Source organism: Helianthus annuus, chromosome 4 (genome assembly GCF_002127325.2).
Source record: "Helianthus annuus cultivar XRQ/B chromosome 4, HanXRQr2.0-SUNRISE, whole genome shotgun sequence".
NCBI lineage: Eukaryota > Viridiplantae > Streptophyta > Magnoliopsida > Asterales > Asteraceae > Helianthus > Helianthus annuus.
The window spans coordinates 151,908,843-151,979,656 of record NC_035436.2 but is presented as its reverse complement, the minus strand read 5'-3'; the positions used below and the strand labels follow the sequence as shown (position 1 = coordinate 151,979,656).

At 38.1% G+C, this 70,814-nt stretch overlaps 8 protein-coding genes, 1 long non-coding RNA gene and 2 other non-coding genes across 42 annotated transcripts in view; 5 read left to right on the top strand and 6 right to left on the bottom strand.

Annotated features, from left to right (window-relative positions):
• Positions 1–3,988: 3,988 nt before the first annotated feature.
• LOC110933717 (protein FAR1-RELATED SEQUENCE 6-like) lies at positions 3,989–4,636 on the bottom strand. The gene is made up of 2 exons (XM_022176925.1): positions 4,361–4,636; positions 3,989–4,264 (listed from the first exon to the last, which is right to left on the bottom strand). Exons 1-2 carry the CDS (start codon positions 4,634–4,636, stop codon positions 3,989–3,991), a joined length of 552 nt encoding a protein of 183 aa, XP_022032617.1.
• A 237-nt stretch (positions 4,637–4,873) lies between these two features.
• On the bottom strand, positions 4,874–6,737 carry LOC110933718 (protein FAR1-RELATED SEQUENCE 5-like). Its single transcript, XM_022176926.1, has 4 exons — positions 6,566–6,737; positions 5,469–6,261; positions 5,030–5,291; positions 4,874–4,933 (listed from the first exon to the last, which is right to left on the bottom strand). The coding sequence occupies exons 1-4, from the start codon at positions 6,735–6,737 to the stop codon at positions 4,874–4,876; spliced, it is 1,287 nt and encodes a 428-aa protein (XP_022032618.1).
• An 11,362-nt stretch (positions 6,738–18,099) lies between these two features.
• On the top strand, positions 18,100–20,150 carry LOC110936901 (11S globulin seed storage protein 2). Its single transcript, XM_022179309.2, has 4 exons — positions 18,100–18,429; positions 18,535–18,860; positions 19,017–19,553; positions 19,638–20,150. Exons 1-4 carry the CDS (start codon positions 18,132–18,134, stop codon positions 20,013–20,015), a joined length of 1,539 nt encoding a protein of 512 aa, XP_022035001.1. The 5' UTR covers positions 18,100–18,131; the 3' UTR covers positions 20,016–20,150.
• Positions 20,151–20,243: 93 nt separating this feature from the next.
• On the top strand, positions 20,244–20,317 carry TRNAN-GUU. Its single transcript has one exon. It is a non-coding gene; the product is annotated as a tRNA-Asn (tRNA).
• A 14,232-nt stretch (positions 20,318–34,549) lies between these two features.
• Positions 34,550–35,233, bottom strand: LOC118491343. Its single transcript, XM_035989010.1, has 2 exons — positions 35,050–35,233; positions 34,550–34,984 (listed from the first exon to the last, which is right to left on the bottom strand). The coding sequence occupies exons 1-2, from the start codon at positions 35,195–35,197 to the stop codon at positions 34,755–34,757; spliced, it is 378 nt and encodes a 125-aa protein (XP_035844903.1). The 5' UTR covers positions 35,198–35,233; the 3' UTR covers positions 34,550–34,754.
• A 21-nt stretch (positions 35,234–35,254) lies between these two features.
• LOC118491561 (protein FAR1-RELATED SEQUENCE 5-like) lies at positions 35,255–38,302 on the bottom strand. Its single transcript, XM_035989429.1, has 4 exons — positions 38,158–38,302; positions 36,210–36,505; positions 35,338–36,108; positions 35,255–35,284 (listed from the first exon to the last, which is right to left on the bottom strand). The coding sequence occupies exons 1-4, from the start codon at positions 38,300–38,302 to the stop codon at positions 35,255–35,257; spliced, it is 1,242 nt and encodes a 413-aa protein (XP_035845322.1).
• Positions 38,303–41,844: 3,542 nt separating this feature from the next.
• LOC110936902 (11S globulin seed storage protein 2-like) lies at positions 41,845–43,709 on the top strand. The gene is made up of 4 exons (XM_022179310.2): positions 41,845–42,191; positions 42,291–42,562; positions 42,642–43,118; positions 43,204–43,709. Exons 1-4 carry the CDS (start codon positions 41,891–41,893, stop codon positions 43,579–43,581), a joined length of 1,428 nt encoding a protein of 475 aa, XP_022035002.1. The 5' UTR covers positions 41,845–41,890; the 3' UTR covers positions 43,582–43,709.
• Positions 43,710–43,803: 94 nt separating this feature from the next.
• TRNAN-GUU lies at positions 43,804–43,877 on the top strand. Its single transcript has one exon. It is a non-coding gene; the product is annotated as a tRNA-Asn (tRNA).
• A 5,512-nt stretch (positions 43,878–49,389) lies between these two features.
• On the top strand, positions 49,390–50,128 carry LOC118491342. Its single transcript, XR_004891346.1, has 4 exons — positions 49,390–49,537; positions 49,618–49,703; positions 49,821–49,899; positions 49,988–50,128. It is a non-coding gene; the product is annotated as an uncharacterized LOC118491342 (long non-coding RNA).
• Positions 50,129–63,893: 13,765 nt separating this feature from the next.
• Positions 63,894–65,081, bottom strand: LOC110936903 (F-box/kelch-repeat protein SKIP25). Its single transcript, XM_022179311.2, has one exon. It carries the CDS (start codon positions 65,079–65,081, stop codon positions 63,894–63,896), a length of 1,188 nt encoding a protein of 395 aa, XP_022035003.1.
• A 4,075-nt stretch (positions 65,082–69,156) lies between these two features.
• Positions 69,157–70,814, bottom strand: part of LOC110936904 — a 3,802-nt gene continuing 2,144 nt past the window's right edge. For 4 of the 32 annotated variants that reach the window (XR_004891320.1, XR_004891318.1, XR_004891326.1 and 1 more), the window contains 3 exons: positions 70,810–70,814; positions 69,504–70,677; positions 69,157–69,424 (listed from right to left, as the gene is read on the bottom strand). The exon at positions 70,810–70,814 is cut by the window's right edge and continues 157 nt beyond it. The gene's annotated coding sequence lies outside the window, so the exon portion shown is untranslated. The remainder of the gene's footprint in view (positions 69,425–69,503; positions 70,678–70,809) is intronic. The other 28 variants (XR_002590387.2, XR_004891343.1, XR_004891328.1 and 25 more) reach the window with 26 other exon arrangements.

Genomic DNA, 70,814 nt, shown 5'->3' with positions numbered 1-70,814 from the left:
TGGGGATGCAATCCACAACCTTCTGGGGATAAGAAACCATGGTATATATCTGGAAACATTCGAATACAAGAAAAATTTTGTTGGGATTACAAAGGAATGGAGAAACATGTACAAGGGAAGTTACGTTACACCTTCAGCCATATCAAAAAACATAGAGGAGAACGGCGATGATGATGGAATAATGTTCAAACTGAATTTTTTGACATTATTCATGAGCACATTTGTTGAAAATCAAGACCAAGGAAAGTGTGATCTTAATTTCCTACACCATATGAGCGATGAAATAAACCCACAACATGTTGATTGGGTGCGCGTACATCGTCAATTCGATCAAGAAATGCAAACAAACATGGAGAAGGTGTGACAAAAATTGTTTCTTCACAGGCGCGTTAACAATCCTAACGGTATGTATTACATGTTTTATATACGCACACGTGTGTGTATGTGTGTAATTGTAATTCACAAATTGCGTTTGTTATCACTATAATGATCACATGTGCATGTTGATCAGATTTCACGTGTAATATGACATTTATTACACATGTGATATGTATTGTGTTTATAGTTAACATGTAATATAAAAAAATGTGCTTGTAATTCACTTGTAATGTATGTGCATTTGTAATTCACAGGCGTAATTCACATATGTATCAACTGATAAATATGTTCTAACTGTTTTATGTCACACATGTGAACAGTTGTTGTACGTTGATCGAACAAATGTCCCTCCAATAAATGTTGATCGACATATGAGCCCGCTTGAATTCTGGACAATCGAAAAGTTGCGAAAGAGGGAGAGAATCGAACTGAAAAATGGAGGTTTTGGCATGGGCGAGTTAAGAGATCAATACGTTTATCCAAAAAACGACACATCTGAACATGTCACAGAACACAATTTGAATGAGATAATGCTTTACGATGATACGAGTAATCCATCTGATTTGACGGTACGTTATTGTATACATTTATCCAAACCTGTATTATATATATATATATGTATATATTCCACATGTGTGCTACATACTTATCATGTAATATCAACAGGGACATGTTATAAAACTGGACGCTCTGTTCGATCGCATCACGAGGGACAAAAAAATATTAGAAAAAGCGTTGTGTGATGCATGTTTGGCTTTCCCGGACGTACCTGAGATACAAAACTGCATACAAAAATACCAAACAAAATACAAAGAGGTGATTGATATCAATGAACATGTAACGCAAACTGGATGGACACAGTTTTTTGAGGAAAATATTGGGGAAATCATTGAAAAAATGAACAAAGTTGCACATGTGCAAAAGAAGAAAGAACGTGATACCTCAATGCCAAACTTTGATCTCGGCATTAGTTCACAAGAGTCTGGGAGCATATCGGGTGAAATAAACTTAAAAACTGCTGAGCATCAACAAAGCGCGTCTATTAATCAGCCGGTAGACATCAATGAAAAACTGAACGACGAGGAACAACTGATATGGTCGTATATGTTGGCAATCGCCAATGACAAAAATGATGGAGAAAAACGACAAACAACTCAAGAAAATAATGCAACGAAAAAGAAAACGAGAGCAATGTCAGAAGAAGATGCAAAAGCAGAACAAAAACAAATGGAAAAGGAACTGAAGGCAGCAAAAATAGAAGCAGAAAATAAAGAATTCGAAAGACTGTTCTTGTAAGTTTTATTACATTGATGCATTATGAAGTTTGCAAAATATTATTATGATTCACATGTGTAACTGATGTGAACATATATGTATACAGGAAAGATATTTTCGCAACTGCATACGGACTGGAAACAAGAGCGTTTCTGTTAGCACACCTTATTCCAGGCAAACAGCTGTACACATGTACTATAGATTGTTGGGCGGGTGTTTTGAATCATCAAGAAGGTTTGAAAAATAAGGATGAACCTAAACGTTTGTTTTGTTACACGTCGACAATTGTAAGTATTATATGATAAACAATTTTTTACCATTACTATTAAATATACTCAAACGTGTGTTTTTTTTAATAACAAAACAGAATGGATGGATGCTAAACAGAAAGCATACTGTGGAGGCAAGGACATCAACATTCAAAAAGAACCTGTTAATAGTGCTTGAACGTAACGCCGACAAACTTGATCTGAAATCATATGATTTAGTTGTGATTCCTGTACTGGAAAGTCACCACTATTACCTAGTATGCTTTGACTTGAGGGAGCCTTCAATTGAAGTGATAGATAACATGCATCCAAAATTTGCTTGGGTATCGATAAAAGACGGTAACAGCTTCGCGTCAAAAGGCACACCAAACAAGATTGTAAGTTATTAAAATATAATGACAATGACATTAAACAGTGATACACATATGCACCATTTCAATGTGGATGTTGATATCACCTAACATACACTTTATTATTGGCAGAAACATATCGTATGTGCTTACATGCGTAGTGTCCAACACCCGAGTGCACAAGCATTATCAAGCGTAACGCTATTAAAGAAAGAGATTGGCTGGGCAACAAGAGACAACTTCACTGACTGCGGGATTTTCGCCATGCGGCATATGGAGTTGTACTATGGAAAGAACAAACCGTTTGAATGCGGATTCAACAACAGGGAATCAATGCAACAAAGTCAGATAAACAACCTCAGGATGAAATATTGTGCAAGAATTCTGCTTTCTGATGCAAACGTGTTCAAAGAAAATGTTATAGCGGATGCAAAGAATGAAGCGAACACGGCCAAACAGAATGAACTGGAAGGTGCAACGTACAAAGGATAGATGGAAAACCGTATCATTTCGATATTGCTTTTGACTATTATCTCGTATTGATACAATCTTTAGATGTTATGATTGATACAATATTATTAGTATAACATGATTGTGTAAGACATATTATGCTTTATGAACGTTTAAATTCTAGCATCTATATTGGATACGAATGTTTATCGGTTTTGACAGTTGTATGCATTTCACGTGTGTAATGTTTTAGCAAACAGTATCATACAAAAAGAAAAAACGTATCACAACTTTATGATAACGTTATACAGCACACGTGAAATACAACTACATAACTAAAAAAAACGAACGTATCATGGCTTGGATTATTCTGAATGATTTTTATTTGTAATATAATAGCAATATCATATGAAATGTACATATAAAATGAATGTGAACAAATCCATCAGACGTGTAATATGATGTCAACATCGATGTTACCATAAAACAAAGTAATGCATACATGTAGTATAATATCACATTGAATATAACGTCAAAATATGTAACACCATGTATGCTTATGTAACATAAACTCAAGTTTAAACATGTGACAAAATCCATAAAAAAACATGTCATCACAAACATGATGCATGTGTAATAGAAAAAACAAATCCATAATCCCATGAAATTTATTCGAAGCACATGTGTAATGTAAGAGTCACATTGCTTATTATGTAAAACAAGTCTCGATATTGTATAAACCAAATCACTCTTCAAGCGGGTCGGACGAACATATGGTAGATCTTCTAGTGGATCTTCTAGTGGCCCGAGTACAAATGCGAGACGATGGTCCAACAGATGTATCACCGTTAGACAAATCAACAACACCAACGTGACATGAATCTTCTGGAACAGCAACATTACCAGCTTTAGCAGCTTTTGCAGCAGCAGCCGCGGCTTCTTTGGCAGCCCGAACTTTTTCACAATTATGTGAGTCATGATCATTAACGTATTTCTTGCATTTTCCACACAGCCTAGTAGTTTTAGCACTATTAACAACAACCTTTTCCCCGGGACCAATGAGTCGATGGTTGGTACCGCACCCTTTGTTCCGGATGCCTTGTGGTTGATTTATCGAGACTTCCATATCTTCAGGCTGTTTGAGAAGGTCACTGATCACAGCTGATGTCTAGTTACACGCCGGTTCGGTCGGGAATTCGCGAAACACACGGTTCCTAATTTCTTTAATTTCACCAGACAACTCAGAAAGTTTACCAATATTACACCTTAAACGATCAGTATACTCGTATACTCAATGACCAAATCAAAAATCTCATTCCGGAATACAGATTCTGCGTCTGTATCGGCAGAATACGTGTTCGACATGCTAAAAACCCTCCTTGGCAATATGTCTCGTTTCCATCTACCAGGTTGATACTGAACGGGAATTTCATCAACCTGATTGTATCTATACACGCAAAAGGCATGCCTACACAAATAGCCAAGGCGCGTATAACCCATACACGAAAATGAAACCGATCTATCACGTGTATCAAAACTGACCTGCATCACATGTGTATATGTTACAAATGTTAAAAAAACATAACGTTGATAATTATAATGTACATATGTAATACAACAATATAATAAGCCAATTACCTCAAATTCATTAATATCTTTGTACTGCCTGTTAGTATGAACAATGGTATAAATTTTTACCCCATCAAGTTCTGGGTTTTTTGAAGCAATATAGCAGAATGTCATGCCTCTGTATATCTCTTTTTGCACCTCCAAAAGTAGCGTATGTGTATATAACTTCGAGGCATGTCTTTCGATAGGCACGTTCTTCGGCATTGATGGTGCTATTGTGTTACTTTCAAACTCCAATCTGCGTTGAGTGTACCGTTGCCCATCAATTGCTGTGTCGAAACACATCAAGAATTGCACGAGCGTGTTTGTTCCACTAGAATTTGTTTTAAACAGGGAATTCGAACTCTCACACCTCGAGGTGGTTTTCATTATACAACACATGTGCACATCCCTAAAATAGCACGGAACCCATTGATCCCTAATCTTATACATCTCGTTCAGCCAATTATTTTCTTTCAAGTGTAACCCTTCCATAAGCAAATTCCATCTTTCTTCAAATTCTTCAGGTGTGATAAACAAATTTCAAACCAGCTTATGTATAGCAGCTCTCAAGTCTATATTTTCCAATACATCACCTGCAATCTGAATAAAAAAAAAATCACAAACATAAATGAATGACATTAAAGTATACAACTATTACACGTATGTAAATGAATGTATGTAAAAATACTATCATACCTTTGCAGGAATTTTCCTTACAATATGCCACATACACAGCCGGTGAATAGATTTATTGAATACACCAGAAACTGCTTGTTTCATCGCAGCATCCTGATCGGTCAACACCAACGTTGGTTGCTTATTGTTATTAGGTTTAAGGAATGTGGTAAGCAACCACGTGTAAGAACCAATTGTTTCATCATATAATAGCCCAGCACCAAAGGTGACACACTTTTTATGGTGATCGACACCGGTAAATGGAACAAATATCATGTTATACCTTCAAAACAACATAAAACAATTAATTTAGTGTAATATGACAAACATAACATCAGTAATACATTCATTAATAAAATAAAATCGTTATTACATAGATGTAATACAACAAAACAGTGTAACTGATTGTAACCACAGTGTTCGTATCATTTATGCAACATAATAAAGATAAAAAACTTACTGATTCGTATGATATGTTGCATCAAAACCTAACACATCTCCGAAGGCTTCGTAATTGCATTTGGATACGTCATCAGCCCAGAACAATGATCTTAACTCACCGTCAACCACCACACATTCAAAAAAGAAATTTGGCAGGTTTATCATACGAGCTTTTAACGTATCAACAACCATTTGTGCATCCTTCTTGCCGATAAAAGACCGTAGATCTCTAGTGAAATTTTTGAATTCTACTACAGTTCCTTGTACATTATGGTGCCCACCCTTTAACGAAGCTCGAATCTTATGCACAACATTAGGGCCAATTTTGTTCAAGCTTAGTTTGTGAATGAACCTCTGGTCGTCATAACTAAGTTTCCTCCTTTTTCTGGTAAAGTCTAGATTGTCCTTGTCGACCAATCCATGATTATGAGCTTCAATAAAACCATAAATGAAAAATTTTGTAGTGCCTGAGATAGCTTTAAGCTTTAGCCGCGCCCTGCAGTTAGTAACTTTGTAGTTGCTACTTCGAGATACTTTAAAAGCACTAGGGTCCATTGATTCAAGTTGTGTTTGCTTAGGTTTACTGGATCTAGTACATTGCATATACCTATGTGTAACAACAGTTCCATTTTTCTTCATGGCACCCAAACGTACAGAAAACCCAGACCTCTCAGCATAAGACTTGTACATATTCTCAACGTCGCTCCATGTGTCAAAAACCATTCCGATAGTAGGTGTATATTCAAGAGACACCAAAGGTTTCCAGAACTTTGTTCCATCAGTTGTGTTGTATACATGGCTGGTTATATCTCCTTCAATATGAACACGAAAATTACAGCCAAATAAAGAAAAAACATTGCACATATGCATTATAGTAATATATTTAAAAGATGGACATATACGTACATACAACGCACACACACAACATGTAAAACATACATACATACATACATACATAGGGTCCCTACATCCATATACATACATACAATAAAAAAAGAACATATTATATTGAAAATACAAATATGTTAACAATTAATGATATATACAGTTCACATCGTAATATAAACACGTGTACACATGTGTAATACACATTTTTTTAATAAATAAATAAATTACCTAATTGATCAACGTCATACAGACGTAATGGACGGACATTATGACTGCCATAACTTGAATTGATAGCATCAGTTGACTCATCGATGCGTTCATGTCCGTCATCATCGTTAGAACCGATTAATGCGTCAACAATAATTGCACCATTGTTTGTAGAACTGCTGGATGAAGCCATAGCTGAACGATTTAACAACAATATCGATTAAACAACAATCAAACATCTCCGAATTCCGATTATGAACAATATGTGATAAAATAAACATGAAATCCGATTACCTACGATTGTTAAACACGAATTTGGATGCGAAACAGCTTTAATTCAGTATGAGATCCGTTATATGTATGATTAATTGATACAATTATGGAATTGATTGATGTAAGGTTCGATAATTGTTGAACACGAAACCTCCATAAAAGAAAATCGAGACTGTGTGTGTGGTTTATGAATTGGGCGAACAGAAAGCGTGTAAATATGTTTGTTGACAAAAATACCCCTATGTTTAATAGTTTTTTGGTTTTCTCATTTATATCTAGTTTTCTCATGATCATATCCCTATATATATATATAGGGGATGGTTCAAATAAAAACCACTTTTATTGTGAAAACTCGAAAACTAACTAAAAAAGCCTAAAAAACCTAAAAAACCTAAAAAACATACAAATTTTTTTTTTTTTTACAATTTTTTTTAGAAAAATCGCTACTTTTTATATATGGAAAAAAATTTCAAAAAAAAAAAATAAAAAAAAAATTCTTTGGTTGTACTGCACATGTGCACTAATACGGAAAGCCTAAACCACTTAACCCACCCCCCACCGACACCCCCCAAAAACCTAAACCCCCACCCCCCTCCCAAAAAAAAAACCTAAATTCACCCTCCCACCAAAAGCCTAACCACCCCCCCCCCCCCAAAAAAAAAAAAAAAAAAACCTAAACCCCCCCACCCCCACCCTCTCGAAAACCTAATCCTAATTCTAAACCTCCAAAAAAACTAACCCTAAAAGCTAAACTAGAATCAAAAAGCTAATTTTAAGCATGTAATGCACATTGTAGTACATGTTATATTGCACATGTGCACTACTATAATAATAGTATTGAAAACAAGACGACACCATAAATCTTTTTTTATGTCATAAAAAATATGCTCGAATATACTTGAATGAAAGATAAGAAAATTTGTGATCTTATGGTGCCATTTTTGTTTTAAAATGATAACGTATGGAGAAATGGGAAATGTTTGAAAAGTTATATATTTTTTGTTCCAATTTTACCCCTCCTTCATTAAAAGTCTTCCCCCCTCCTTTTTAGTGGGTTTTAGTTAGTTTTCTAGTTTTCACAATAACTAGTGGTTTTCATTTGAACATTCCCCTATATATATATATATATATATATATATATATATATATATATATATATATATATAAAGCCAATACATATGTAACCCCACTACACACTCAAGTTATATAAAGCACTTCTCTTACACAATCCGCCACTTGTCACATGACGCCCCACAAGGGGCTTTATTATAACAACCCTCGGTAAAACCGACACCCTCATAATAATTCTTATACCCTAATATATCTTTAAATATATCTATGTGTCTTTATATGTACCCCGTATGTGAAAACCGAGCCCTCAAACTAGATTATACTATATAAAATAAATAAAAACAATAAAAGTTAAGTTGAGGCGGGCCGCATGGACCTCACCTCAACCTAACGCGGGCCGCGCGAGTAGTAACCAGGATTTGCCAAAACCCTAAGCCCAAGCGGGCCGCGTACATGGTGGATTAAGTCCAAGCGGGCCGCGAGTGTCCGGAATTGTGGCGTGACCCGGAGCGGCCACGTGTCCAACTCGTGTCGAACCTATAAGATTGACCCGGATCAGCTAAGCCTAGGCCCTAGGCCATGCGGGCCGCGTAGAACCAGGCCCAAACTCCACGCGGGCCGCGTGGGAGTCCAATTACAGCCCTATATAAGAAGGCAACGGGCTTTCGGTTTTCGTCGCTCACTTTCTTTCGTTCTTTCTAAATTTCTGTAGTAGTGTTACTATAGCCGGGCATTATACCCCCTAAAATAGCGAGGTTCTGCTACGATGTAAGTATTATAACCCCTGGAGACGTATTAGATACGCTGCCCGATTGATCTAGGGTTCCGTAACGGCTGTCGTGGTTCTGCCCGACGTAGTCGTTGGAATGCCGTCTCGGGGAGGGTATTACTAATGTTAAAATGGGTTATTATACTAACACACGTGCATTTGTGTAATTTATAGATTATCTCCAGGAAACCCTTACGAAAAACCTAAAACAGCAATGTGAGTAATCTTCTTTTTGAAAACTGTTTTTACAAAACCTTAAATTTCCATGCGAATAACAGTTATTGAGTATTTGTAAGAATACAATTACAGTCGGTAAATTTGGGGTTTTGTATACAAAATTTGTTACCACCTGGTAAAGGAGTAACATGACCATAAGTCGGAACGACATTACCGTGTGGTGGTAATTGATATAACTTGGAAACAAATGTAATTGCGGATGCGCCCTCAATACTGTTCACTGTGAATTTTTATTTAAACTTGATTAAACTGGGATTCACTCACCAGTATTTCCCACTGACAAAATGTTTTTAAAAACGCGTTTCAGGTAACAATATGTGAAAGCCAAATAGAAGCCAGCTGGACAGCACTGAAGGCTTGGAAAAGTGGCAATAAAGTTACCTAAGAATAAAATGGATGTTTTTATTAAATAAATAGGATTTATTCCTATGAAACGTGTGTATTAAAAACTTGGGTTTATACCTATATGTTTAATGTTATAAAACATGGTGGTTTACTCTGATTAAAACATTTCCTAACTACGGTCCTGATGAAAATTTCCGCTGCCAAATTTGATAAATAAATGTGATACCACCGAAACTGGCTCACGGCCGCCCGTTCCCGGGAGATAGGGATCGGGGGCTGTGACAGAAGGTGGTATCAGAGCTATGCCACTGATTCAGCCACAGAAGTGTTCTGCTGATATCAAAATTCAAAGTGTTAGGAAATAAATTATGGAAATATGTGTATAATTGTATTTCTTGCTCTGTGTTATCTGACTATTTGTTAGTTTACAGTATGAGTGACCAAGGACCTTCTGACGCCTATCGTCAACTGTCTGGTTTACCTAGGAGCGAAGGCACCTCCTCTTCTCAGCCTGCCCTCTCAGGGTATTCTGCTGACACAGAAGAAGGAATCTTTGTGTTTAAGGCTCAGTCTGAAGAGCCATTTCCTCAGAAAAAGAGGGGATGGTTCAGTAGGGGAGCGCATGAACGTAGGAAAAGAATGAAAAAGTTGCAGGAACAGCGAGTGTTAGCCGCAGCAAAAAGAGAAACCGATGCTTATAATCAGGATATGCTCAATAGGGGTATCGCTAATATCCATATTTTAGCAACCACTGCTGCCGACCCAAACCTGGAACAAATGCTAGCACCCCAACCACAAAATCCTGATCAACCCATGGAAATAGAAAACCAGATAGAAATGCCTGATTTCAACCCGGAGGAAATACCTAGGGTACCTGCACCTGATCCTCTAGACCCAAATAACTACGACCCCTGGTGGGACGATGTTAGGGACTATGTGCAACAAAACCCAATACAGGAAAATGTGCCAGTGCCCAATTTAGGAGCTTACCCAGGGTTAGATCCTCAAGATCCCTACAACATTAGTGATGCATATGTTAGGGAAATTTTAGAGAATCCATACCCATACCAGGCCCCTATGCCTCCGTATCAGGAACCCATACCTCAGTTTCCAAACCCAATCCTAGAACCTGCACCCCCAATGAGTGCAGAAAATGTCCAGGAACTTAGGACTTTTGGGGAGGAAATTTTAGAAAGCAGTGATCGTATGCGACAGGTGGGAGAGCGCCTCGTATGGAAATACGATGAGCGTAATATGGATTTTTGGATGAATCCATATCAGTGAAAGTAATGGTAAAAATGGTAGTAGTAATAATAATAATAATATAATAATAATATATGTGTGTATGTGTTAGAAAAAAAAAAAAAAAAAAAAAAAAAAAAAAAACTACGGATGCATACTATTAGTATTGTAGCTTTACATTTCAGTCGGTACTGTAATTTTAATTTCTGTACTGGTGTGTATCGATGCATAGTATATATAAAAAGAGTAAAGTCGCAATGCTCGACGTTTTTGGGTAAACGTACGTGTTATGTGATTGGATATATTCAAATATTAATTGTGATATTAATATTTGGTAAGTGTTTAAAATTCAGATGGCCGACGCGGGAAATCAAGAAAATCTGAATAACGATAACCAGAGTAACATTAACGTGGTTAATGAGAATTCGGACAATAATAACAACGGAAACCAAATGGATAATAGTGCCGTTCAGCATATTGTGGCACAGGGAATTATAGATGCAATGCCATTTATTATTCAAACAGTTCAGGAAGCGAATAATAAAAGTAAGCATAGCAGTAAACGACCAACTGAACCAGAAAACAGCGTAAACAATGGACCCATACTTCAAGCGCCCATTCCCAAAAGAAGAAGAACCATGCCACATGGTTGTTCTTACAAAGAATTCTGGTCCTGCAAACCAATAGAATTCTCGGGCAATGAAGGACCCATTGCAGCTTTACGCTGGATAGAGAAAACTGAGGCAGTTCTGAAAATAAGCAAGTGTGCTGAAGAAGATAAAATAATGTTTGCTTCAAATCTGTTTAAAAATGCAGCCTTAGAATGGTGGAACACTATCCTCCAATCCAGAGGAAGTGATAGGATTTATAATATGGAATGGGAAGAATTCAAGAACATGGTAGAAAGGAAATTCTGCCCTCCCAATGAAAAAGAACAGATAGCAAATAAGTTTCTGAATCTAAGAATGACCGGGGTAGACAGTAAGGGTTACACTACCACATTCTTTGAATATGCTAGGATAGTACCTACCCTTGCATCACCTGAACCGGTATTAATCTCCCGTTACATCTGGGGATTAATTGGAGAAATTAGACATGTAGTCAAGGCCGCTAGACCCCAAACCATAGAGGAAGCTGTAGAACTAGCCAATACCTTGACAGATGAGTTAATCCGTACTAGAGAAGAAGACCAGAGGAGAAACCTAACCCAAAGGCTTACTCAAGAATTCCGTTCTGGGAATTCCAACCGTAGGAATGTAGGTTCTACCTCTGCACCATACTGCAAAGCCTGCAAAAAGAAGCATTCTGGAAGATGCTCTACTTACTGTAATTTCTGCAAAGCACCAGGACATAAAGAGGAGACATGCAGAAGAAAACCAACTAATGGGATGTGCTTCAATTGTGGAGAAAAAGGTCATATCAAGCCAAACTGCCCAAAAGTGACCCCAGCTGCAAATAACAAGAACCCTAGAAATGCTAGAGCATTTGTTTTGACTGCAGACGAAGCCAAGATGATCCCAGACGTCATTGCTGGTACGTTTTTAGTTAATGATATTTTTGCTAAAGTATTATTTGACTCTGGTGCCAACCAAAGTTTTATTAATACTTCATTTTGCAAACTCCTAAATCAATCATTAACTAAACTACCACAAGAATGTCTAGTGGAAACCGCAAATGGAGAAACTGTTAAGATTTCTGAATTCTTGCAGGGAGCAAATATAGAAATTTTTAATCAAAAATTTATGGCAAACCTTTACCCAATGAATCTGGTTGGATTTGATGTAGTATTAGGAATGGATTGGTTAATAGCCAATAAAGCCAGTATTTTATGTGATCAAAAGACAATTCAATTAAAATCACCAAGAGGTGAAAAGATCACAATTAAAGGAGATAAACCATTTAGATCCACTAAATTTATCTCTGTGATGAAAACTGCAAGTTGTATAAGGAAAGGATCTATAGTGTATTTGATTTCTATAATCACTAACACTAAAGGAAAAGAATTAAAAGATATTCCAGTAGTATCCCAATTTTCAGATATCTTTCCAGAAGAATTACCAGGACTACCGCCAGACAGGGAAGTTGAATTCAGAATTCATCTGTTACCAGGAACAGCACCGATTGCCAAAGCACCTTACCGTTTGGCACCCGCAGAAATGCAAGAACTGAAGAAACAATTAGACGAATTGTTAGAAAAAGGATTCATACAGCCAAGCTCATCGCCATGGGGAGCGCCGATTTTATTTGTTAAAAAGAAGGACGGATCAATGCGTATGTGCATTGACTACCGGGAATTGAACAAAGTCACGATTAAGAATCGGTACCCATTACCAAGGATCGATGATTTGTTTGATCAACTTCAAGGAGCTCGATTTTTCTCTAAAATCGATTTAAGATCAGGATATCATCAATTAAAGGTACAGGAAGAGGATATTCCTAAAACCGCATTTAGAACAAGGTATGGTCATTATGAATTTACTGTCATGCCATTTGGTTTAACCAATGCCCCAGCTGCATTTATGGACATGATGAACCGAATATGTAAGCCATATTTGGATAAATTCATAATTGTCTTCATAGATGATATTCTCATTTATTCTAAAAACAAAGAAGAGCATGCAAAGCACTTGCATTTACTTTTAAGTTTATTGAGAAAAGAGAAGCTTTATGCTAAGTTTTCAAAGTGTGAGTTTTGGTTAGAACAGGTACAATTTCTCGGACATTTAGTAAATCATGAAGGAATTCATGTAGACCCAGCAAAGATCGAAGCAATTACCAAATGGAAAACCCCAGAATCACCAACCGAGGTTAGAAGTTTCTTAGGATTGGCCGGTTATTATAGAAGATTTATTCGAGATTTTTCTAGAATAGCCATTCCTTTAACTAAGTTAACCTGTAAATCTGTTAGATTTAAATGGGGACCAAAACAAGAAGAAGCCTTTAGAATCCTTAAGCAAAGATTAACCCATACACCAATACTAGCATTACCAGAAGGAACTGAAGACTTTGTAGTCTTTTGTGATGCTTCAAAGTTAGGTTATGGATGCGTATTAATGCAACGTCAAAAGGTTATAGCCTATGCATCTAGACAGCTTAAGAGTCATGAAGGAAATTATTCAACCCATGATTTGGAATTAGGAGCTATAATTTTTGCCCTTAAGATATGGAGACATTATCTTTATGGTAGTAAGTTTACCATATTCACAGATCATAAGAGTTTAAGATATGTCTTCGGGCAAAAAGAATTGAATATGAGACAAAGACGCTGGATGGAATTGCTTAGTGATTATGATTGTGATATCCAGTATCATGCAGGAAAAGCAAATGTGGTGGCTGATGCTTTAAGTCGAAAATATCACGAAAAGCCAAAAAGGGTACGTTCTCTTAAATTAAATCTACAAGTAGATTTAAACAATCAAATTAGAAAAGCACAAGAAACAGTAATCAAGGAGGATACTGAAAAATTAAAAGGAATGATTAAGGAATTAGAAAAAGGAACAGATGGAATTTGGAGGTTCCATAAAAAGAGAATGTGGATACCTAAATTAGGAAATTTACGTCACCGTATATTAGAAGAAGCCCATAAATCTAAATATACGATGCATCCAGGAAATGATAAAATGTACCAGGATTTAAGGAAAAATTTCTGGTGGATAGGAATGAAAAAGGATGTAGCAGCTTATGTTTCTAAATGTTTAACTTGCTCACAAGTTAAAGCTGAACATCAGAAACCCTCAGGTTTGTTACAGCAATTAGAAATACCAGTTTGGAAATGGGAATTGATAACAATGGATTTTGTTACCAAATTGCCTAAAACAAGGAAAGGTAATGATACAATCTGGGTGATTGTAGATAGATTAACCAAATCAGCTCATTTCTTACCAATGAAGGAAACCTTTAGTATGGAACAATTAGCCAAATTATATGTAAATGAAATTGTTTCATTACATGGCATTCCTTTATCAATTGTTTCCGATAGAGATAGCCGTTTTACTTCTCATTTTTGGTCAAGTTTCCAAAGAGCAATGGGAACCAGGCTAAATCTAAGCACCGCGTATCATCCTCAAACAGACGGACAAAGTGAAAGGACAATTCAGACAATGGAAGACATGCTTAGAGCTTGTGTAATTGATTTTGGAGGTAATTGGGATGAACACTTACCTTTAATAGAATTTTCTTATAATAACAGCTATCACACAAGTATCAATGCTGCACCATTCGAAGCACTTTATGGACGAAAGTGCAGAACCCCAGTCTGTTGGGCGGAAATTGGAGAAAAACAACTATCTGGACCCGAGATAGTACAAGAAACAACCGACAAAATTATTCAAGTCAAGGAACGACTGAAAACCGCGCGTGATCGCCAGAAGAGCTATGCTGATAACAGACGCAAACCATTAGAATTCCAAGTGGGAGATAAAGTGTTATTAAAAGTCTCTCCCTGGAAAGGAGTGGTAAGATTCATCAAGAGAGGAAAGCTTAGTCCTAGGTATATTGGACCTTTCAAAATTCTTAAAAGAATAGGACCTGTAGCCTATCAGCTACAACTACCAGAAGAAATGGCAGGAATACATGATGTGTTTCATGTATCTAATCTCAAAAAAATGTTTAGCTGATAAATCACTCGTAGTACCTCTTAAGGATATAGAGGTTAATGAGCAACTCAAGTTTGTGGAGAAGCCTCTACAAATTGAAGATAGGAAAGTTAAAAATCTCAAGCATAAGAGATTGGTTCTGGTCAAAGTAAAGTGGGACTCTAAAAGAGGACCCGAGTACACATGGGAACTTGAATCAGAAATGAAAAAGAAATATCCACACTTGTTCCAGTAAATCTCGAGGACGAGCTCTAAAACAAGGTGGGGAGGATATAACAACCCTCGGTAAAACCGACACCCTCATAATAATTCTTATACCCTAATATATCTTTAAATATATCTATGTGTCTTTATATGTACCCCGTATGTGAAAACCGAGCCCTCAAACTAGATTATACTATATAAAATAAATAAAAACAATAAAAGTTAAGTTGAGGCGGGCCGCATGGACCTCACCTCAACCTAACGCGGGCCGCGCGAGTAGTAACCAGGATTTGCCAAAACCCTAAGCCCAAGCGGGCCGCGTACATGGTGGATTAAGTCCAAGCGGGCCGCGAGTGTCCGGAATTGTGGCGTGACCCGGAGCGGCCACGTGTCCAACTCGTGTCGAACCTATAAGATTGACCCGGATCAGCTAAGCCTAGGCCCTAGGCCATGCGGGCCGCGTAGAACCAGGCCCAAACTCCACGCGGGCCGCGTGGGAGTCCAATTACAGCCCTATATAAGAAGGCAACGGGCTTTCGGTTTTCGTCGCTCACTTTCTTTCGTTCTTTCTAAATTTCTGTAGTAGTGTTACTATAGCCGGGCATTATACCCCCTAAAATAGCGAGGTTCTGCTACGATGTAAGTATTATAACCCCTGGAGACGTATTAGATACGCTGCCCGATTGATCTAGGGTTCCGTAACGGCTGTCGTGGTTCTGCCCGACGTAGTCGTTGGAATGCCGTCTCGGGGAGGGTATTACTAATGTTAAAATGGGTTATTATACTAACACACGTGCATTTGTGTAATTTATAGATTATCTCCAGGAAACCCTTACGAAAAACCTAAAACAGCAATGTGAGTAATCTTCTTTTTGAAAACTGTTTTTACAAAACCTTAAATTTCCATGCGAATAACAGTTATTGAGTATTTGTAAGAATACAATTACAGTCGGTAAATTTGGGGTTTTGTATACAAAATTTGTTACCACCTGGTAAAGGAGTAACATGACCATAAGTCGGAACGACATTACCGTGTGGTGGTAATTGATATAACTTGGAAACAAATGTAATTGCGGATGCGCCCTCAATACTGTTCACTGTGAATTTTTATTTAAACTTGATTAAACTGGGATTCACTCACCAGTATTTCCCACTGACAAAATGTTTTTAAAAACGCGTTTCAGGTAACAATATGTGAAAGCCAAATAGAAGCCAGCTGGACAGCACTGAAGGCTTGGAAAAGTGGCAATAAAGTTACCTAAGAATAAAATGGATGTTTTTATTAAATAAATAGGATTTATTCCTATGAAACGTGTGTATTAAAAACTTGGGTTTATACCTATATGTTTAATGTTATAAAACATGGTGGTTTACTCTGATTAAAACATTTCCTAACTACGGTCCTGATGAAAATTTCCGCTGCCAAATTTGATAAATAAATGTGATACCACCGAAACTGGCTCACGGCCGCCCGTTCCCGGGAGATAGGGATCGGGGGCTGTGACATTTATGACTACACATGGCCTAAGGGTGTCCGGAGTGGGCGGCAAAGCGGTTTACCGCGCGGTAACACCGCCGGCGATGGGTTTTGCCGATCGGTAAAGATGGAGAATCGGTGAACCTTCACCGAAGCGGGGAGAGGGAGGGAAGGAGAGAGAGAGAGGGGGGTGTGTGGTGGGGTCTATGCCTTTTCAACAAATCACACATTTTTCCTTTTTTTTAAAATTTACCAATTCATGAGTGTCTAACTATTGCCAACACTTTTCACAATTGTTTAAACTCTTAAGGTTGAATGACATGGCACACTCTCATTGGTTGATTTTGAAATTTATCACCCTCAAGTGTTTAAAGACTCCTTATACCCTAAGTGATTTTTATTAAAGTTTTGTGTCAGCTTAAATGAATTTTTAGAGGGATTATACTTGATTTAAACGTGTAAATCTATTAAAATATTACTTATTACTAATAAATAATCATTATAAACTATTTACTTATTACTAATACTAATAATTAATCATTATAAACTATTTAATATTCTTATTTTTCTTTATCTATTTATGATACAATTTTTTTAAAAGTAATCAATTGTAGAAAGCTTGTTTTTTTAATATTAATCAAGATAACAACAAAATCTTGCTTTTTATCACTTTTGGTAATCATCCCTTTAAGTGTATTCTCAAGAATCAAGATTATGAGTTTTGCAAACTTCCATTTTAGTAATTAGAGTTATCTATGCTATTTGGTTATATATTTTAAGTTGTTTGTACAGTAAACAATTTTTTTAACGTAAGCTGTAGTGAGTGTTTTTATAGTATTGGTATGCGACATATCGAACTGATGTCTTTTCAACAATAGCTGTACCATGGTGATTACATTTGAATAACATCTGTATCGGTATCAATATTATCAGAACTGTTACTAAAATTTATTTTTATGATTTTCGGCGGATGTAAAAACATGTCCACATACTTATCGGCATGGCTTTATTTACGAGTCTTCTCTTTCGCTGGTTATACCATATGCCACTACCTAATCGCGGTGAACTAAAACAATACCGACCGAATTGTCTTCTCAACCTTAGAATAAATTCTATAACCTAAAATATGTAAAACCGGAATTTGAACACAGTAAAAATCAAAACTATACAGTTGTCGAAACCCAGATATCACCATTGCCAAGTGTATATTGATAACCCACGTTGAAGCCACCATCATCCAACACCTCCATCAACTTCCAGTGCAAGGTGGCGTTCATCGGTGCCCAAAACAGAACCCTTGCGCCACACCCTCTTCCACTAACCCTATAAAACCACCCCACCACCCTTCCCTTACCCTCACACCACTTCTCAACAATGGCTGCTACAAAACTCATCCTCGGCTTCTTCCTTTGCCTCCTCGGCACCACCGTCCTCGCCACCACCCGCGCTCCCCGCCTCGGCAGCCCTGAGTTCTGCAACCTCCAGCAACTCTACACCTCCCAACCCAATCAACGCCTCGAGTTCGAAGGTGGTTCCATCGAGCACTACTGGAATTTCAACGATGAACAATATCAGTGTCTTGGAACGTATCCGTCCAGGATGACGTTGCAACCCAACTCTCTTTTCCTTCCGAGCTTCCAATCATACCCCCGTCTACTCTTCATTGAACAAGGTTCATAATCATATCATATATTATATATACACACACATATATACATTCTCTTTGTCATGATCATATTGAAATGATAAGTTATTAATAAGAATGGTGGTTTTACAGGTGAAGGGATTGTAGGAATCCAACTTCCAGGATGTGCTGAGACATTTGACACTGGAGTGCAGCAACAACACATGCAACAGCAGCAACAACATCAGCAGCAACAGCAACAACAACAACAGCAGCAGCAACCACGAAGGATGGGTGAACGGGGTATGGATTCCTCGGCAGACTCGCACCAGAAAGTACATCGGTTCCGAGAAGGAGACATCATTGCCATTCCTGCAGGTGCTGTCTACTGGACTTACAATGATAGGAACCAAGAAGTTGTAGCTATCATTGTTGATGACGTCAACAACCCTGCCAACCAGCTCGACTTTCAAGCTAAGGTTCGTAGGAACTGAAAAACTGTATTGTATTGGTGAATAACGTTATATAAAACATTATATGAAGATATAACACTAAAAGAAATAATTATAATAACTATAATGGGTAATAAACCTGGTTATTATTAGTAACTTATTGGTTTATATTTTTTGTGGTAGACATCTTTCCTAGCTGGAGGCATTTCAAGCGAGCACATTCAAGGACAACAACAGTTTCAAGGACAACAAGGAAGACAAGGACAACAACAGATTCACGGACAACAAAGCAGACAACAAGGAAGACAACAAGGCAGAAGGAGAAGTCCCTTTGGCGGGCAGGAGGAACTGACCAGAGACAATGTATACGCTGGTTTCGATACTGAATTACTCGCAGAGGCGTTTAACTGCGACCCTCAAATCATGAGGGCACTGCAGGAGTCCAGAAACCGCGGGGTTATTGTCCAGGTACAGCAACAGATGGAATTCGTCACCCCTGAGGAAGAACAACAACAAATGCACCAACGTAGATCAAGAGGAGGACCATCCAACGGTGTGGAAGAAACAATATGCAGTGCTAAACTTGTGTTCAACTTGGATAACCAAAGAGAGGCTGATGTCTTCAACCGCCAAGCTGGAAAACTCAACATGGTCAACGAACACAAACTGCCCATTCTATCTCTCATGGACCTCAGTGCCGAGAAAGGACACCTTCAACCGGTAATCAATCGCTAAACTTAGATTTGTTATTGGCACTAATTGAAATTTACCATTTAATTAATTCTTTCATTTTGCCACATACAGAATGCATTATTCTCGCCACACTGGACAGTGAACAGCCACACAGTCGTCTACGTGCTCAACGGAGACGCACAGATCCAGGTGGTGTCGAACAACGGTGAAGCTGTGTTGAACGAGCAAGTGAGCAGAGGTGACATTTTCCCAGTGCCACAGTTCTTCGCAGCAACTGCTCGAGCTGGACAGAATGGGTTCGAGTGGGTGGCGTTCAAGACCAACAGGGCTCCACTGAAGAGCCCATTAGCCGGGTACACATCGGTTTTCCGAGCCATGCCGCTTGAGGTGATCACCAACTCGTATCAGGTGTCACCGAACCAGGCTCAGAGCTTGAAACTCAACAGGGAGACCGAGAGCCTACTGTTTTCTCCACAGAGGCAGTACTAGGCGAAGTAAATGTCCGAGTACGATGAGGCAGGCCTATAAGCTAGACTAAGGTGGTGTCCTTTCGTTGTTTGTGTGTACGAGAATAAATAAAACTGTATGAATAAGAAGTTCAGATGTTATGGTTTTGTATGTAAAGTTTGGCCTCTGAATAAAAACTCTTTTTGTGATACGTCTGTGATCAGAACAGTAGTTAACAAAAACAAAACAATAAAAAATATATGACAAAAAGCTGGAATAGCTCAGTTGGTTAGAGCGTGTGGCTGTTAACCACAAGGTCGGAGGTTCAAGCCCTCCTTCTAGCGCTTTTTTGATTTTTTAGGTTTATTGTTTGCATTTGTAGATCTTAGATTTTTGGCCAAACCGGATGGGTTTCACATCCTAACTTTTTTATCATCTCTACTTAATCCTAAACTTCTTTTTGCACGTCTACTCTACTATGAAACTTCTTTTTGCACGTCTACTCTACTATGAAACGGGTTAGGTTAGGTTAGGTTAGGTTAGGTTGAACTTGAACCATGGGCTAGGCTATAATGGGTGAAGGGTTACGGTTAAACGTTTTTTTTTTTTTTTTTTTTTTTTTCAGAAGGGCGGATCTATCCGGACACCTTCTCCGCCTAATTTCACACTTTTTGTGCCCTAGACGCCTCGTATAGAGGCGTATATGCACTGAATTCAAGGTGGTCTCAGAGGGTGTCAGGCACGACGTTTAAGGAACCCTATACGAAGGGTACAACCCTATACGAGACGTCTAAACTTGGTTTTTTTTTTGCTGAGATGAGGGGTGTTTTGGTGGGTTTTATTATGGTTTTTTGGATAGTTTTGAAGATGTGTTTATTTGTTGAAAATGTTTATGGTTTTAAAAAAAGTCTTTTTTTTTTTGTGTTTTTACATATAAAAAGTTTATGTTTTTTAAAAATCAACTATTTTAAAAATCGGCTCTTTAAATATATTATATCGATTAAATATTATATTGTTTTTAACATTTTGCTTTTTTAAATATTATTCTTTCGATTAACATTTTATCTCTTTCAATTATTGTTTCCGTATTATATTCAAGGGATATATTGTTTCCGTATTATATTCAAAACATATTTTGTTTCCGTATTATATAAATTTAAGACAACAATCATTAAGTAACCGAATAACTGAAAACAAACATAAATGTGACATATATAAGATAACTTTTTACATCCATAACAAAAATATATAAGATAAGTTTGTACATCCATAATAAAAATAAAAACAACAACAGGTCTATGCATCCGAATCCGAATCCTGATGCTGCTGCTGCGGCTGGTGCTGCTGATGTGGTGCTCGAACTGGTGGAAGCGGTATCGGGGGTAATCCCTCTCTCTCTCGTCTATCCTGCTCCGCCCGTACCAGCCAACCTACCAAATCGTTGAGCCTGTCAAGCTCGGCTCGTACATCCGGATGTAGCGCAGCTCCGGGGGCATGACCTGGAATAATGTGTCGTGGAAACTGAGGTGCCCCGGCAGGTGGCGGTGGCTGTGGCACCGCTGCACCGTCTACATCCTCCGGAGGGTCCTCCACGGGCACTGCATCAGCAGGATCTGCAGGAGGATGAACGGCTCGAAATGCTCTGGTAGGGCCTCCTCTGTCCATACGCCCCCCTCGCGGTTTTTAAACCGCGGGCCAACGGCGAACCTCTTGATTACCTTCATCCCCCACAGCGTCTGAAAACCCATCTGTTTTGGTCAAAAATTACCGAAGCAATTAAGTGATCAAATTAGTTAAGTGAGGTAGTGTGCTAAGAGAATCTGTTCAAAAATAGGTTAATTGAGTTATTTGCAAAAACAGTTTCAGGATACGGCTCAGGATATAGAGTCATATATGTGATCAAACAATGAGCAAAAAAGTAAAGTAAATGACGCGAGATGTACGAGGAAAGCCCTTGATCAATCTAGATCGCCGGCATAAAACCTCGAGAGCTGACAATCGCAGCTGCCTTGTTCTTCTATTGCTTCAAATATCAGGATACAGTGCAGGATGTGGTGCGGATCGACTAAGTGTTACAACGAAATTTGAATACAAGTGTGTTGTTTTCAATGAGCTAGAAAGTGAAAGTATGCGAGAGTGTTAGTGGAGATTGTGTGCCTTAAACTGATCCGCCCCCATCTATTTATAGTAAAGATAAAATAACAAACTATCCTAAACTTCCGGGATCCACCGAATATTCCTTCATCGAACGTTGTAGACCTGGTCTTTTGGGCTCAACGTCTCTCCTTCAACAAACTCGTCCAAGTCCTGGGGAGAAGAAGTCCTCCTGACCGTTAGCAAGTCTCAGCCTTTAACCTGCACGTGGTTAATTAATAAACCTCAGGATATCGCCCAAGATGTTAGCAATATCCTCTTCCAGCATCCTGGTTACAAATAAACAAACAAAGGCAGGATATTGGTCAGGATATGTATGCTTGGAAAATGAGCCATAACAATTGTCCCCAAATATATCGGTTGGGATACCAATCCAACGGATATATTTCAAAAGTTTCACCTCATAACTTAAGGCAATTAATATGACTAGACTCTTGAAATGACAGCGGTGCAACTTCCAAAGCATTATTTACTCTTTACCCCCCTATATTCATCCTATATTAACCGAGGGACTCCTTATCATGGTTATCCTTATCTTCAAGCGGACATCAGGTATTTTCCTCTCTGCCCTTTCTATTTTCCTTGTTTTATATCTTCTTTTCTCCGACTGTGCTCTTCCATGGCGACGCGTACCAGATCGCAAGTGGCGGACTCGGTTTCCCCCTTTTACAAACAAAATCTGCTTCAGGATCCTTCTAAAGAAGTGTGTTCTTTTGATAATTCCGACATCGCAGCCCTACGAGCTTCCGGTGCCTTTCCCGTCGGGACAATCTTCCGTCCATTCGACCGAGAGGTCCGGTCGGATTTTTGTTCCGACGAATGGGTTTGCTTCTTTGCATATCCTTTTTCATTAGGGCTTCAATATCCATTTTCTCCCTTTATATCCCGCTTCTTTGAGCTTACCGGTCTTAGTTTCGCCCAAATCATGCCTATGGTTTGGCGTGTGTTAATCACTCTGGAGCAGATTAAGGCTCATCATATGCCTGATCTATGCATTGAAGACCTTCCGATGGCCTACCGTCTAAGGTCACATGGTTCCAGCCGGTTTCTCCTTTTTTCCATTTCCAGTGATCCCCTCATTCTTAAGGCCACCAAGAATGAGGATAAATGGACAAGAAAATTTTTCTTTGTGAAAAGAGACTCCATCGATAAGGGTTTTGACCTCCCTAAAAGATGGTTGACTTCTGGTAGGACTTAGGGTTTTAGGAGTATCCCCAATCATATCCTAAACCTCTATCCTGAACCATCATCCTGATAATTTTATTTCTCTTCTTGCAGCAAACTTTAAAGAACTAGCTCCTCCCAGTGCTGAATCGGAAGGGAGGATAAAAGAGATCTACAAGCTTCCAGAGGGTGAAAGAACCTTTAACCTGTTACTCACAAGCTCAAGTCAAAGATCAAGTTCCAACATGTCAGGTAAGCATATTTTCAGGAATTAATTATTATTTTATTGTACAGTAATATAACAAGTTGAAAACATCTTCCCTTGTGCAGTGCCAGTTATTAATCTCGAAGGCTTCCAACTCGATGAGCTGGATAGTTATTCCAGCCTTGAACCTGTCAAGCAAGAATCTAACCCGAAATCATCCGTTACACCAAAACTCACCAGTTCAAAGACCTCCGCTGCTCCCAAAGCTCCCCCTGCATCCCGGACCCGGGCCTCCAGCTCCCGGAAAAGAAAGGAAGTCGAACCCTCTGCTCCACCTCACGTATTCCCATTCGAGAACCACGGGTTCACAGAATCCAGCACATTTATGACCGGCTTCCTTAACCAGGTTAGTATCCTGACCTGTATCCTGCATCATATGCTTAATAGAAACGTTCATTTAGAACAATGCCTGTTGTATCACCTTGTAGGGCCTTGAACGTCTGGTCTTCCTCTACGAGGACGCATGTGGCTCCAACGTCATGCTTGAAAGCCAGCTGAAAAAGGCCAAGGCCACCATTGCAGATCAAGCAGCAATTGCCACCGCTAAATCGGAACACTATGAAGCTAAGTATAAAGCTATGACTCAGGACCACCAAGCCGCCATCCAAAAGATCACCCAAGAGGCCCAAGCCAAGTCTGACGTAGCCCAACTCCAACACGAACAGGCCATGGCGTCATACCGAGAGAGCCTCAAGAATTCCGTCATGATCTCCCTTCTCCAGGCCAGGCTGAAAATGGCTTACGAGGCGATAGCTTTGGGTTTGCAATGCCCTTCTTGGAACACCAAGGCCTGGGAGGCGAAGTTAAGAGATCTCGGGGGAAATCCTGTGGAGCCTCCTGTCAAGTCTGCTGTGGAAGAGTCTGCCAAAGCAATGGATGCTAGCGCTTCAAAGGATGTTTCTGAGAATGCTGGGGCAAATGCTGGAAAGAATGCTGGTGAAAAGGATGTTGCTGCAGATACTGAGAATAATCCCGAGGATGATGCTGGTATGGATGCTGGGAAAGAGGTTGCTGTTCAAGAGGGTGCTGCCCCTTAGGTAGCGGAGTGGGCGATGATGGATATACGTGCCAAGGCCGGAGCCCACTTTTTAATTTCATGGTTGTGGTTGCATAAACAATTTACTTTTCCTGTCTTCAAACAATTTACATTTCCTGCACTAGAACAATGTGATGACCAAAGGTGGATGGGTCCTAGGTTTTAGGACGAAGCCCTTGCTCATCAATTAGTATAACTTGTTTTGAATGTGATAACGGTTGTAGGTGGACAGGTCCTGTTTTGAGATATACCCTGCAACCGTTACACAAGTATGGTAAAAACTAATCGTGCTTTTGGCGGATGGGCCTCGGTTTGAGGTGAAACCAAAAGCACAACTTTTGACTTGTTAATAATATAACTATCTTTTGACTTATTTTCTGTTACCTTGCATTACTTAGTGTAACTCTTAGCTTTGCAAAAAAATTCATACTGTTATCTTATATAATACCCTGATCAGTATGCTCAGTGATATACTGTAAAAACTTTTTATTAGATAGAACTTCCAAACATCCCTTCAACTTTGTAGAAAGTTTTTGATAAACAATCTATTTTTCCAAAACCAGTTTTCGATAATATTTAAATGATCAAAGTTCCAAACTAACACTAGTTTCAAACACCCTAATCAAATATTCTGAAAAGGACTTTAAGAATATGTCAGGATACTTAACATATTGTTGCTAAAAACTTAGACGATGTTTACAAAGGAAAGATCATACCAGAAATAGGGTATAAACCTATTACCAAACTTCAATCCCTTTGCAACTCTTCCAACAAAGGCGTCCCCTGTGCAAGGTACTTAGTGCATTAGTTCTGAGCCTGATCCTTTTAGCTTTACATCACCACCTTGGTAGGAATGTCCCCTGTGTACAATGCCTTCAAATACTTTAGAAATCTTCTGAATTTCAGTTTCCATTGTATAGGCAATTTTTTTTACATCCCAAGGGCAAAACCAAGGATGTACTGGAGATAAATCCCTTGTATCCTGGGGAAAATCCCAAATTTTCATGCGCTACAGGCGGGAGTGTATAAACTCCAAGACTTAGAAAGGTGAAAACCTTTAAACCTTAGACAGTATGAAAATACCCTTTCGTGAGAGAGGGTGATCAATCCTCATATACCTTTAGGATTCAGGATATAGCCAACAGTAACGAAATTGTCAGCCACTTTTACATGGACTGGTCCCGCCACCTTGAACTATCCCTGAATAACTTGCACTCCAGGCGGGGTGTTTAAACCCAATTCGGAAGAAAGGTGAATACCTTTAAACCTGTGAAGGGATCAGTACCCCTTAAACGTGAGAGAGGGGGCCAATCCTCTAATCTTTCGAGTTATCCTGAGTACATATCCTGGAGCTGTATCCTGAAACATATCTTGCAAAACAATTGTAAACTAAGGTGGGTGTTAGCTTGGCTAACACCCCTCCGATGCTTAAGTCAGTATTGGGTTACGAAGAACAAATTAAACCAAACATATTTAAAAAAGGTAGAATTCATACCATCCTGAGTTAGAAATTAAATTCTAAACTCACTTGAAATAGAGCTTAAGGTGTATAGCATTCCAAGACCTCGGTAGCATATCCCCCTCCATATTCTTGAGTCTGTATGCTCCTTTCCCTGCTTCTGATTCAACTTCGTATGGTCCTTCCCATTTTGGAGCTAACTTGCCATCGGCAGGATTAGTAGTATTCTGAAAAGCCTTTCTTAGCACCCAATCTCCAACCTTAAATCTTCTGGTCCTAATATTTTTGTTATATGCCTTGGATATTCTCTGTTGATATGCTGCCATCCTTAGCCTTGACGCATCTCTCTTCTCATCTATAGTGTCTAAATCCTGACTCAAGGCTTCAGGATTCTGCTCAGGATCACTTAGGGTAGATCTTGCAGTGGGTATTGTCATTTCCGTCGGAATCATTGCTTCTGCTCCAAATACCAAGGAAAATGGGGTTTGGCCTGTTGCATTCTTTACCGTTGTCCTATCAGCCCATAAAACAAAGGGTAATTCTTCTGCCCATCTTCCTTTTTTGGCTCCAAGCCTTTTCTTTAAGTTATTGACAATTATCTTGTTTGAGGATTCTGCTTGTCCATTCGCTTGAGGATGTACTGGAGTAGATGTTACCATTTTGATTCCCCAACTCTTGCAAAAGTCAGTAGTTCTCTTGTTTATAAACTGAGAACCATTATCACAGATTATTTCGGCTGGTACTCCGAATCTGGTCAGGATATTCCTCTTTATGAAGGATACTACTTCTTGGTCTCTAACTTGAACAAATGCTTCCGCTTCGACCCACTTAGAGAAATAGTCCGTCATTGCTAGCATAAAAACTTTTCCTCCCAGGGCTTTTGGTAGCTTTCCCACTATATCCATACCCCACTTCATAAATGGCCAAGGGGAAACAATAGGATATAATGGTTCAGCAGGTTGATGCAGTATGTTACTATGTCTCTGACATGCGTCACATCTTCGAGCATATTCTGCGGCATCTTTTCTCATTGTTGGCCAATAATATCCTGTCCTTAATACTTTTGAGAATAACGACCTGCCCCCAGTATGGTTACCACAATCCCCTTCATGTATATCCTGAAGTACTTCTTTGGCTTCAGGACCCTCCAAGCACCTCAAATACGGTCCTTCAAGAGATTTCCTGTATAAAACATTGTTTGTAATAGTGAATCGTGATACCTTCATCCTAAATGCCTTAGGATTTTCTTCTCTGGGGATATGTCCTTTCTTGAGATATCTCATGATTGGAGTCGTCCAGGATTTAGGATCCTTTTCAGGATACTCCGCTCCAGGATCCTGAATACCTGCTACTTCTTTTTTCTGAGGATTTGTTGCAGGATACAAGATATGTAATATTGGTATTTGGGTCCCTTCAGGTATCCTGATCGATGATCCCAAATTTGCTAAGGCGTCCGCATCAGCATTATCCTCCCTTGGTACCTGTTCAAGTATAAAAACATCGAAATATCCTGCTAATTTTTTGAGAATATCGAGGTATTCGATTAATTTCTCACCCTTAACTTCATGATCTTTTATAAGAACGGCACTTACAGCATTCCCTGATACAGCAAGGTATAGGGATAGTGGTTCACCATTTTCAGGCTTCATCAATAGAGGTGCGGTTGAGAGATATCGTTTCAAATCCTGCAGGGCTGCTTCATGCTTCTCCCCCCATTCGAATCTTTTGTTCTTCTTCAGGATATCATAAAAGTCTTTACATTTCTCTGAGGATCTTGAGATAAACCTGTTTAAAGCTGCTACTCGGCCTGTCAATCTTTGTACGTCCTTCATATTTGAGGGTGATTTTATATCCAGGATAGCTTTGATCTGCTCTGGGCTTGCTTCTATCCCCCTTTTTGTCACCATATATCCAAGAAACTTTCCTGCCCCCACTCCGAAATGGCATTTAGCAGGATTTAGCTTCATGTTGTATTGATCCAGGATATCAAATGCTCCCTTGATATCCTGGAGGTGATCCTCAGCCTTTTTAGATTTCACCACCATATCATCGATATATACCTCCATGGTGTCCCCCAGTTTGTCTTTGAACATCATGTTTACCAATCTTTGGTATGTTGCACCTGCATTTTTCAAACCAAAAGGCATAGCTGTATAAAATAAATACCTGTTGGTGTCATGAAGGCAGTATCCTCCTGGTCAGAAGGCTCCATTTGGATCTATTGAAATCCTGAAGATGCGTCCATGAAAGTCAGCATTTCATGCCCGGCAGTGGCATCTACCATTGCATCAATGTGGGGAAGAGGAAATGGGTCTTTAGGACAGGCTTTGTTCAAGTCTGTGTAGTCTACACAAACTCTCCATTTCCCATTTTTCTTTTGTACTACAACCACGTTTGCTAGCCATCTTGGGAACTTAACCTCTCTGATCATTCTGGACTTTAATAGTCTTTCAACTTCCTCCTGGATAATAGTGTTCCGCTCAGGAGCAAACTTCCTTCTTTTTTGTTGCACAGGCTTGAATGATTTATCAATTCCAAGCTTGTGAGTGATAATATCTTTGGATATGCCTGTCATATCCTCATGCTTCCATGCAAACGTTGACATCCTGCATTTCAAAAAGTTAATTAATTGTTCTTCAATATCCTGAGGGATATTGGTTCCCACGAGCACCAAAATATCGGGATTATCCTGGTCTAGGATAATTTTCTTCACATCCTGCTCCGGACCCTCCACGATATCCTGGGCCCGCGTCTTTAATTGCTATGCTGCACTAGGTTTGGTTGAGGATTTCATCGAGGATGAGTAGCATTCTTTCGCCTCCTGCTGATCACTATCAACTTTGACAACTCCCCAAGGGGTAGGTATCTTGATGCATTGGTGATATGTTGATGGCACGGCCTTCATATCGTGAATCCACGGTCTTCCCAGTATGATGTTATAGCAGGATAGAGAATCCATCACACAGAAACGTTGTATCGAGTTGACTCCTTCAACGTATACTGGCAACTTTATCTCTCCCACTATGTTTCAAGCCTCTCCACTGAACCCAACAAGCACGGTAGACTTTGAAGTGATATCCATTGGAGATACATTCATTCTCTTCAGAGTTTCTAGTTGGATTATGTTGACGGAGCTGCCATTATCAACCAGTATCCTGCGTACAAAATGGTTAGCCACATATAACGTTATTACCAGAGCATCATGGTGGGGATCCTGGACAGTATCCCTGTCATCTGCATCAAAAGTGATCACTTTGTCAGTTGTGAGGGTAGTCATCCTGACAGGTTTGTCTCCCCTTTCGGCCTTAGCTTCCTTTGCATGTCTCTTTGCTGCCGAATACGAAGTCCCACAAATGTCGGATCCTCCTGAAATGAAGTTGATTATCTTGGCATCCGCGGGAGGTGATGCTGCTCGCTCATGATCCTTCTCAGTATCCTGACCTTTATTCTTCTTTCTTCCTAAAAGATCTTTCAGATATCCCTTGCTTAGAAGATAGCTTATTTCTTTCCTTAGAGCAATGCAATCCTCAGTTACATGTCCGAAATCTTCGTGGAAAGCACACCATTTTGACTTATCTTTCCAGTCAGCCTTTTGTTGATTCTTTCGAGGCCACCTAGCCTTGTCTCGTAGACCCTGCATGGCATACATCAATTCGGGAATGTTAACAGAAAAGCAATATTCAGACAACTCAGGATACTCTTCAGGATCCTCATCTTCGACAGCATTCACTCTCTTGTTTTCATTTCTACCATATGGCTTAGGCCGATATGACTTGAATAAGGATTCTGACTTCCTGTTAGTTGACTCATAAGTGTTAGATGAGTTCATCCTTTCTTGCATCTTCCTGTCATCCTCCAGACGGATATATCTCAAAGCCCTGTTACGAGCTTCGTCGAGATTCCTGCAGGGATTCATTACAAGATCCTGATAAAACTGAGAATCCTTTTGTAATCCCATCTTGAAAGCTTGCACAGCTGTTGCAACATCAAGATGTGGGATATCCAAGGATTCTCGACTGAATTTGTTCACATAATCCCTCAAGGATTCCTGAGGCCCTTGAGTTATCCTGTAAAGATCACTGGTTAGTTTCTCAAAACTCCGACTACAAGAAAATTGATTGTTAAATAAATTAACCAAATGAGCAAACGAAGTAATTGAGTGAGGAGGAACGTTTAACAGCCATTTTAAGGCTGATCCTGTTAGAGTAGAACCAAATCCCTTGCACAAGCACACTTCCTTGAGCTCCGGAGGGATAGGGTTAATCTCCATTCTTTCCCTATACTGAGCAATATGCTCCTCAGGATCCGTAGTTCCGTCGTAAAGCTTCATGTTGGGGGGTTTGAAATCTCTTTGGGATCTCGGCATCACAGATAGGATGTGCAAAACGAGATATCTTATGGCTGTCTTGGGACACTTCCGGGATCGGCTGGACCACCCCAGCTACACTGGATATCATGTCCTTCAACTTTTTAAGTTCCCTAGTAAGTGCTGATGTCACACCTGTATCCTGCAAAGATCCACTATTGTCAGTAGCATGAGTATTATTATTATTTGACACGTTACCCGTTGGAGGATTTTGCCCATATCCTGAAGCATATCCTGAGCTCCTCATGGTTGACATCCTGACCGAGGAGGGTATTTCAGGAGTATGATTCTGAGGAAGACTGGGCACAATATTCCCCCTGTTATCCTCAGTATACACAGCTGAACTAAAGTTCAACGCTCTGGGGTGTAATGGAGTGACATTATCCTCAGCAGATCTGCTCGAGCCAGACTTCAGGAGTTGTATTTCCCTTAAAAGCATTTGGTTTGTTTCCTGCTGCTGCCTCATTTGTTCTTGCACACTTCCAAATAAAGTAAGAATTTCATCATTAGAAGCTAGAACGGGAGCAGATTCCTGAATACTGCGGGTAGGGATAATATCCTGAGGTCGTGAAGAGGCTGGCGTCCTTGGAGGAGGTGGTGGAAGCACCGAACCAGTAGTAGCAGAAGTCATAGCAGACACAGTAGAGGAACTCATGTTTGATCTTGAGGCCATTATGGACAATGTGGCAAAAAGTTTTGAAAATAGAAAACTGATTAGCGATTTGACAAAAATTTTTAGTAAAGAGAGCACCACTTGCCCCACGGTGGGCGCCAAATTGTTTTGGTCAAAAATTACCGAAGCAATTAAGTGATCAAATTAGTTAAGTGAGGTAGTGTGCTAAGAGAATGTGTTTAAAAATAGGTTAATTGAGTTATTTGCAAAAACAGTTTCAGGATACGGCTCAGGATATAGAGTCGTATCTGTGATCAAACAATGAGCAAAAAAGTAAAGTAAATGACGCGAGATGTACGAGGAAAGCCCTTGATCAATCTAGATCGCCGGCATAAAACCTCGGGAGCTGACAATCGCAGCTGCCTTGTTCTTCTATTGCTTCAAATATCAGGATACAAAGCAGGATGTGGTGCGGATCGACTAAGTGTTACAACGAAATTTGAATACAAGTGTGTTGTTTTCAATGAGCTAGAAAGTGAAAGTATGCGAGAGTGTTAGTGGAGATTGTGTGCCTTAAACTGATCCGCCCCCATCTATTTATAGTAAAGATAAAATAACAAACTATCCTAAACTTCCGGGATCCACCGAATATTCCTTCATCGAACGTTGTAGACCTGGTCTTTCGGGCTCAACGTCTCTCCTTCAACAAACTCGTCCGAGTCCTGAGGAGAAGAAGTCCTCTTGAACGTTAGCAAGTCTCAGCCTTTAACCTGCACGTGGTTAATTAATAAACCTCAGGATATCGCCCAAGATGTTAGCAATATCCTCTTCCAGCATCCTGGTCACAAATAAACAAACAAAGGCAGGATATTGGTCAGGATATGTATGCTTAGAAAATGAGCCATAACACCATCTGCGTCGGCATGACTGGCAGCGTCCGTAGATGTGGGTCCTGGTGTGGTACGAGGCCCAATGAACGGGCAATGACGGTCACGTACGCCCCGCCATACAAAAATCCGCGCTCCTGCCGGTGATGGGCGGAGGCGTAGTACTGGGCTAGACCGTGTGCTAGCGCGCACGGCCTCCTATACAACAAACAATAAAGGAAAAAAAGATCTGTGGTCGTACACCACTCACGGCTGTAGCCGCGCGCTGAAATAGAAGTAGCGAGCAAATGGTGCAGATACCTGCAGATAGTGTTAGCGAAATATAAAAAACAGAGATTAATAAACAGTGCATATAATCACAATAATTGCCATAATAAACGTACATACCTGTACAGTGGGTCCCTAACAAACGACACCCTCCCCTTCGACTTCTCGTGCTCCCAATGATCCGCCCCCGCAATCACCTGCCAAAACCCTACAAGAGTGGGTTTTTCAACCACCACTAGCCCCGCTGTTTAAATCTCAGTCTCGATCTCCTCCTGCATGTATAAACCACAATGCACCGCAAACTCTGCTAGCGTCATCGAACGCATAACGCCAGCAAGCCTGAAAGAAACCTCAGGCGGAGGAGGAGCACCTGGGTGCGGGAGCGGCACTGGGACCCCAGGAGGGTAAAATGTGAATGACGAAAGGAACTCGACCAGCAGCTCCCTGTAGGTCGGCGTGTGCGCCAAATCAAAAAGACGATGCCACGGCGTGTCGTCTAGGCTTCTAAATTACCTTTGAGCCCCTGTTAAAGGGCTATACTGGGGACTTTCAGGGGTAAAATAGTAATTAACATAAAATATTTTCAAAATTCAAATTTAAAGTAAAAGAATTGTTACCGCTCAAATAGACGACCTGTACAGGTCTATACGAAGCGTCCTTTTTCAAAAAATTCAAATTTTGAAATTCAGATATTCAAACTTTAAATTTTCAAAAACCCGCTCAAATAGACGACCCGTACAGCTCTATACGAGGCGTCTGGTTTAAGTAAAATTACTTTTTAGCCCCTGAAATAAGCCTAGATTGGGGGCATATCAGGGGCTAAATGGTCTTTTGGTCAAACATATACGACCCGTCTAGCTCTATACGAGTCGTATACTTGTATTTTTTTTTATTAAAATTTTATTAACCTGTTTTAATGAATTCTAATTATAGAATAATGATAGAAATTATAATAAAAATTATAGAATTTGTAGAAAATTATAGAAAAATACTATTAATTACAAAAAAAAATACTATTAATTACAAAAAAATAGTATTAATTACAAAAAAAATACTATTAATTACAAAAAATACTATTAATTACAAAAAAATACTATTAATTACAAAAATCATTCTTCCCTATAACTATCTATGTAATTAAGATTGGGGTTTGATCTTGGCCTAGGATTCATTATCGATGTATACCATTCTAGACGTGGCAAGTACACATCTTCCCATTGTTCTGTATGGGGTCTTCGGTGGGTCAACCATAGCCCGTGTGCTGGTGGCATAGGATAATCCCCTTCCAGCTTAACATGTATGAAGTGGTTCTCGGTAACATGTGTAAGCGTTATGAATAATGGTTGTTGATTAGCCGGAGGACTTAGTATTGGGAAGTAAGTGGAACTCGCACGCATGGTTGTCGTTAACAGGTGCACCCCGATACCGTACGTTTGTGCAATAAGAAGTCCTGCAAAGGGGAAGTCCATCCAGTGATTCTCCCCTCAACCGGCCACTGAATCCCAAATTAGGCCCTGACGATGCGTGTAAAAATAACCTTCAGCCCATGCTTCAAATATTGGGAACCAGATCGATTCGTTCTGATCCATTTCTTAGACAAGGTCCCTTCGAATAAGCCCCCATGAACTCTGATTCATCCCTAAGCCCACAGCCACAGACCGAAACCCACAATGACCGTCCGGCATCACATCTCGTATGCACGAGACGTACGGATGGAACACTGGCGGAATGGAAGACTTAAACCGTTCGATGATTCCCACGTACTCGTCCCCAATGATTAAAGGAAAACCGTGATCATCTCGTGTCTATTTCTTCTTAGAACTCTTTGAACGGCTTAGGCTCGCTTTGGGTTTTTGGGACCTTATAACCGACTGTTGTGAGGCCTGAGATGGAACGTACGAGCTGTGGCGAGGTTTATCGTACTTACTTTGTCGTGAACCTTCAAAGCACGTGTTTGCATCACTGAAGGAGCTTCACCTCAATTCTTCATCTATACGAGAGGCCTCGTCCAACCTTTCTTGTACCTGCTTTGTTGTTGGTCGGCCACGAGTATTTTGTTGGACAACCGGTGGTTTCTTGGTAGATTTCGTTGGAGTCAACACCGCTTTAATCTTTGAAAGCAGGCTTTTTTGCTGAGCTGGGGGGTGCGACTGTAATTGTTGTCTAACAACATCTAGCTCTTCGACCACGTCAACGGAGTCGTCTATCAATTTACAACTTTGGAAGTTAAGTTTCCGCCAGAAGACGTCTATGTCTTCGAGTTGAATCGGACGCTCTGCACGGTTAAAAACAATATTGTTTAAGTAAAATGAAAAAAGGAAATATATCACACAAGTGTTGTACGTTTAACAATTATTACCTTCACGCATGTACTTTTCTATCCTACAAGCACAGGGCAACCCACAGCTGTGCCACATTTGGCAACCACATGATGAATTAAAGCGCTCCAAGACATCTAGCTTCCTAATTGCCTCTCCATGCAACAAGTCAAGGGCTGTATGGGATACTTTTCCAAGTAGGTGTTGAAACATCGGGTGTTTGTGGTGTTTCATTGTTTTTTCGATGCTTTCTCAAAAAGTCTTCCTTATTTCACCGAACTGTGTCTCAACTATATCCCGGACACAACCAACTACACGTTCCAGTGAGCTCCTATCTAGGACGTATCTCTTTAAGTTGGCGTGTTGGCGCTCAACTCTGTTTGTAGTACGATTACCAAAGTTGCGCCTCTTATCAGTCCACGCAAAGACAAACATCTCCTTATAGTCTTTTAGCCAGTTATCGTACACGTATTTGAAGACTCCTAAAAAGTAAAAATAATTTAATAAAATTTGCATAGGTGAGTCGTATGTTATTAGAAAAACTTACTAGAACGTTTGCACTCCACAAGTCGCTTTCGCATGTTGCGCAAGTGGTAGTCGTAGATGGGTATGGATGGAGACTCAATCAATGTCCCCCAGAATGACAAAAATTTCTTCCAGTCTTCGTCTGTGAAGGCACCCTTGCAGTGCTTCATAACATTCTGTTGTATGTGCCACCTGCAAAGAAGCCTGGAGGCGTTTGCAAAAATACTTTAGCACACGCGCCCATAAGGGCTAGGTCTCTATCCGTTAAAATCACACGTGGCTCCATACATTCATCCAACATTGACTTAACCCTCTCAAGCACCCACACAAAGTTATCACCCCGTTCTTTACTAACAACGGCATGCGCGATAATAAACGATTTGTTGGTAGGCGTCATACCAACAATCTGGATAAAGGGCATATTGTATATGTTTGTCTTGTACGTCGCATCGATCATCATGACGTGGGGCAATGCACGCCACATGACTCTCGAGTCCCGATGAAGAAAGAAGATCTTTGTTACGATCTCTGTTCCGGGTTCTTCCCGTGTCTCGTAAATAAAGTCGTTGTTTATCAGCACATTTTCTAGTGACTGCATGGGAGTCAATCCTTGTCTTTGTTCGGCTCTAATCTTCGCTACAACGTTTTGAACGTCTTTCTGAACATGAAACCTGTCGGGGTCCTGCTTCCTTATCGTTTGAAATATTTTGCGCGGCTCCATGTTTTGAGCTGTCAGCTGCTCGATCAGTTTCATTTCGCTTGGAGTAAACCTTCGCACAAACGAGTGGGCCGACAGGTCCTCACAAAGTTCGTGGTTATGTTCAATTGTTCCGTCTTTTATCTCCCAGGTTTCATATGGGTGGTTTCGGACAGCCAGCAGGTAAAACGGGCAACCGGTTTTTTTGCTTCCAGCTTTTCTAAGTGTTGCTGTACTCTGGTGCTCACCACCACGATCACATTCAAGCCATACCCTCCCGGTTCTTCCCCCGATTTTCTTTGATCGACGGGTGACAATAACGAAACCATCCGCGTTTGCTATTTCTTGTATCCGTTTCTTTAGTTCATCTAAGGAGTTGAAAACCTGTAACATCGACAATATTAATAATAATAATAATAATAATAATAATAATAATAATAATAATAATAATAATAAAATATATATAATAAAATAGTAATTTATACCGTCTTTTTTAAGTACGGACTGTCCAGAATGGGAGGTGCTTCACCACCATATCTACCATATCCTCCAACGTCCGAATTGTTTTGATGAACGTAAGGAGTGCCCGGGGAAATGAATTGCTGATGATCACCGTCTCCTCCGTATCCACCGTATCCCCCGTATCTACCGTATCCACCATATCCACTGTCTCCTCCGTATCCACCGTCTCCTCCGTATCCACCGTCTCCTCCGTATCCACCGTCTCCTCGGTATCCACCGTCTCCTCCGTATCCACCGTTTCCTCCGTATCCACGGTCTCCTCCGTATCCACCGTCTCCTCCGTATCCACCGTCTCCTCGGTATCCACCGTCTCCTCCGTATCCACCGTCTCCTCCGTATCCACCGTTTCCTCCGTATCCACTAGCATGGTATGAGTCATCTACAGGGGCTGTTTCATCAACAGGGGGATGCTTGTTCAAATCTAGAAACGGGCTGTTTTGTTTTCCTTGTATACTAGACACAACCTCCTCTTACTCATTAGAATCGGGAACGCCAGACTCCTCCAAAATAGACAACCGTATCATCATTAGTAAATAATAAACTAAAACAACAAGTAATTAAAACATTTAAGCTAATAACTGTTACCGGAACGCTTTCGTGCCCCCACTTTTCGCTAGAATACTGCCCGAAGATATAGTTTCCGTCCCAATATGATGACATTTCAACACTCCGGGATGATAAGAACGCAAATACAAACAACAAGAGTCTTTCGAATAAATACAAGAAGAAACAGAATGTGTGAATGTGAGTGTTTGTTGAATGCTCGGGTGTGGACCAAGAATGCACTGTAGGTTGCATTTTATGTGAGCTAAAGACGCCTCGTATAGCTCTTTACTCCCCGTATGCCTTTAAGTCATGTCAGACATAGTCTCATCATAGTCAAATCGGTCAGCCCAAGACGCCTCGTATAGGTCTATACGAGGCGTCTAAGTACCCTCGTATTGACCCCTCGTACAGGGCTAGACTCCCCGTCTGATGTGACTGATGTGACGTTGTACGAGGTGCAGAAGCTGGTCGGGAAAAGCAACCCTATACGCCTCGTATAGGGCTATACGAGGCGTCTAGAAGGGTGTGGAAATAGGGAATAAGGTGTGTGAATATGTAGACCCTTTCAGAATTATTAGTGCTAAGCAATTAAAAAACTGTATTATTCCAATAGTTATCTAAGTTGTTTTTATGAGTTAAACGCAATAAAAATGCATGGAAAATGGGTTCAAGCTAAAATGATCATGTCGAAACTGGAAATTTGGTTCGGTTATGGGTTGGGCTGAGGAAGTTTTAGGGTTTAGCAATACAACATCATGCCCGCCTAGCCAATCACCATACAAAGAAAAGAGGCCCAAGACCAAAGACAAAATACTAGAGCTTGGTAAACAACTCGATCTCATCTTAGATATTATACTTGCAATCATATTGCCTCAAGAGTCAAGCCCAAATGAATAAATTAGCCAAACGTCAACGCACAAATAGACCAGTACGCAAATTAATGCACAACGAAACCGGTGTACTCCATGTAAGGATGTCAATTCCTAACATGACTTAAAACACGACATGAACACAATGGATTTTCAGTTATCCATTCTGATCCATTTGACTAAATTGGTTGTGTTTAGATTGACATGCTTAATTTATATGAAAACATGTCGTGCTAAGGTTGTTTATGACCATTAAACGTGTTTAAAGTTCGTTATACCTGCATAGAACTTGATTACCACCCCGCCAACACGTTTAAATAAATGAAGTACATGAATTTAAGTGTGTCCAGGTTTTGATTAATCTAGGGTCTAAATATGATAGGCTGAGGTATCAAATAGATGTAATGGTTATTGGGTTTTGAGAATGGATTGTAATGGTTATTTTCAACAAACCACGTATACAAAAAACGTAATTAACTCTAAAACCACAATTCACCCAACACATCCAAATCTATGTTTATTAATTCCTCTGGCTCAGTCGTTTCCCTGCCTCCTAACCCTATATCGGTTGTCCTCTCCCTGTCTCTACTTTTCTCTGTTTGATTCAGGTAACACCCATGTTTTCCTAGCTTTGTTTCCATCGATAACTGACACTTGCATTTTAAAAGTTTGCTTTCGGTTATATTACAAATTCTTTTATATGGTCTCTTATTCTTCTAAATTATTCCATCATCAATTTGACTAGTTATCTTTACATTTACTAAGCTAATGAGCATGGATAACCATAAAACAAACACGCACTAGTGAAGATTTGTCTTGTAATGTAATGTTTTCAGTTGTAACGACAACATTTCAACAAATAATAGGATCAGTTTGGTTGTAATTTTGTTTCACAAGTGTTGCTTAGTTTATATGTTTCTATACTGACTAACTTTACGCCAAATAATGTTAAGATTAACAAGGAAAAACACTAGTATAAAGAGGTATGTCTCAGGGAGTTCCATACCATTTGTTTAGTTCATTTGACAACTCTGTGTGTTTTCTTTTTATATACAAAGGGCTCCAGAATTTTGTTTCGCGTGGCGGCTTTTTATAGGCTTCTTTATAATCATAACCAAAATGTTAGACAACATACCATTTGACATCCTGGTGGAAATCATCAAAAGACTTCCTACCAAGTCGTTGATTCAATTCTGAACCGTCTCCAAAACATGGAAGTCTCTGATTGATGGTACTGATTTTATTTCTCATCAACAAGTACATCTACTTGTAAGGTATGTGACAACAGCTTTGGATTTGGTCTTTGGACATCTTAAAGTTGGATGATGACTTGGATTCCGAGAAAGAGAGTTAAAGAAGGTTCCGAGTTTGCTAAACAAAGTTATTCCGAGTTTAATGTTCTGAAGAATAGAATATTCCAAGTTTATGTTTGTTGGTTCGAGTTTATGACGAGGTTATAAAGAACTGAAGATTCCGAATTTAGAATTCCGAGTTTGTTCTTTATTATTGTTGTTCCGAGTTTGGTTATAAAGAACTGAAGATTCCGAGTTTAGAATTCCGACTTTGTCCTTTATTATTGTTGTTCCGAGTTTGTTAATTGTAACGTAGGCCTAGCCCAGTTTGCATGTAAGTGTATTATTTAAACAGATTATGCATTAGGGTTTTAGGTTACACACAAGTAAGAGAGAGTTTTAGAGAGAGAAAACAGAGAATGGTTGTGAGTTCTCTTAGGGTATTGATTGATTGTAAACAGTTGTTGGATAATCAATAGATACCGGATTTGAAAGTGTTTTCTGTGTTCGATCACCCGATAAACTTGATTCTGTATTTGTATGATCTATCAAGGGGATTCCGTATCCTTGGTTGATTGTCAATCTCATGATCAATCCACAGTTAAGAGGACCTACGTTGTAAACATGTCAATGGGAATTGTAAGATATATATTAAACAGGACGTATATGAACTACCAGTTTGTAAAAATGTAATCATAACTATTATTTATGATAAGATATACACGATAATCTTCTCAAAATAATAGATCCGAATATTTATATATTATTACGTCACTAATAATATATGAAGCTAAAAATTATCTTCTGGTGAGGATCTCTTACGGCTATCTCAAATGAGTACTTCGAATGCTCCTATTTCTTTAGGTAATTGTCAAGACAACAACGTATGTTAGCTTCACCGCATTGGATGGGTGTTTTCTTTGTAAACCACCATCGGACGTGAGAGTAAGTGTTGACAATGATTATGGTTGTCCAAGATAATCAGATTATTTATAAGAATGTATGTGTAGTAGGCTTGAATGGAGTTAATGACATTTCTCTCAAATGAGAGTGAATATTTACACCTCTAGTACCTAATCTAGCCTCCAACCGTTATATGTTATATGTGAACCATCATTTTCGATTTCCCAACAGTCACCCTACCTGGTTGTCACATCAGGGTCTTACCAAGAATCCTTGGGTCATAGTCTTTGTCTATCGGTTCCGGCCAACATTGTATGGGTACCGTAGCTCATTAAATGCACGTCTTATCGCTAGATTTGAGTATCTTGCTCTTCTTCGGTTACCTTCCAGCGTCAAACAATGTACTTTACTCTTTCGGATCTCAGTAGTTCGCCCAGTCCAATTGTTTCCGTTTGCTCTACCTTTTGTTAGGTCAGTATTTGTACAATTGTCAGTGGCGGAACTAGCCCATTAAATTAGGGGTATCCCAAAAAAAAAAAAAAAAAAAAACTTTTACCGTGCAATCATACAATTATAAAAACGATAACGACGACATTAAATAAAGTTTAATATGGAAATCCATCTCCGACGAACGTTCAGGAAAACTCACTGGCAAAAACAATAGCGGCGACATGCGTATTAACGACGACCTCATTACCGGCAAACATGTCGTCGCTAATGCCTATAGCGATGATTTTCGAGGCGACTTACGTCACCGCTAAAGCTTGTTTCTTGTAGTGTTTATTGGCTTCTTTGTAAACACCAATTCAATTGACATTAGCGTGTTTGTTTATTTGAGTATAAACTCTATTTTTTCTTATGTTCTTAAAACTTTTTTCTTAAACTGCATAAACTAAAATTCTGCATAAAATTAAACTGGGCTTATCAGAAAGAATGCTAGAAAGAATGCTGGGCTTAGTTTCAATTGGGTTCCCTTATTTTATAAGTTAATTTAGGTTGGTTAGAGGTATCCTTATATTATTTTAGAGGTATCCTTTGTTTAAAAAAATAAACTACGCATACGGACTTTAGCCGTAGCTCCGTTCCGCCCCTGACAACTGTACAAGCCAAAGTATTACTTGTCACAGATTACTAGACTGAGTTGAGAGTTACCCCTTCAATGTACTTCCACATTTATTCGCTCACTGTATACTTCTTGTTTTCTTATACATTTACCTCAACTGGCATCATCACAGCCAATAAACAATACTAATAATCAATTACTTTCATTAATAACTAGCAGTAAAAATTCCTAACCAGTACTAAAGAGTTGAATGCAGGATCAATTACTTCCATAGATAACTAGTCAAAATCCTAACCATTACTAAAGGGTTGACATATGCTTTGCAGATGACAATTTCAATATCAGAAGTGTTCTAAGTTTATATATATAATTTATATTTTATAACATAACAAACAATGTGACAGTACAATAGTATAATTCGATAATGCCTAGTGAAAAAATAAAACATAAAATATGAAATAACATGCCTACAATACACTAGTAACAAAAATAAACAACATATCCGAACTCCTTAGTATGTGTTGTGTAAATAACAAATACATTGTTTTTCCAACTTTCTAAAAACATACAAATTCAATCAAAACCAAAAGCACGAATGAATATTGTTACATCTATAAAACTCCAAAATCCCAACACCACACAACACACACACTCTACCACCACCAGCGGCAATGTGCTCCGCCCCTTTTAACATCCCATCGCCGCCGCCACCCCTCCGCCATTCACCACCAATCTGAATACCTTGCATGGAATATTCCTATACTTGTCCAGTTGTCCAGAAAAAGACACCACCATTGCCAAGTGTATATCCATCATCCAACACCTCCATCAACCTCCAGTGCAAGTGGCGATCATGGCTACGCAAAACAGAACCCTTACGCCACACTCTCTTCCACTAACCCTATAAAACCACCCCACCACCCTCCCCTTACCCTCACACCACTTCTCATTCCTCGTCTAGCACACCAACCATGGTTGCTACAAAACTCATCCTCGGCTTCTTCCTCTGCCTCCTCCTCGGCACCACCGTCCTCGCCACCACCCGCTCTCCCCGCCTCAGCGGCCCCGAGTTCTGCAACCTCCGGAACCTCACCACCTTCCAACCCACCCAACGCCTCGAGTTCGAAGGCGGTTTCATTGAATCCTATTGGAATGTAAACGATGAAGAGTACCAGTGTCTGGGAACGTACCCGTCTAGGATGACGTTACAACACAACTCTCTTTTCCTTCCGAGCTTCCAACCATTCCCCCGTCTGCTCTTCATTGAACAAGGTTCATAATCATATATACATTCGCTTTGTCTTCAATCTGAACTAGGATCATTTCGAAACGATCGGGTATTTATTATTAATAAGAATGGTGGTTTTACAGGTGAAGGGCTTGTAGGAATTCAACTTCCAGGATGTGCTGAAACATTTGACACCGGAGTACAACAGATCTGGCATCAACATGAGCAGCAGCCACGAAGGATGGATCCCTCGGCAGACTCGCACCAGAAAGTACATCGGTTCCGACAAGGAGACATCATTGCCATTCCCGCAGGTGCTGTCTACTGGACTTACAATGATAGGAACCAACAAGTGGTGGCTGTCATTGTTGACGACGTCAACAACCCCGCCAACCAGCTCGACTTGCAAGCTAAGGTTCGTAAGAATTCAAAAGAACTGAAAAACTGTATCGGTGAATGATAGTCTAAAATGGTATTATATATATTTGTGGCAGATATCTTTCCTGGCTGGTGGAATTTCAAGGAAGCACATTCAAGGACTACAAAACATTCAAAGACAACAAGGCAGAAAAAGAAGTCCCTTTGGTGGGCAGGAGGAAGTTGCCAAAGGCAATGTCTACTCGGGTTTCGATACCGAATTACTCGCAGAGGCGTTTAACTGCGAACCATACATCGTGAGGGCATTGCAGGAGTCCAGCAACCGTGGGGTTATTGTCCAGGTACAGCAACAGATGGAATTCGTCACTCCGGACGAAGGACAAGAACAAATGCGACAACGTAGATCAAGAGGAGGACCATCTAATGGTGTCGAAGAAACGATATGCAGTGCTAAACTTGTGTTCAACTTGGATAACCAAAGAGAGGCCGATGTCTTCAACCGCCAAGCTGGAAAACTCAACATGGTCAACGAACACAAACTGCCCATTCTATCTCTCATGGACCTCAGTGCCGAGAAAGGATACCTTCAACCGGTAATCAATCGCTTAACTTAGATTTGTTATTGCCACTAATTGTAATTTACTATTTTAATTAATTCTTTCATTTTGCCACATACAGAATGCGTTAGTCTCGCCACACTGGACAGTGAACAGCCACACAGTCGTCTATGTGCTCAGCGGAGATGCACAAGTTCAGGTGGTGTCTAACAACGGTGAAGCCGTGTTAAACGAGCAAGTCAGCAGAGGTGACATTTTCCCAGTGCCGCAGTTCTTCGCCACAACAGCTCGGGCTGGACAAAACGGGTTAGAGTGGGTAGCATTCAAGACCAACAGGGCTCCACTGAAGAGCCCATTAGCAGGGTACACATCGGTGTTCCGAGCCATGCCGCTCGAAGTGATCAGCTACTCGTATCAGGTGTCACCGAGCCAGGCTCAGAGCTTGAAACTCAACAGGGAGACCGAGAGCATACTGTTTTCTCCACAGAGCCAGTACTAGGCAAAGTAAATGTACGAGAGCGATGAGGCAGGCCACTAAACTAGATTAAGTTGTCCTTTCGTTGTTTGTGTGTACGGGAATAAATCTGTATGAATAAGAAGTTCAGATGTTATGGTTTTGTATGTAAAGTTTGGCATCTGAATAATCTAAGTATTTTTCTGGAATACGTCTTTACCTAAACATTTTTTAACAGAGATAATAATTTAAGTAAATATGGCAAAAGCTGGAATAGCTCAGTTGGTTAGAGCGTGTGGCTGTTAACCACAAGGTCGGAGGTTCAAGCCCTCCTTCTAGCGTTTTTTGTTTTCTTTATTGGAAATTGTTTGGATTTTAGATGGGTATAATATAAGATGAATAAAAATTATATAATAATAAAAAACCAGATTCTGGACCAAACCCAGGTTTTAAATCCGGTTCGGATTTCTTCAAAGGAAGACAACCAGATCCCTCCATTTGGGCTTGGAGTTAATAGTGTTATATATAGTAGGTGTGTTGTACTGCATTTAGACACTTATACCTGATTATATGGACGTGATTAGTCTTCATACGTGATTACCATGAGTTTTTCAGGATTTAAAACCCGTTTTTAATGGTCCAATTGGGGGGTCAAGCATAAAAGTTCATGTCAAAACAGAAAATTTGTTTTGGGTCAAGGTGATGTGAACCACGGATTGGGATGCAGAGTTTTAGCGATCCAACATTAGGCCCGCAAGCCAATCACCAAACAAGAAAAGGGACCCAAATCTGAAAATTTGAGCTCGGCCTCAAGCCCAAGTGATTAAATTGTACAAAATGTTGGAATCAATTCACATTGAGATGGGCGAGCTCAATCAAAGAATGCCAATCGCTACCATCACTAAAACATGACACGAAAAAAAATTTGTATACGAGTTATCTTTTTCTAATTCGTTTAATTAGCTAGATTGTATTTGGTTTGACTTCTTTAACTCGTCTAATAAAACGGATCGTGTTCATATTGACTTTGTTAATTCATTTAATTAAATAAGTCATGTCCAAGTTATGCTAAAACCAAAAAGTCCATCACGCGCCTATGGCTTCATTATAACCCTGCCAACCCTTTTAAATAGATAGGTTGGATTACTTTATTAGTGTCTAGTTTAGGGTTGATCAAATAATATATGAATTGTGTTCAGGATCATTAATTTCAAATTGTACATATGTACAATGTGTCCTCGTGGCAGGATGGGAGAAAAAAAGAAAGTAGTTAATCAAGGGAGAAAATAGGGTTGGAGGAACTAATGTTTTAAAAACCGTTTTTAAATCATACCAGGTTGGGCTATGAAATTGTCAATCGGTTGAACCAGGTTGTATCGGGCGGTTCAACCGTGTTACTAGTTAACCCTATAATTCCATAAATTACAATTAGGATTTATGTAACTGATCTTGGTTTTGTCTAAAAAATCACCTATTTTCTTATTAAATATTAAGTACTAGGTTATAACCCCGTGTATTACACGGGTTTAATAAATAAATATTATATAATAAATAATAAAACAATATATCTTTAAAAACCTTCTTTATTGCTCGGGTTGAATAAATATAATTTCATATATTAAATAATAAAATGTTATAACTATAAGAACAATATGTATTGTACGGGTTGAATAAATGTAATTCTATATACCAAATAATAAAAAGGTTATATCTTTAAAATAACGTGTATTACACGGGTTAAATAAATGTAATATTGTTTACCAAATAATAAAAAAAGTTATATTTTAAAAAACCCTCGTGTATTACTCGGGTTGAGTAAATATGATTTTATATACCAAATAATAAGAAAAATATATATAAAAAGCTAACGGATATACTCGGTACGTGTACGTGATAGATATGGTGATTGCGAAGATGATTATTGAAAATGAAAGATACAGTGACCAAACATGTTATTCAATAAGCAAATAAGCAGGCATTTGAGTGATAAAATATAAATTATATTTAAAAAAACTCATAATAAATCTAATTTTATATATAAAGTAATATTGAAAGTTATATACAATTTGTTTAATAATTATGTAATAAAATCGATATAATATTTTTTTAATAATGAAAATAAAAATAAATAATATATTAATACAAAGTTTGATTTTGATGATAAATAATTTGGTTCGGTTTTATGTCTAGCATTATATATACCATGGTAGAAGTTTATAGTTTATTAGAGAAAATTACATCATCGAAAAAATTAAGAATAAATTTGTATATTATAAAAAAAAATGAGAAGTATACATTAAATTTAAACTAAATAATAGTTATCTATAATTAAGTAGAAAAGATGAGTTAAGTGCTATTTACGTCACGTCCCTGTGGTTTGTTCACTTTTGTCATTTCAGGTCAAATTTCAAAATTGTACCATTTTTCACCCTGACATATTGAAAACGTGTCATTTCAGTCCAAAAAAATAACCGCAGTTAAAAAATTCAGTTAGCTTAGGGTAAAATTCGTTTGTTTCTAAGCAGCTGGTCACGGGTTCGATCCTGACCAGGTGCAATTTTGACTGTGGTTACCCTTAAACTAACTGAATTTTTTAAATGTGGTTATTTTTTTAGACTGAAATGTCACGTTTCCAAAATGTTAGGAAGGAAACAGTGCAATTTTAAAATGTGGTCTGAAATAGCAAAAGTAAACAAACCACATGGACGTAAATGACACTTAACTCAGAAAAGATTAAATAAAATAATATTTAGTAGAAGAGTTAATTTACGCACAATTTAGACTAACAAACATTTTCTCCGAATAGCATAGTTGAATTGTTGAATGCAATTACACGTTATATTTTTTTCTCCACATCAAGATGCTTTATCTCTTTTGCATGAGTTTAGGTGACTTAAAAATAGCCGTTGTATGAATTTTTTAAAGTGGTTTTTTTTTTTTTGGATAATGCTTGTATTAGAAAAGATTAAATTAAATACTAATTATCCATAAGAGTTTAAACTAAATAATATTTAGTAGGATGTTTATCTATAATTGATTAGAAAAATTAGAAAAAAAATAAACTAAATAAACTAAATAATAGAAAAATTAAAAGATACATAACCTAATATAATGACAAGTGTCCCAAAGATGGTTTCTTTTATTATATAGTATAGATTTTAAGAGCATTTTTATTATTTATAAACAATATTACCTTGGACGAGATGGGTAACAATTTCATCAATAATGAAATATTGGAATGTAAGACACTAGATCAATTACCCGAAATATGGAAGACAAGTATTACCTAAATATCCTATTTTATTAAAAGAGAAAAATGCCCGGATAGTCCCTGTGATTTTGCATTTTTTCACCTATAGTCCCCAACTTTCTAAAACTACATGAATAGTCCCCAACTTTTCATTTTTTGTTCCCGGATAGTCCCTGGGTCTAACTTCAGTTTTTTTTCTGTTAAGTGGGTGTGAAATGACTATAATGCCCTTACTAATACAAATGTTTTAATTATTTAATATTAAAAGAAATTTTAAATGGGTCCACCATCCTCATCTTCTTCATCAGTTCAACCCAACAACCCACCCCAAACTTTATCTTCTTTACAAAACCCACCCCACCCCAATCTTACCCCATCGGCCATCATCAAACCACCATCCTTAACTCTAAATAATACTTAGAAATTAATAACCAAATCGTCGTTGCCTCGGAGGACGATTACGTCGGCGGAGCCTCAGATCTGACCGGTTGTTGCCGGAGAAAGAGTAGGCGGAGGTTTTCCGGCGAGTTTCCAGTGGCGGAGAGGCGGGAGAATCAACGGTTTCGAGAATTCTTCGTCGCAGTACGGACAGACGATGGCATCTTCGGTTGTGACTTGTGTGATTTGTTGAAGTTGTGTGGAAGTAAGTAAATCACTTAAAATGATTTAGGGATTGTGAGTGGGTTGTATATTAAACGATGGTTGGGTTTTTTTATTTTTTTAACATCTGTTGGAAGCTTCAAAATCTATGTTCCACTAATTTGTCACTGCCATCAATTCATCCTTCAAAGAATGTGTTTTTTTCTTTAAATGGTTGTATTGGGGTGACACACTTGATGGGTCCTTCCCATTAAAAATGTGAATAATAATCACTCTCTGTTTGGACGTCTGCGTCGTCGTCGGAATCTCGCGGGAGTACAACCTTCACCAGAATCCTGTACACTTTAGATAAATTGTTGATGGAGTTTGACTGAAGATCATTCATAGTTGGTGTTGATTGTCGAAAAGTTGAACCACTCATAGAAAATCTCACCGGAAAATGATTTCTGATTCAAATGAAACCTACCGGAATCTTGCCGGAAAATCGCCGGGATCAACAATTTCAGGTGATGTGGACTTGTTATTTTTCCGGCGGGGTGAGATGGAAGTGGTGGTGGAAGGTAAATATTGGAGAAGATGATGAGGGTGTGGTGGGTGGTGGGTCCCACATCATTTTTAAGTATTACTTATTTCTTTTTAATTATTAATTTAACAAGTAAGGGTATTTTTGTCATTTCACATCATTTTAATAGAGAAAAGTAACTGAAGTTAGACCCAGGGACTATCCGGGAACAAAAAATGAAAACTTGAGGACTATTCAGGTAGTTTTAGAAAGTTGGGGACTATAGGTGAAAAAATGTGAAACCACAGGGACTATCCGGGCATTTTTCTCTTATTAAAATTTAAAAATCAAATTGCAAAATAACTCAAACCAGTCCAACGGTTTAAACCGGTGGAACTGGATTTACCCCAGTACATAAGACATACCAAACATGGCAAAGCGGGTGGGTCGGGTCAGGTTGCGGGTCAAAATGAGTTCGGGTTGAAATGGGTTTCAGGTTGAGTTGGGTTGGTTTAGAAGTATAATACGTGTGATGTTGGCGGCACCACTTTTTTTTTAATTCGTCTAGTAACAAATTCAAAATGCTTAACACGAACTTTTCATAAGTGAATTTCAACAATTTATCAAATGAAATTTAGGATGTTAGGAGTGGTTAAACACTTGAGAGTGACAAACTAAAAAATCAACCAATGAGAGTGTGTTATATAAAAGTGGTAAACTTTGCTCAAAATGTTGGCAATGGTTTAGACAATGGTGAAGTGGTAAACTATTTTTTTTAAAGGAAAAAAATATGATTGGTTAAGATTGAAATAAACCCCACCCCACACCCTTAAACAACAAAATATTTTAGTTTGACTTTCGAAAGAACATGTTTTCGATGCAGCATGCCAATATCCTTTCTTTTCAGTCAGGCCAATATCCTTATCTTTTCAATTTCTTTAACACAATATATGCCCAATAATTTTATCTAATAATAACTATTATTTATGGTAGCTATTATTTACAAGAGATATGCCCAATAATCTTATCTAAATAATAAATCATAACTAATATATTATTAGAGTAAATTATATTTTTGGCCCCTGTGGTTATATCACTTTTACTATATTAGCTCAAAATAAGATTTTTTAACATATGTGCCCCCATTGTCTCTATAACTAACTATTTTGGCCCCTAAATCTAACCAAACCTCAAACTCTGGTTAATTATTAGTCACATGGCTGACACATGATGGGTATTATGGTAATTTCTCCTCCCCTACTGACACCTGTTAAAAACAAATTAATACCCCCTTTTGCTCCACATCTTCAACTCGCTGCTGTATGGAGAGTTGATGGTGAAGGAGGACGATGATTGTAAAGAGTCAATGTGGATAGTTCATGGTGAAGGATGATGCCTGTTAGCAGCGTTTTATTATCAATTTCACATGAGATTTAGGGTGTAATTTCTGGTGAATTGTATAACTGACGTCATGATTTGGTAGTGGAAACTAACAATTTGTAGACGACGAACTCAATTCTCCTGAATTCGACCCCTAATAAACTTCTATTTGGTGAAACAGGAGACAATTGATTACAATTCGATTCTTAATTTGTCATCGAATCCGTTAGGTCTGGTCATGTCGAAATAGACGATTGGTGTGTGGTGAGGTGCGATTTCAATTCTAGCTTTTTGGCTTCTTCGACTACAAGTATTAAGCTTATTCAGTTTTCTAATTTGTTAATTACAGATTGTTAACATCGATGTTACTGATTTGTTATTTGGAGGTTCATAACAGTAGAGAGATTTGTGCACTGAAAGCCTCAGCTTGCTTTTGTGAGTATATTTATAGTAATTTCATTAAACTCTTACGGTTTTGAAGTAACAATCATATCATTGGATTTGGGTTTTTTTTAGTTCAAATGTTCATTTATTATTAGTTCAATTATGTAGGTTTTTGCAGATCTATTGGTTGATCCACAACATGTATTAATGGTCTCTGTTTTTTAGAGCAATTGGCTATGAAATTAAAGTAAGTTTGTTGTTCAGGGTAATTCAGGTTGCTTTAAGGCCTACAATAACAAACTCAGCCTCTGCTGCTTCATTTATTTCAACTGCAGGAAAATATTCGTTCGGCAACAGTGTCATGAGTTCTTTGGGTGAATCCTCGTATGGATGAAACCCACGGTGGTCGTTGGCGACGGTGGAACTCCGGCGATTGGATTTGGAAAATGATTGTTTGATGGAATCCCATTCTTTTTGGAGGTTGTTGAATTGTTTTTGAAGTGGGTCGTCTTGTTCTTGTTCATCGTACATCGAGAAAACTGTTTTGTTGCCGGATTTGATGAACTCGTGATTTGGATTTGATTGAATCTTGATTGATATTTGATGGGAATTTAAGGGTTTTGTGGTGTAAATGGGTATTAATTTGTTTTTAATAGGTGTCACTAAAAGGGGGGAGGAGAAATTACCATAATACCCATCATGTGCCAGCCATGTGACTAATAATTAACCAGAGTTTGGGGTTTGGTTAGACTCAGTGGCCAAAATAGTTAGTTATAGAAACCATGAGGGCACATATGTTAAAAAAAATTATTTTGGGCTAATATAGTAAAAGTGATATAACCACAGGGGCCAAAAACGGAATTTACTCATATTATTATATCACTAGTACTGTATGAAGCTAGAATTGATCTCCAGGTGAAGATCTATTATAACTAGCTCCAATGAGTACTCCAGAAGCTCTTACTTCCTTCGATAGTTGTCAAGACAACAATAACGTGTGTTAGCCTCACCATAAAGGATGGAGGTTTCTTTTGTGATCACTCTTTGACGTGGGAGTAAGTAGTGATAATGATTATGGTTGTCCGGGATTCAAACCATTTAAAAGAATGTGTATAGTGGGTTGGAATGGAGTTAAAAGACCTTTCTCTCAAATGAGAGTCGTATTTATGCCTTTATTATTCCCCTTAGGCCACCCAGGGCGGTGGCTTTTTTGTCCGTGATGAACATTTTCAACGCGTGGAAGAATGGCACAGACCACCGCCACCAACAAACTTTAACGCGTGAATTTTAATTTCCGTGATAAAATTGACGCGTGATAAATGGAAGGATGTGAGGGGGTGTGAGGGTTACTAAAAAGGGTTGTGAGTGATAGAATAAAGGTTGATAAAATGGCGGAAATTGATTGGATGTTGTGAGTGATAAATGAGTGGTAAGTGATAACCACCCCTACCCCCTTATACCTGATGTAACCTCTAACCATTTTTTTTTTTTTTGAACGGCAAGTAACCTCTAACCATTAAATGCAAAACATCATTGCTACTATCCTTACTGCATTCACATCTTATCCATCATCCTCATTTTTATAATTACATTAAAAATTACTATTTTTCTCTCTCATTTTCAATTAAATAATATTTTTGATGTCTTTATCGTTACCTTTTTTTCATCCTCTACTCACAACCACTTTCTAAAAACACTAAAAAATTTATAGGTTAAACATGTTTTTTTCATAGTTACAGATAACAGTAACTTTCTCTCTTCTCCGCTCATAACCCTTCATAACCACTGTCTATAATGTAGAGGACCCTCTCACAGAATTTGGTGGACGGGATGTGAATGCTCTTATGGTTGTCCTATCTACCTAGTTGTCAAATCCAGGTTAGGGTCATATTGAGAATCATTCGGTCGTAGTCTTTGTCCATCGCTTCCCATCGACATTCTAACTATCTACCATGTAAGGGTATTGTAGCCCAACGAATGCACATTTTATCACTAGATTTGGATTTTTTTTTTTTCCTTTCTCTGGTTACCTTCTAGTGGCAGTCTACTTTACTCGTTCAGATATCAATAGTTGGCTAGCCCCGGCTATTATTGTAACTCTACCTTTAGTTAGGTCTGGAATCTTATAGCACGAACTCTTACTTGTCACATGGTATTAGACTGAACTATTCCCAGTGTTACCCTTTCGATACACCATCACATTAATTCACTTATTGTATACATACGGTTGTCTTAAACATTTGCCTCAATTAGCATCGCAACCATTGACTAATATTTATAAACAATAATAAACGTTTTTAAATACATAATTTTATTAAATATATATCATGGGTCGGGATTTAGAGAAAACGGTAGAAAGTGTGAGAACGGTGAGAACGCTTATGGATCGTCCGATCAAAAACAATCTATGGACTAGATTGGCGCGGTGACGTTTTCGTAAATAACATCAATTTTATTACGTGGACGCGCTTCATTAAGGGTAAAAGGCTTTTTTGACTTCTCCACACAAAACGCCATCTCATGAAATAAAACGCCAAACAAATAGCACACACCATTCTAACTAAAAACGTCATTAGATATAAAACGCCAAACTTAATTATAATAAAATCCCGCCTAAAAAAACGCCAAAAAAATCCTATATATACAACATCTCAGGCTTTCAATTAAAAACATACACAAAACCCCAAACGACATATTTAATATATATCATTCGTCTTAGAAACGCCAAAAAAACCAAACATCAAATATCTTCTAAACCAAAACGTTTATTTGAAATTCAGTTTGGTTGTCTGTAAGCTTTCGCTCAATGTAATGGACAAAATCCTTAAGTGAGGATATTGTCCATTTCATTGAGTAAAATCTTATTGACTTATCCTGTTGGATCGTTCCGGTGACCCTAAATAGTCAAGTTGAGTAGTTCATCATCATTTACAAAGGCGGAATCAATGCAAACAACGTCAAACAACTTATTTCCTTTCAATTCTTTTCTATTAATGATCTCTGAGCCTTTACAATGATTTCTGACAAGAATCCGGCAGCACCTCGACTCAATACACAAGACCTGATTCCGCTCGAACTCTTCCAACTGAAATCAACCTACACCTATTTATACTAGAGCTGATTCCGCTTGAAACGTCCAAGCGAAATCACCTATGTGTAACTTCGAGCGGAATAACAATATATATGATTTCGCTTGAAATGACATGTTGTCATTTCAAGCGGAATTACATGATATAATCCACTTTTTGATTTCCAAACCCTAATTTAACCTATCTAGACCTAAGACTCGATTAAGACGAAGTTAACAGACATTCAATGCACCAACATATCCTCAACTTCCATCCAATTTATAACGCCAAAACATACAAAAACGTTATTGAGGTTTGTTGTCAATAAAGTTTAGCTGTATGGGGTGGACAACATTGTCAGTCATCTTTTTTAACCAATGATTAACAATGTTGTCCATCTCATACAGCAAAACATTATTGATTTTAGCATGATCAAATTTTGAGGAGGTGTAAGGTGCTTTTATTTAGTGGCGTTCTTTTTATCGGTAAAACGCCAAAATTAAAAAATCAAACATCGTTCATTGGAAAAATTCAAGATTTTTGGCTGAAGGGTGTAAACTTAATAACATTTTGCAGCATGAGATGGACAAATCTTTAAGAAAAAGATGTTGATGTCAAACTTTGTGCTTCCAAACATCCACAAAAAAACTACTTGAAAAACAAAACACAAAATGAATCATACAATAGTCGAACCAGCCAGTTAAGATGATTCAAAAAAAAAAGACTGGTGACAGTGAAGATTTGGAAGATCAATTGTTTATATATTCTTTTTTTTATTTTCTTTTTCAGTTGGTTGTTATATAACAAAACACCATATATAATAAAAACGCCAGACAGCCAAATGCTTATTAAAAAGCTATCATGCCGTAAAACGCCCCCAAAAACTCCCAAACTATAATAAAATTACTTTGGAAAAGTATTATAAAAAAAACAAAAAAATAAAAACCAAACTTGAAAATGTAACTAGAAACAGTAACTGCAAAACAGTAAAAATGAAGAGAGGGAAAATTTTGTTATATTAGAATCTAAAACGCCAAACTTGAAAGACGGGACGTGTTACAGACTTCAGAGAAAAAAACTTATCAAAAACAATAATTACAAACAGTAACTGAAACGACGAATAGTTTATTATAATAATGCACCGCCTAACCTACGTCGCCAAAAGAAATCCTATAAAATAATAACTCTCAGCAACTTCCATTTAATCAAACAAAAAAAAAATAAACGCCAAATACTACTAAATACCACTCACTGTAAAACGCCAAAAAATAAAAAAAATTAAAGATGTCTAATATGCTTTCTTGGATATTCAGTATTGTTTTTCATGAAGTTTCACTGAATGGATTGTTAGCTGAGAGGAGTAACTCAGAAAGATTTTGCTGCATGAGATGGACAATTCTTCAGGAAAAAGATACTGATAACAAACGAATGTCATTTTGTGTTATTTGTTCTCGAATAAGGCTTGGATGAGGAAAAGAGATCAATGACACTAAAGAGTGGGATGATTATAAAGATGAAGATCAAGATGAAGAAAAAGCGAAAAACCCACCCACACGTCATAGATCTATGTACCCAAACATCCACAAAAAGCCACTTCAACAGACGAGCAGTCAAAATAATCAAACCGATGGGTTTGTTAAGTTTTACATAAAACGCCATATATTTGGTGACAGTTCTTGTAATATTAAAGAAGAGAGAGACTGATGACAGTGAAAATTGTGAAGAGAGATCCGATTAGGATTTTTAATTTATATTCTTCGCTTCTTATTTTTTTCCCTGTGGTTGTAATATAATTTTACAATTGTAAAACGCCAAGATACCACAAACGCCAAAATGTATATAGAAATAATAGAACAATGGGCCATCTTGTTTAAAACGCCTTGAAAAAACGCCATTCAGATAGATTTCCTGACTGACCCCCTGGGGTTCCAATGTCATACGATTTGATAAACGCCATAAACGCCAAAATGTTAATACAATGAAACCATTAAACGCTATTAATTATTGAATTTGGTTAACGCCAAAAATCTTAAACCCCAAAAAAATACAATATTGGGAAAAGCAGAACTGGAAAAGCAGAAGATAAAAGGACAAAAAAGCCCCTCCGCGCTTCTCTATGCCGCGTGACACGTGTTTGGCCAGGATGCGTTCTCACCGTTCTCACACTTTTAAGCGTTTTCTCCTAGATCCCGTTTCTATATATCATCACGACATCCACTAGTATAATAAGTCAAAATCATAGCCATTACTAAAGAGTTAACATTTTTTTAAACGGTTGGATTCTGTAAAACCTGAAAAAACATCACAGTACACCCTCCCCCCCCCCTAAAAATATATATTTATTTTACATCACAATATTTCTAATATTAAAATCCCCTCACCTCTCCCACACGATATTGCTAAATTTTGATCTAGCTTTTAGCCATAAAAACGTGTCTGCTTTTATATCTTCTATTACTTTACCTTCTGGTTTCTGGATACTATTGAATTCTTTGTTGTTCCTTGCCTACCAAATATGCCACAGTATTGTTTGAAACCCTAATTTGATTATTTTCTTCCAATTGTTTTAATGCACTCCATCGCATCCGTTGTTGAGTTGCATACCAAATTCATAGGTAAAGAGTTGACATATAATAAAAGTAATAACCAAACTATGGTAACTCGTTGGAATATGGGTCAGATTTAGATATGGATCATGGAGCAAGTAATGGTGGGCCAAGTCAGAACTAAATTCCTATTCTCATGCATGCAATCACGTGATATCTTTACTTTTACTGATTAAAGTTTGAAATCAGTTGAATAAAGCCTATGGCTGAGTCTATGAGTCTTGCTGATTTTTCTGTCTTTCAGCTGATTTCCGTTGGATAATTTTAGTATTTAAAGGGTTCTTTGTTTATTGTGATTGTACGCAACTTTTCTAAGATAATAAAAAGCCCTATTGCTCTTGTCTTCAATACTTGTTAACCTTTTGTTCTTCTCTGTTGTATCTCTAATACCAACAGTGGTATCAGAGCACACTCAAGCTCTTGTTTCTTTTGTCTTTCACAAACCCTACTCCATGGTTGAACAAACCGGAACGTTACCCACTGCTCCAACCCGATTCCCATGTTCAAGGGTAAAGGATACGAATACGAATACTGGAGTATAAGAATGAAAACTATCTTAATGTCTCGTGATCTGTGGGACATGGTCGAATCTGGTGTGAATCAAAGTGAAACTGATGCTGGAAGACTGAAGTCTATGAAAAAGAAAGATGTCATGCCATGGCAATCATCCAACAGGGAGTTCATGACATGTTGTTCTCAAGAATTGTTGCTGCTGACTCTACTAAAGAGAGTTGGGAAATCTTACGTATGGAGTTCCAAGGCGATAACCAGGTAAAAGCTGCAAAATTGCATGGGCTACGAAGGGAATTTGAAAACCTGTCCATGAGAGATGGAGAACCGGCAGCAGATTATTTCTCTCGGGTGATGTCGATCGTGAGTCAGAAGAGAGCTTTTGGTGAGAAAGTTGCTGATCAAATCATTGTGGAGAAGATCTTGTGTAGTATGTCCCCTAAATTTGATCACGTGGTGCCATCTATTGAGGTATCCTTTGACTTATCCAAATTATCTCCTGTAAAATTAATGGGATCACTCCAATCACAGGAAGAAAGAATTAATAGACGGTCTCAGGACATAGTTGAAAAAAATGATGAACATGCTCTTCAAGTTTTTCAAGATAACAATCCGGCTTCTGGGTTTAATACTTATAGAGGTCGAGGCAGAGGCTCTATACGTGGGAGAGGCCGAGGTGGCCATGGCCTTGATAGAAGCAAAGTTCCACAATGTCATGTGTGCAATAAGTTTGGTCACGTTAAAATGGATAGTTGGTACAATACCGAAGATGCCCAAGTGAACCTAGCCACAAATCCTACTGAAAAGAAGGAAGAAGACCCGCAAGAAGAGCAACACTTGGTCATGATAATGGAAAAGCCATTAATGTTGATGACAAACACCCCAACTCACGACAACTTCAACAGTCTATGGTTCGTTGACTTTGGTTGCTCGAACCACATGACGGGAACCAAGTCAATCTTCACGAATTTAGATGAAACATTTAAGTTGGATATGCAGTTGGGTGAGAAAAAGAAGCTGGCCATTGAAGGTAAAGGAACAGTGAAGATTGATACAGGATGAGGAGGACATAAGTTATTAAGTGATGTTTATTATGCACCCAAACTTGAGTATAACTTACTTAGTGTGGGTCAACTTATGAAGAAAGGTTATGCCCTCCATTTTGAAAATGGAAGATGTGTTATCTCTCAAAGAGGTGTGACTCTCATGAAAATTCTTGTTTCCAGTAATAACATGTTCTTGCTAGATGCCACCAAGGATGAAGTATGTAGTGAAGATGATGCTAAGATGACCACTTCTCAACTGTGGCACCTAAGGTATGGACATTGAATTATGGCAGTCTCAAGACTTTACATGATAAACACATGGTAATTGGTTTGCCTACTATTAAGACTACACCTCACTGTGAGGGGTGTCTTATGGGAAAGCAAACTAAATTACCCTTTCAGTCTAAGTCTCGGAGAGCCACCAAAAGGTTAGAACTAATCCATGCAGATCTCTGTGGCCCTATGCAAGTGCCGAGTCTTGGCCAAAGTCATTACTACTTGTTGTTTGTAGATGATTTCACCAGGATGTGTTGGGTATATTTCTTGGCTAAGAAATCAGAGGCATTTGAGAAGTTTCAAGTCGTTCAAAAGTTAGTAGAAAAGCAAAGTGAAAGGTCAATCAAAGTGCTTAGAACCGATAGAAGCGGTGAGTTCATCTCCAAGCAGTTTAATGCTTATTATGAAGAGATGGGAATTAGACGTGAGCTAACAATACCATACACTCCCGAACATAATGGAGTTGTAGAACGAAAAAACAGAACCATTATGGGATTTACTAGAAGTATGTTGAAAGATAAGGAGCTTCCAAATTTTTTGTGGGCGGAAGCAGTGGCAATGGTTGTGTATTTAATGAATCGATCACCAACTGTTGCAGTTGATGGTCTGACTCCATTAGAAGCTTGGTGTGGAGAAAAACCAAATGTTGAGAAGTTACGGGTATTTGGGTGTGTGGCATACACTCTTACAAAATCCCAAGGAAGGAGAAAGTTAGATATCAAAGGTGAAAAACGTATTTTTTATTGGCTATGCAAATCAAGGTACTGGATACAGGTTATATAATCCAATCACTAAGGTGTTTCAAACTCAAAAACACGTTGAGTGTTTGGAAGACGAAAAGTGGGATTGGTCTAGTAACAAAGTAGAAAGTCAAACTTATGCTACTTATTATGTAGATCCATTCCCTATGGAGGCTAGTAATGCTAGTGTATCTGCACATGGGGACACAAGTGATGCAACCTTTTCAAGTAATTCAACTCATAAGGCTTTACAATCTCCTGTACAAAGTACTAGTCCTCAATTCTCATCAACTTTGCATGTAACCTCTAGTACTAGTGATAAGTCAACATCTACTAGTACAACTACCTCACCTATATTGAGACTAAGTCCTTGAATGATGTATATGATGCAACCACTCCCATAAACATGGCTCCTGACTTCTACACATACCAATTTGCACTAAATGTTTCGGATCCTCAAACCTTTGATGAGGCTGTCACTAAACAAGAATGGAGAAAGGCAATGGAATGTGAGTTGGAGGCAATAGAAAAGAACAAGACCTGGGAGCTCATGGATCTTTCTCCTGGTAAGAACTTAGTTGGTGTAAAATGGTTATTTAAAACCAAGATTGGACCTGATGGAAGTGTGTTGAGACATAAGGCATGACTCGTAGCCAAGGGGTATTCTCAGAAAACAGGTATCGATTATCAGGAGAGCTTTGCTCCTGTTATTCAATTTGAAACTATTCGTATAGTCTTGTCTATTGCAACCCTTAAAGGTTGGAAGCTTTACCAACTGGATGTGAAGACAACATTTCTTAATGCGAGTTGGACGAAGAAATTTATGTGGAATAGCCGGAAGGTTTTGAGGTTCAAAAAGGTAAAGTGTACCTGCTCAAGAAAGCGCTCTATGGACTTAAACAGTCACCAAGGGCATGGTATTCAAAGATAGACTCCTACTTCACTATGCATGGTTATATTAGAAGTGAAAATGAACCAATGTTGTACGTAAAGAAGACTAGCATACATGATGTCATTTATGTATGTTTGTACGTGGATGACATTGTTTATACAAGTCTGAATCCAGCTCTTCTGAATGAATTTAGGGAAGGTATGATGGCTTCTTTTGAAATGACTGATTTGGGTTTGCTAACTTATTTTTTGGATCTGGAGATATGTCAATCAAGCCATGGAATTTTTCTTTCACAAGAAAAGTATGCTGCTGATTTGTTATCAAAGGAAAGGTATGCTTCAATGCAAACCTGAAATAACTCCCTGAATTCTAATGAAAAACTCCAAATTGAAGATCATTCAGAAAAGGTTGATATCAAGTTCTATAGAAGTATGGTTGGCAGTCTTATTTATCTCACTCACTATCGGCCTGATATAGCTCATACGATTAGCCTGGTGTCACGTTTTTTGCAAAGTCCTTCATGTCTTCATCTTGGTGCGGTAAAAAGAATTATGAGTATGTTGCTGGCTCAATAAAGTTTGGATTGTTATTTGCTAAAGGTGAACTTAATCAAGAGGTGAAGCTAGTTGGTCATTCAAATAGTGACTGGGGAGGTTGTATTGATGATCAAAAAAGCATTTCTGCCAATGTGTTTTCTCTTGGCAGTGCTGCAATTACATGGAGTACTAAGAAGCAAGGAACGGTTGCGTTATCAAGCACTGAAGCAGAGTACATAGCTGCGACCGCAGCCACTTGCCAAGAAATTTGGTTAAGATGTATTCTAGAAGATCTGCACTTCAAACAAGTAGGTGGTACAGTCATTTTTCGTGACAATCAATCTACTATCAGCCTTTCAAGGAATCCAGTGATGCATAATAGATTGAAACACATTGAGTTGAAACATCACTTCATTCGTGAGATGGTCAAGCAGGAGGAAGTTATGCTGGAGTTTTGTAACACAAGAAGTCAAGTAGCCGACATCCTTACTAAAGCATTATCCAGGGAAAAAATTTGTGTTCTTCAGAAAGATGCTAGGAGTCAAGGAGTTTGAATTATCGGGTGTAATAAAAGTAATCCAAACTCTGGTAATTGGTTGGAATATGGGTCAGATTCAGATATGGATCATGGAGCAAGTAATGGTGGGCCAAGTCATAACTAAATTCCTATTCTCATGCATGCAATCACGTGATATCTTTACTTTTACTGTTTAAAGTTTGAATTATCTGTTGAATAAAGCCTATGCCTGAGTCTATGAGTCTTGCTGATTTTTCTATCTTTCAGTTTATTTCCGTTCGATAATTTTAGTGTTTAAAGGATCCTTTGTTCATTGTGATTGTACGCAACTTTTCTGATATAATAAAAAGCCCTATTGCTCTTGTCTTCAATACTTGTTAACCTTTTGTTCTTCTCTGTTGTATCTCTAATACCAACAACATATGCTCGGCAGATTAGATCTTTGATATCCTGTGTGTTCTAAGTGTAAAATTTATAGCCTAATAAACATATTATAATTTATAACTTGCAGCGTAATGAAACATATATGCTAAATAGTACAATAGTATAATTCCTGTAATGTTTAGCTAAAAAGATAAACAATATAAAATATGAAATAAAATATCTACAATGCACTAGGCCACTAGTAACAAAAATAAACAACATATTTATTCTTTTGGAACGGCAATAAACTACATATCTGATCTCCTTAGGCTATACGGTATGGGGGTCGGCCCCGGCCCGTCGCGGGTCGGCGACGGTCCAAACACCGTGCCGCCCCCATACGTCGCCGTCCTCCCCGTCCATTTTCAGACGTTCTCGACGAAGCAATTGATGTGGGCCCCCCCATTATGACCGTTTGAACAATTAATAAAAAAAAAAAGGTAACGGCTACTTTTCAAAAATACACCCATTTCAATTCCATTTTTATAAATACTCACTTCTTTAACCCCAATTTTCACAACTTTTCACCCACTACCACCCCATCTCTCTCACATTTTATAAACCACTCTTCCCTTTTTATAAAAACTCATCATATTTTGTATCATTTTTTACCCGCTTCCACCACATCTCTCGCTAAAAAATTATCATGGCTTCACCCGTTTCTTCCATTTCTTCAATTTCTTCTATGTCTTCATCGTCTTCGTCCGAGTGGTATTCATCATCTTCGGAAGAGGATGTTATTATGCACAACATGATTATGAACGCGGCTCAGGTGTTCATGGCGGCCGCTGAAGGGTCGTCCCAACCGCTAACCAGGCGAGCAAAATATAACCGAGACCAAGAAGGTATTTTATTTTTTTTCCTTATGTTTTATATAGATTTTAAAATGTATGTTTTAATTAATTTCATTTTTGTTTTGTTCTAAATTTATAGCCGGCCACGATAAACTAGTAGCCGATTATTTTGCCGACGAACCCGTGTACCCAGCCGAGATTTTTCGACGTCGTTTCCGCATGAGTCGTCGACTGTTCTTACGTATTGCAGGCGACATGGCCCAGTCTGATCCGTTTTTTACATTGCGAAACGATGCTAGGGGTCAAAGGGGTTTCAGCAATTTACAAAAATGTACGTCGGCCATTCGCCAACTTGCGTACGGTTACGCACCAGATGCATTAGACGAGTACATTAGGATGTCTGAAAGAACCGCACGTCGATGTTTATACAAGTTTTGCCAATGGGTTGTCAAATTGTATAGCAAGCGATACCTGCGGAAACCGAACGCAAACGACGTTCAAAAATTATATCAAGCCCACGAACAGAGACATGGTTTCCCAGGAATGCTCGGGAGCATTGATTGCATGCACTGGCAGTGGCAGAACTGCCCGGTTGCATGGCAAGGTCAGTATACTAGGGGAGATCAGGGACATCCGACTATCATTCTAGAGGCTGTTGCGTCACAGGATCTCTGGATATGGCATGCTTTTTTTGGTCTACCTGGTTCACTCAACGACCTCAACATCATATACCAGTCACAGATTTTTGATGATGTAGTGGCGGGTACAGGTCCAGACACAAGCTTTACGGTTTCAGGGGTGGAGTACAGGCGAGGTTACTACCTAGCCGATGGGATATACCCAACGTACTTGACAATTGTTAAAACTGTCCCGCACCCGACCGACGACAAAAGGAAAAAATTTGCAAAGTTTCAGGAGGGCGCAAGAAAAGATATTGAACGGGCTTTTGGTGTTCTACAAAAAAAATGGCACATCATTTCTATTCCAGCACGTTCGCAAACACCAAGGAGGTTACGACACATTATGTACGCTTGTATCATCCTTCATAACATGATCATTGAAGACGAAGGGAGAGCGATATGTGATTACGACGAAAACGCGTCTACTGGAAATTCTGTTCCAGTTAGTGAGCAAAAACAAGATTTGAACGCCTTCGCTCTACGTAACGAGTACACACATCACAACCTACAAGCGGACTTGGTGGAGCATATTTGGAACAACGCTGAAAACGAACCCGCCCACCACATGGAAGACGACGACTAGTAGCTTATTTTAGTATGTTAGGATATTTTTACGTTTTTTTTTTTACTTTAGGTTTTTAAGTTTATGTTTTTTTTAGTTTATTTTTTTTAAGTTTAATTTTTTTTTATGTTTATGTAATGTTTTATAATATTAATTAAAATATTTTATTACTTTATTTGTTAAATGTTTAAAAAAAGATGGAGATTTAAAAAAAAATATAAAAGTGGTGGAGGATGATGACTAGGACCATCCTCCCATGCCCCCTAGTTTTGGAGGATGATCCATCCTTGGGAGGACTATGATGTGGCGCCTACGTGGCGGATCATCCTCCAAGGATGGTCCATCACCATACCATGTAGTCTTATGTTTTCTGTAAATAGCAAGTACATTGTTTTTCCAACTTTCTGAATTATCTATCTGAACTCCCAAGATAGCTATGTAGTATTATGTAAATAGTAACTTTATGCAATATATACACAACATATAAATTCAATCAAAACCAAAAGTACAAATGAATATTCTTACATATTCTCACACCCTTCCACTCTATCTCATTATATATACATCTAACTACTATAATAAAAGAAACTAACTTTTAACACGTGTCATTCATTGAAGGTATTCTCAAATTTATATTTATCTAAATAAATAAATAATAAATTAATATTAAATCTTATCATACTTTAATAAAATATTATCCTCAAATCTAAATTGTTAATTTAATATATGTTTAAAACAAATACCTCTCTTATCTACTTATCTTATATTAAATATATAAATAATAAATTAATATTACATGTTATCCTAATTATTTAAAAACATAACTTTTTTTATTATTTGGTATACAAAATTATGTTTATTCAACTCGAGTAAAACGCGAGGTTTTTAAGGATATATTTTTCTTTTATTATTTGGTAGATTTTTCTACCCGACTATACACGGGTTTTTTTTAAAGATACGACGTTTTTAGTATTCAATATACAAAATTACATTTATTTATGATATAATTTTTTTTATTATTTGGTAGATTTTTCAACCCTACTATACACAGGTTTTCTAAAGATACGACATTTTTAGTATTTAATATGCAAAAATACATTTATTTAATCTGTGTAATACACATGTTTTTTAAAGATATAACTTTTTTATATCTATACAACACGTGTAATATACGGGGGTTTTAAGGATGTAAGTTTTATTATTTGGTAATTCAACCCAATTATACACGGGGTTTTTTAAAGATATGACGTTTTTAGTATTTAGCATACAAAATTACATTTATTTAATCTGTGTAATACACATGTTTTTTAAAGATATAACTTTTTTATTATTTGATATATAAAATTACATTTATTTAACCCATACAATATATAATGTTCATAAAGATATAAGTTTTTATTATTTAATATATAAAATTACATTTATTCAACCCGTGTAATACACGGGGTTCTAACCTAGTAGATATATATAGGATACAATGAAAATTAACGTGAAATAACATTTTGAGAAGTGAGAATAGTGAAAGAAAATATTAAATAAACTTGGTAAAAAACTGATTCAAAAAATAAACCTAATAAAAACCGTTGGACTCTTAGCATACCTCCGGCGATTGAAACTCCGGCGAAGACATTCTAGGCAGAATATGAAGCCCCAACACTTGTTGTCCCGCCGGAGTATCCAAAACCGACAACCACGGCGTCGCTGCCGCCACATCCACCACCAAAATCCCAATACCACCACCACGCACAACACACACTCTACCACCACCGGCGGCAATATGCTCAGCCCCTATTAACATATCATCCTCCAAAATATCCACCCACACTTCCACCACATCATCATACTTCCTCAACACGCCTTTTTGTTCATCCACCATATATATTATCTCATCATCCATCGCCGCCGCCGGCCCTCTCCACCCACCCACCATCCCCTCCGCCATCTGCCACCACTCGTCGGAGTTCACATCATAAACCACCCCTTCTTTACCACCGTTCACCATATAAAGCTTCCCTTTGCATCCAACTGCATCAATGGCTTCTCTACTAAACTTCACATCTATCAAAGATCCCATCTTTTTCCAAACCCCATTTGCATCTTGACCTTTTTTATCAATAAGATTTGGTTCCCGGAACACCCATTTGTCAACGGACCGAGCAACGGTCTGGGTGAAGTGTGAGCCTATCCCACTCGCGACAACCACGGCGGCGCATGAGGCTCCGGCGGCGCACCACCGTCGTGGGGTTGAGAACGGGGGACCAGAGGACCAAGTCTTGGATAGTGGGTTGAAGATTAGAGGGTGTGGGAGGGCGGGGAGGAGGTCGCCGGTGGTTCCGGCGAGTAAGACGAGGTTGCCGGCGACTGATATTGATTGCATGGGTAAGTTTCGGGCGATGAACGAAGGGTGACGGAGGCAGATGTGGCGGAGGTAGGGTGTGGGTGGAGTGATGATACTCCAGTTGGAAGAGATTGGGTCAAAAGAAGAGAGTTGGAGTGTTGGGTTGTGACCGGAGGAAGTGGTGGTGGGGAAAGAGAGAGTGTAGAGAGAGAGGAACGGCGGGAAAGACGATGTGTAGATCAATCGCCGCCATGAACGGCAGACGGAGTAGAGGGTGGAGGGAGGGACAAGGTTTAGACAAAGTTGAGCGATGTGATCAGGTAGACCAGGTAGCAGAGGTTTCTGGTGGTGGTTATCCATAAGCTTCCGGCGCTTGGAGTATGCGGTGGTGGTGGTGGTGGCGCGTGAGATGAAAATTGGATCATCAAATGAAGGGGCCATAATGTGGGAAAAAGGTATGTGGTGGATAGAAGCTCAAACAGAAAGGAAAGACTGACATTTATACATCGGCGATTTATTTTCTATTATCATCATAAAGGTTTGGCAATGATAAAATTACAAAAATAGACATCAGAATCGTGAAAACAATACATAACACTTAAAGAAATGTTAAATTAGCACATACAAAAAAATAACACTTTTTAAATTATATTAGCACATGAAAATTAATTAAGATAATTGATTTTAGCACATATGCGAATAATACAGCTCTTTTCTTTATAAAAAAATATATCAGCACACTGAAAACAAAAAAAAATCCAAATAAAGAATTATTTGCTTTTTAACATAATTACAGAGAATTCAAGATAATTATAGTCCAACACTCAAATCTTTTGAATCTGAGTACCTGTGGTTTCAATTTTGTTGTCATTTTCAACCAAAAGCAAAATCTGTTCATATTTTTCAGTTAACATCCAACTTTTTTGTCTTTTTCCTCCCTTTTAATGAAGGGAAAAATAGTCAATTTTTTTTAATTTGTTATAATAAAACGATAAAAAAACCATTTTGTCCTTCATTAAAATAAAGGAAAAAACAGAATAGCTGGATGTTAACTGAAAAATCTGATCAGATTTTGATTTTGGATGAAAATGACAACAAAATTGAAATTACATGAACTCAGATTCAAAAAATTTGAATTTTATAGTAAAATAGGAAAAGTGAACAAATCTCAAAAACTATTTTAAGAGTTTAATCAATAAAATATGAAAGAAGCATAATGTCAAAAGAAAGGTTTACAAAAATTAGGTAGCAGTTGTATAGATTTGAAAAGAAAAAAAAAAGAATATCTTCATAAAAAGGTGTTTAGTTGGAGTATATGATATGATAGGGACAAATATTAAATGCAAAAAGGTGCCATTGCAACGAAGTTACATATGACATATCATCGAGTGGGGGTGTGTATTAAAAAGCTTTCCCTACTTTTAGATGTCATACCTAAAAAAGGTTTACCTAAAAAAGGTTTCCAACGTTGTATATTTTCTGAGTAGTCGTTACAAGGTAGGCTGCTGAGACAATTTTTTTTGACTCTGACTAATTACTCGAAATCAGTCAAACGCGGTCAACCTTGGCCAAAATCGTATCTAGTAGGTCAACTCGGGCCGAGTTTGACTTAAAAAATAATAAAACATAATTTCTATGTCTATCATGTTAAAGAATTAATATCATTTTCACGTATTTTGTTCTAGATATTAGTAAATTTATGTTATTTGACATATATATAACTTCCAAAAACTAATTTCTTTATACTTTAACATGTCTGATTACTCCTCGAGTACTCTCCGCCTAAGCCGAGTACTCTCAACTCCCCGGTCGACCGACTAGGGAGCGACTAGCGACTTTTGCAACCATGTACCTATCCATATCATCTTTTTTACAATTTCCAAACAATAAACATAGGGTGCTAATAATCTTATATGGTAAAATCTTATTCTTACATGGTATATACGGATCGTATAAAGTTATACGGGCTGTATAGTCGTATAATCTTATACAGCCCGTATACACTATGTGAGAATAAGATTTTTGTCTGGTTACGACACCTTTATACGATTCGTATAAGGTTATATGGCCCATATATTCGAATTTCATTTTTTTATTTTAACTTTTTAACTCGACATATTATTCCTCGATACGGGTGTGACCAGACATAAGATTCTTCGATTTGATGTTATATTCCTCGATTCTCATGCCAGTTATGTGATTAGACGTTATATTTCTTGATATTCGTGCGAGTTATTTGATTCGACGTTAGATTCCTCGATTTGCATGTTAATCATTTGAAACGATGTAATATTTCGTAGAAACGATGTAATATTTTGTAAAAACGTCTATATAAACGACACTAGTCTTATTCATTTTCATTCAACTTCTATTTGTTTCTTTTATATTTCTCTGTATTCAAATTATCTTACGTTATCAATGTCGTTTTGGGTGACGGAAACTTTTTCGGTAGTGACTCGGCTAGCGAGTCGAATAAGGGGAGTCATCAAAACAATCAAAATAACAATCCGGGTTTGTTTGATCTAAATGTTTCGTTCGATCTCAATCTTGTGTCTGATGCAAGTCATGATCCTTGGGGTTTGGATGCCTTTCAGGGTAATTATGCTGGTTATTATCCACCATCGCCCATTAGTTTTCAATCTCCTCCTATTAGTGGTGGACCGCTGCCCGGTAGTTTTCAATCTCTTCCCAGTAGCGGTGGATCGTCTGAGGGTCCAAACGGTGACCAGGAACCTAGTGAGTTTGAAACCGATCAGGTATAACATTTAAGTTTCTAGCCCACTAGACCCTTTACCCAACCCCTCAGAACCTTTTTGGACCCGGAATCCGGTAAACATAAAAGGGTCGGTTTGTGGTTCTCATTTTATAGGGTAAAGGTTCTAGAGATACCGGGTCCAGAGGGGTAGGGTCTCACCCTTTGCACAACCCTAGAGTAAACTCTCTGTAAATCCATGACAAACTTAGTTAACAAAGCATAAAGTGAAGTAAAAGCCTAAGTAAACGTTTCTTAAAGATTATTTTAAAGCCAGCCATCTTTTATTATTTATTTGTATGTCTTTTTATAAAACCTACAAAAACCGCTCGTTTTATAACTTGACTAGATGTTGATGAATCTCAGTACTAAAAGCTCTTGTATCTTTGGACGATCTCGGTATCTTACTATCACTATATTACGCCAATGATCGGTACGCTTGCCCCAACTTGGTATTTTGAGTGATAGTATCTTATCGTTTTTTTCTAAATTTAAGACTTGATTCCGTGTAAAAACCGGCTAAAATCATCATTATTTATATATACTCTAGCGCACTTTAGTATGGTTATTTAATCACTTTTGTGAAGCAATTCTTACACCATTTACATTGTGATAGGATAAATGCTATTGATATTAGTTTATCTTAAGGTTTTTTCTTCAACATTGAATCTATATTGGGTATAATCGTTAAATGATCTTGTGAAGACTTTCCTTACACCATTAAATTTTTTTGTTGATTATTGACGCTTTTGATTCAAGAATTGTTTACACAACTCCAAAATATAACTTGAATTGTTTGAATGTTTGAGCCATGTTTGTGTTGCAAGCTTCATAATTGATTCATTAATCAATCTAAATCTAGACATTAATCATAAACTCTCTCTGGTTCAACACCTTTCATACCATTAGCTATGTCGGTAAAGGAACTAAGAATCACACTTTAAATCTATCTTTGACCGGACCCTCAACATTCGATCATAGGACCAAACCAACATCAATGTACCTCTTAACCAAAGCTACACTAGTAGGGTTACGCTCCATATCAGCCCTCCAAACATGCATGTTAGATCATTAAAATCTTGAATCGAGTCAAGTTCAAACCTAAGTTAAATCTTGTGTAAATTACTTTTTGAGTCACTGTGTTTCGGTGGTTTTAACTAGTTGAGTCCAAAAGCAAAAAGTTTAACGACCTAAGTCCCTATAAGCATTTTCTTTAACCATTTGAGTCCTTTTGAGTCCAAATTTTAACCTTTTGAATCCAATTTTTTTTTACTCAAATCGTTATAAAATGAATAAAATTAGACTCAAAACGTTATAAAATAAATGGATAGAGACTCAGGGTGTTAAAATTTTTGATTTTAGACTCAAGTGGTTAAAACCATTAAAACACAGGGACTCAAAAAGTAATTTACTCTTAAATCTTATTTAACAAACGGACCCAAGTATAGTCTTCACTAAACGATACTATTATTTAAATAAATATGATAACTTAATTTAATATAACAAATATAAAATTTTGTAACATATATATTTATGTATATATACATATGTGTAATTATGATAAAATAACTAAATGGTATATATTATGCTATATATATATATATATATATATATATATATATATACTAGTGGGAAGGCCCGCGCGTTGCTGCGGGTATTTATGATTTTTTTCCCGCACGTTGCCCAACGAGTTCACATAATTTATTTTTTAAACTGATTTTTTAAACCATTGACGCATTTCATCGAACACTTCATAGGCATAAATAAAAGTCAATCATAAAAAATAACATATATAGAGTTTTATTCAAGTCAAACCCACATCTCATCAAATCGGTAAGAGATATATAAGAGATTTCCCCTAGAAACTCGATCAAAAGAAAGAGAAATCATCGGTTTAAGTTGGTCTCGGTTTAAGAACTGTGTTCATTCTTTAATGCATGAACTGAAACCTGAGGACAAGTGTGATCACATGTATCTTCTAAACCAAGCTGACCGTGTTCGCCCCATCCCCATGTCATTATTACTCCATTTTCTGCAATAATAATAATAATGAAAAAAATAACTATGTACACTTAGGAATGCTCTGTGGAAGACATAGTTGAGTCACTCACATATCCGACCCATCAAGCTAGTGCCCTCTTTGCTGCAGCTTCAGTCTGTGATAAAAAAAAATTAAAAAATTGGAGTGTGGCTTGACGTTATATCATACAAATAATAACTTAATGCAACAAAATATACAAAATTAAGCATAATAAATTTGTGACAATTAGTGCACCTCTTTATCCTACCCGAAAACTTATGCATATCATCAACTCTGCGAATAAACATATTTTGAGAATTCAAAAACAAATAAAGCAATACAGTTGATATACTTCTGTTGAACATAGTGGTGCTCAGTGAAAGTGTTGGTTAGCATGGTATTGGCAGCACATGAGTTCTCTGGTGACGGTTTTGAAAATTTGACGGGTCAGCCAAGCCAAACCTATTCTGACTTGTTATTTCAAGTATACATGCTTATTATTTCGACCCGTTTAACCTGAAAGCTGAAAAACCTGAACTTGAGTAACTGAATAAACATACGGGGCCAGTACTGGATTTTAATACTAAATTTTAGAAACCTGATTAACCATAAAAACCCGATAAACTAACCTGAATAACGCCTGTATCAGCTATAGCCTTTCCCTTTTCTCTCGGCTTCAACAGTGTACAACCTTAACGCACCTCGTTGAACAGAGGTTGATGATAATTATATTAAATTATCAAAACGACTTGAGTGTACATTTATACATTCCTGATGACCGTCCGCTGACCCGAGTTAAATCTTTTTTACTGAAATGTTGGTTGATCACCCGAAACCCTCACCATAGTCACTTTGAACCTATTGATGTTTCTGTTGAAATGGGCGTTTTTCGGCGAATGGTCATCGGAACCAACCACGTGCGCCTTAATCGACCCAGCACCGCTCCACCATTTCCTGCACTTAATTTAAAACAAAAAAAAAGAAAAAAGAAATCATAAACTGCATATAATATCAGGTAAAATAATTGAAACCAAGATGAATTACAAACCGACTCCACCATTTTCTGCACTTAAATATGACCCTTTACTCGACCTGTCTGGCCTGTCGATCTTCACAGTAAATTAACTGACAATTATAGCTGAATTAAAGAACAACATGAGTTTAATGGAATTAAAGAACATCAAGTTACCTTTATAGGCCCCTATTCTACACCATATGGCATCGGAAAACGTTACTACTGCCGCAATCAGCCTTATTGACCTAGTCTATCAAGAAAGCCCAACACACAAGTCAATATAATCACTCAAAGTGGATAATAATAAAATTTGTGGCCACTTATGCCTATTAAAGTAGATAATAATAAAATTTGACAAAAACTTGAAAAAAAACGTTAGTACCTTTA

What these genes read in the sequence shown, in the direction of transcription:
- LOC110936901 (XM_022179309.2), top strand. Translation starts at nt 18,132, where the DNA reads ATGGCTGCTACAAAACTCATCCTCGGCTTCTTCCTTTGCCTCCTCGGC. An exon ending in TCTACTCTTCATTGAACAAG is followed by an intron (nt 18,430 to 18,534) that starts GTTCATAATCAT and finishes GTGGTTTTACAG; the next exon opens with GTGAAGGGATTGTAGGAATC. An exon ending in AGAAAGGACACCTTCAACCG is followed by an intron (nt 19,554 to 19,637) that starts GTAATCAATCGC and finishes TGCCACATACAG; the next exon opens with AATGCATTATTCTCGCCACA.
- LOC110936902 (XM_022179310.2), top strand. Translation starts at nt 41,891, where the DNA reads ATGGTTGCTACAAAACTCATCCTCGGCTTCTTCCTCTGCCTCCTCCTC. An exon ending in TCTGCTCTTCATTGAACAAG is followed by an intron (nt 42,192 to 42,290) that starts GTTCATAATCAT and finishes GTGGTTTTACAG; the next exon opens with GTGAAGGGCTTGTAGGAATT. An exon ending in AGCTCGACTTGCAAGCTAAG is followed by an intron (nt 42,563 to 42,641) that starts GTTCGTAAGAAT and finishes TATTTGTGGCAG; the next exon opens with ATATCTTTCCTGGCTGGTGG.
- LOC110933717 (XM_022176925.1), bottom strand. Translation starts at nt 4,636, where the DNA reads ATGTGTTTCGACACAGCAATTGATGGGCAACGGTACACTCAACGCAGA. An exon ending in AAGATATTAATGAATTTGAG is followed by an intron (nt 4,265 to 4,360) that starts GTAATTGGCTTA and finishes CATGTGATGCAG; the next exon opens with GTCAGTTTTGATACACGTGA.
- LOC118491343 (XM_035989010.1), bottom strand. Translation starts at nt 35,197, where the DNA reads ATGAAGCACTGCAAGGGTGCCTTCACAGACGAAGACTGGAAGAAATTT. An exon ending in TGTGGAGTGCAAACGTTCTA is followed by an intron (nt 34,985 to 35,049) that starts GTAAGTTTTTCT and finishes TTTACTTTTTAG; the next exon opens with GAGTCTTCAAATACGTGTAC.
- LOC110936903 (XM_022179311.2), bottom strand. Translation starts at nt 65,081, where the DNA reads ATGGCCCCTTCATTTGATGATCCAATTTTCATCTCACGCGCCACCACC.
- LOC110933718 (XM_022176926.1), bottom strand. Translation starts at nt 6,737, where the DNA reads ATGGCTTCATCCAGCAGTTCTACAAACAATGGTGCAATTATTGTTGAC. An exon ending in GTATGACGTTGATCAATTAG is followed by an intron (nt 6,262 to 6,565) that starts GTAATTTATTTA and finishes TTCATATTGAAG; the next exon opens with GAGATATAACCAGCCATGTA. An exon ending in TAAGGAAAATTCCTGCAAAG is followed by an intron (nt 4,934 to 5,029) that starts GTATGATAGTAT and finishes TTTTTTATTCAG; the next exon opens with ATTGCAGGTGATGTATTGGA.
- LOC118491561 (XM_035989429.1), bottom strand. Translation starts at nt 38,302, where the DNA reads ATGGAAACAAAGCTAGGAAAACATGGGTGTTACCTGAATCAAACAGAG. An exon ending in GTCCGTACTTAAAAAAGACG is followed by an intron (nt 36,109 to 36,209) that starts GTATAAATTACT and finishes TCGATGTTACAG; the next exon opens with GTTTTCAACTCCTTAGATGA. An exon ending in TTGTGTGGGTGCTTGAGAGG is followed by an intron (nt 35,285 to 35,337) that starts GTTAAGTCAATG and finishes TTTAACGGATAG; the next exon opens with AGACCTAGCCCTTATGGGCG.